The 72,089-nt window shown below is 41.6% G+C and overlaps 2 protein-coding genes and 1 pseudogene across 2 annotated transcripts; 1 reads left to right on the forward strand and 2 right to left on the reverse strand.

The window, feature by feature from the left end:
• The first annotated feature begins 617 nt into the window (after window positions 1-617).
• On the forward strand, window positions 618-1,205 carry LOC112300015 (histone H2A.Z-like). Its single transcript, XM_045191215.2, has 2 exons — window positions 618-812; window positions 1,197-1,205. Exons 1-2 carry the CDS (start codon window positions 618-620, stop codon window positions 1,203-1,205), a joined length of 204 nt encoding a protein of 67 aa, XP_045047150.2.
• LOC112300016 (elongation factor 1-alpha 1 pseudogene) lies at window positions 1,201-18,428 on the reverse strand (annotated as a pseudogene).
• Window positions 18,429-28,059: 9,631 nt separating this feature from the next.
• On the reverse strand, window positions 28,060-28,967 carry LOC112299981 (polyadenylate-binding protein 1-like 2). The gene has a single exon (XM_024555187.3). It carries the CDS (start codon window positions 28,760-28,762, stop codon window positions 28,160-28,162), a length of 603 nt encoding a protein of 200 aa, XP_024410955.1. The 5' UTR covers window positions 28,763-28,967; the 3' UTR covers window positions 28,060-28,159.
• Window positions 28,968-72,089: the final 43,122 nt, after the last annotated feature.

The following is a 72,089-nucleotide window of genomic DNA, read 5'->3' on the forward strand; positions in this document are numbered from 1 at the left end:
TTGGAATATTTGTTCTAGATTCTAGATCTGTGAAATGTGCTACTGGTATTTTAATAGGAATTGCATTGAATCTATAGATTGCTTTCGGTAGTATGGACATTTTAATGATGTTAATTCTTCCAGTCCATGAACACGGTTTATGCTTCCACTTGTGTGTGTCTTCTGCTATTTTTTTTTCTTCAATATCTTATAGCTTTTGGAGTACAGATCTTTTACCTCCATGTTTAAGTTTATTCCAAGCTACCTTATATTTTTGTTGAAATGGTAAATGGGATTGCTTTCTTAGTTTCACTTTCTGCAAGTTCATTATTGGTGTATAAATGTGATATTAAATTTGTATCTATGAGGTCAGAGAATGAAATGACCAGTAAAAACATTTGTAGAAAGATGCTGAAAATTTTGAAAACTATTCAATGAAAGTTATCAATCCTCACACACATCTAAGCTGAATAAAATTTAAGTAAAATGTGCACTACAAAATCCACCAACAGACACATTATATTAAAAATGTTGAGGTAGTTTGAATCACCTTATGATGCAGTAGGCAGTGGGATCTCTGTGGGTGTTTGACTAGTCCTTTCTCTGCCTTGCTTGTTTGAGCTTCCCCAGAATTAGAAATGGCTGGCAGTAAGGCTATGAAATACTCCGGAAAGTCCAAGACAAAGGCAATTTCCTGCTCACAGAGAGCCAGCTTGCAGTTTCTGGTGGGCTGTATTCATAGGCCCCTGAAATCTAAGAAGAGCAGTCTTGGATGTGAGGGCACATCTGCTACTGTGTACAGTGCAGCCATTCTGGAGTGCCTCACCCTAGAGGTACTTGAATTTATTTATTTTTAGAGAGAAGGGAAGAGAAGGAGAAAGAGAGGGAGAGAAACATCAATGTGTGGTTGCCTCTTGCACGCTTCCTACTGGGGAGCTGGCCCACAACCCAGGAATGTGCCCTGACTTGGAATCAAACCAGTGACCCTTTGGTTCGCAGGCCTTTGCTCAATCCACTGAGTCACACCAGCCAGGGCATTTTTTTAATGTGTATTTTTTCTCATTAAACTTTGTTTTAATGAGTCTCAAAATTCTGTGACAGATTTTGGTCAAGTTGTTTCCATTAAAAAGTACTAATTTTAAAAGCTAATAACTTAAAAACTGCCACACAAAAAAAACCCCAAATGGTCCACAAAACATTCTCCTTTCCTTCTGAAGGTTTTATGATGCACTGTAACCATTAACCAGTCCTTTATTATTAAACTTAAGTGGCCAATTGAGACAAACAGTTCTGAGACTGTTCTTCCACCACTGATTAAGACTGGGGTGGCAGGTGTTGGGGGTAATATTCATTTAGCCTTCTGAGCTTTCTGGGCAGACTTGGTGACTTTGCCAGCTCCAGCTGCCTTCTTGTCCACTGCTTTGATGACACCAACAGCAACTGTCTGTCTCATGTCACGAACAGCAAAGCAGCCCAGAGGAGGATAGTCAGAGAAGCTCCCAACACACATGGGCTTGCCAGGAACCATATCAACAATGGCAGCATCACCAGATTTCAAAAACTTTGGGTCATCTTCCAGCTTTTTTCCAGAGTGATGATAAATCTTCCCCCTCAGCTCAGCAAATTTGCAAGCAATGTGAGCTGTGTGATAATCCTGAACAGGAGCATATCTAGCACTGATGTGGCCTGCATGGTTGAGGATAGTCACCTGAGCTGTGAAGCCAGCAGCTTCCTTTGGTGGGTCATTTTTGCTGTCACCAGCCACATTGCCACGACGAACATCTTTGACAGACACGTTCTTGACATTGAAGCCCACATTGTCCCCAGGAAGAGCTTCACTCAGAGCTTCATGGTGCATTTCAACAGACTTTACTTCAGTTGTAACATTGACTGGAGCAAAGGGGACCACCATGCCAGGTTTGAGAACACCAGTCTCCACTCGGCCCACAGGGACAGTACCAATGCCACCAATTTTGTAGACATCCTGGAGAGGCAGACTCAGGGGCTTGTCAGTTGGACGAGTTGGTGACAAAATGCAATCCAGAGCTTCCAGCAGCATGGTTCCACTGGCACTGCCATCTTTACGGGTGACTTTCCATCCCTTGAACCAAGGCATGTTAGCGCTTGGCTCCAGCATGTTGTTGCCATTCCAATCAGAAATTGTCACAAATGCTACTGTGTCAGGGTTGTAGCCAATTTTCTTAACATAGGTGCTGACTTCTTTAAAAATTTCCTTGTATCTCTTCTGGCTGTAGGGCAGCTCAGTGGAATCCATTTTGTTAACACCAACAATCAGCTGTTTCACACCCAGTGTGTAAGCCAGAAGGGCATGCTCACGGGTCTGCCCATTCTTGAAGATACCTACTTCAAACTCACCAACACCAGCAGCAACCATCGGGACAGCACAGTCAGCCTGAGATGTCCCTGTAATCATGTTTTTGATAAAGTCTCTGTGTCCTGAGGCATCAATGATTGTCACATAATACTTGCTGGTTTTGAATTTCCACAGGGAGATATCAATGGTGATACCACACTTGTGTTCAGCTTTCAGTTTATCCAAGACCCAGGCATACTTGAAGGAGCCTTCCCCATCTCTGCAGCCTCCTTCTCAAATTTTTTGATGTTTCTTTGGTTGATCCCACCACATTTGTAGATCAGATGGACAGTAGTGGTAGACTTGCCTGAATCTACAAGTCCAATAACCACAATGTTGATGTCTTTTCCTTTCCATTTTGGCTTTGATTTACTGGTGGTTTTCTTGACACCAGTGTTCTGGTGGCAAACCCGTTGCAAAAAAGGATATTTTTTTATTGTTGTTCAAGTGCAGTTGTCTCCATTTTCACCCCACCACACACACCCACCCCACCCATCTCCACCTCCCACACTTGAACCTACCCCCTTTGGCTTTGTCCATCTGTCCTTTATACATGTTTTTGATGTCCCTTCCCCTATTTTCCCCCATTATCCCTTTCCCCTCTGGTTACTGTCTGTTTGTTCTTTATTTCAATGCATCGGGTCATATTTTGCTTGCTTGTTTGTTTTGTTGATTAGGTTCTAGTTATACGTGAGATCATATGGTATTTGTCCTTCACCACCTGGCTTATTTCACTTAGCATAATGCTCTCCAGTTCCATCCATGCTGTCTCAAAGGGTAGGAGCTCCTTCTTTCTTTCTGCTGCATACGATTCTATTGTGTAAATGTACCATAGTTTTCTTACCCACTCACTGATGGGCACTTAGGCTGCTTCCAGCACTTGACTATTGTAAATTCTGCTGCTATGAGCATTGGGGTGTATAGGTTCTTCTGAATTGATGTTTCAGGATTCTTAGGGTATAATCCCAGCAGTGGAATTGCTGGGTCAAAAGGCAGTTCCATTTTTAGTTTTCTGCACAAATTCCATACTGTTTTCCACAGTGGCTGCACCAGTCTGCATTCCCACCAACGGTGCACTAGGGTTCCCTTTTCTCCACAATTTCACCAGCACTTCTTGTTTGCTGATTTGTTTATGATGCCCATTCTGACCAGTGTGAAGTGGTATGCCATTGTGGTTTTAATTTGCATCTCTCTGATGGCTAGTGATGCTGAGTATCTTTTCATATGTCTCTGGGCCCTCTGTATGTCTTCCTTGGAGAAGTGTCTGTTCAAGTCCTTTGCCCATTTTTTAATTGGGTTGTTTGTCTTCCTGGAGTGGAGTTGAGTTCTTTATATATTTTGGAGATCAGGCCCTTGTCTGAGGTATCATTGGCAAATATATTTCCCCTAGGGTTGATTCCACTTTCATTTTGCTGATGTTTTCTTTAGCCATGCAGAAGATTTTTATTTTGATGTAGTCCCATTTGTTTATTCTTTCCTTTATATTCCTTGCTGTAGGGGATATATTTGGTGAAAACATTGCTGCGTGGAATATCTGAAATTTTCCTGCCCATGTTCTCCTCTACATTTAAGGTGTCATGACTTGTACTTAAGTTTTTTATCCATCATGAGTTTATTTTGGTGTATGGTGTAAGTTGGTGGTTGAGTTTCATTTTTTTGCATGTAGCTATCTAGGTCTCCAAAGACCATTTGTTGAAGAGGCTATTTTTACTCCATTTTATACTTCTGCCCCCTATGTGGAATACTAATTGATGATCGAGACATAGGTTTATCTGGGCTCTCTATTCTGTTCCATTGGTCTATGTGCCTGTTCTTATGCTAGTGCCATATTGTTTTGATTACAGTGGACTTGTAATATAGTTTGATATCAGGTATTGTGATCCTTCCTACTTTGTTTTTCTTTCTCAAAATTGCTGAGGCTATGCTGGGTCATTTACAGTTCCATATAAATTTTTGAAATGTGCATTCTAGATCTGTGAAATATGTCATTGGTATTTTAATAAGGATTGCATTGAATCTATAGATTGCTTTGGGTAGTATAGACATTTTGATGATGTTAATTCTTTCAATCCATGAACACGGTATATGCTTCCATTTACTTGTGTCTTCCTTAATTTCTTTCTTCAGAGTTGTGTAGTTTTCTGAGTACAGGTCTTTTACCTCCTTGGTTAGGTTTATTCCTAGGTACTTTACTTTTCTTGTTGCTATAACATGTGGTTCTTATTTTCCTGATTTCTGATTCTGATATTTCATTGTTGTGGTACAAAAAGGCCTTCAATTTCTGAATATTGACTTTGAATCCAGCTGTCTTCCAAACTCACTTATTAGGTCGAGTAGTTTTTAGTGGAGTCTATAGGGTTTTCTATGTACACTATCATATCATCTGCAAACAGTGAGTTTTACTTCCTCCTTTATGATTTGGATGTCATTTATTTCTTTTTCTTGTCTGATCATTATGGCTAGAATTTCCAATACTATTTTTGAATAGAAGTGGTGAAAGTGGACACCTTTGTCTTGTTCCTGATATTAGTGGGAAGCCTTTAATTTTTGCCTGTTGAGTATGATATTGGCTGTAGGATTCATGTATATGGTCTTTATTATGTTGAGGTTTGCTCCCTCTACTCACAGTTTGCTGAGTGTTTTTATGATAAATGGATGCCGCTGTACCTTCTCAAATGCTTTTTTGGTATCTGTTAATATGATCATGTAATTTTTACCTTTCCCTTTGTTTATGTGGTGTATTATGTCTATTGATTTGCGAATATTGTACCATCCTCGCATCCGTAGGATCGATCCCGCTTGGTTATGGTGTATGATCTTTTTAATGTATTGCTGGATATGATTTGCCAATATTTTGTTGAGGATGTTACCATCTACGTTCATTAGCAATATTGGTCTGTAGTTTTCTTTCTTTGTTATGTCTTTACCTGCTTTTGGGATTAGGATGATGCTGGCATCATAAAAAGAGTTTGGGAGTCTTCCCTCTTCTTGGCTTTTTAAAAATACTCTGAGAAGGATATGGGTTAGCTCTTCCTGAAATATTTTGTAAAATTCTCCAGTGAAACCATCTGGTCCAGGGCTTTTGTGTGCCAGGAGTTTTTTGATTGCTGCTTCAATTTCACTAGCTGTTATTCATCTGTCCAGGATTTCTGCTTCTTTGATTCAGTTTTAGAATATTACATGTTTCCAGGAATGTATCCATTTCGCCCAGGTTTTCAAATTTCTTGGCATATAGCAATTTCTTACAATCCTTTGTATTTCTGTGGTTTCAGTTATAATTTCTCCCCTTTCATTTCTGATTTTATTTATTTGGGTCCTCTCTCTTTTTTTCTTGATGAGTCTGCTTAAAGGCTTGTCAATTTTGTGCATGTTTTCAAAGGACCAGCTTTTGGATTTGTTGATCTTTGAATTATTCATTTAGTCTCTATACTGTTTAATTCTGCTCTGATCTTGATTATTTCCTTCCCTCTAATCACTCTGGGCTTTCTTTGTTGTTTTTCCTCCACTTCTCCTAGATGTAGTGTTAGGTTGTTTATTTTAAATGTTTCTATCTTTTTTAGGTAGGCCTTTATTGATATGAACTTCCCTCTCAGGACTGCCTTTGCTGTGTCCCATAGGTTTTGGACTATTGTGTGCTCATTTTCATTTGCTCACAGAAAGCTTTTGATTTCTTCCTTGATCTCATTATTAACTTATTCATCATTTAATAGAATGCTATTCAGTCCCCATGAATTTGAATGTATTTCAGTTTTTTCCTAGAAGTTAGTTTCTAGTTTCAAGCCCTTTTGGTCTGAGAAATTTCTTGACATGATTTCAATTTTCTTGAATTTGTTGAGGCTTGGTTTGTGTCCTATCATGTGGTCTATCTTTTAAAATGTTCCATGTGTGTTTGAAAAGAATGTATATTTTGCTTCTTTGGGATGAAAGGTTTGGTATATATCAATTAATTCCACTTGACCTAGTGCATCATTCAGTGCCACAATATCCTTGTTTATTCTTTGTTTGGAAGATCTATACATTGTTGACAGTGAGGTGTTAAAATCCCCTAGTATAAGTGTGTTGCTGTCTATATCTTTCTTGAAATCCTCCAAAATTTTTCTTATGTATTTGGGTGCCCCTATGTTTGGTGCATATATGTTTACTATGTTTATGTCTTCTTGATAGATTCTTCCCTTAATATTATGAAGTGTCCTTCTGTGTCTCCTTTGATGGCCTTTGTTTTGAAGGCCATTTTATCTGATATAAGTATTGCTACCCTGGCTTTTTCTTTTTCCTGTCTGTTTGTTTGGAATATTTTTTCCAACCCTTCACTTTCAGTCTGTGTAGATCTTTTGTTCTGATGTGAGTGTCTTGTAGACAGTACATGTACAGGTCATAGTCTCTTATCTATTCAGCTACCCTATGTCTTTTGACTGGAGTAGTTAATCCATTTACTACTGAAAGTTATTATTCCTAAAACCTCAGGTAGGTGCCTGCCCAGATTAGAGGCCCGCCTGCCTGGGCACACAGGCCCAAAGCCCCCAGGTGGGAGCGTACATTGATCAGCAGCCTGGGCACCCACAGATGAAGCCTGGGTGGTGCACACCCTGATCAGTGGCCTGGGTACCCACACCTGAAGCCTGGGTGGTATGCACTCCGATCAACGGCCTGGCTGCCCACAGGCGACCAAGCCTGAAGCACCGGGGACTGAACACCTCCCACCTAGCCCCTGTGCACAGACCCCTGCAGGGCCTACTCCCTCTCTAGGAGGAAGGCAGAATGCCAAGCAGAGGGGAGCTGCAGGGCTAGGGGACACTGTAGCCACCAGAAAGACTTGACCCACTAAGGGGCTGAACTACCCTGAAGGAGCACCGAAAGCCCCTAGCATCTAGCACAGCAAAGAGCAAGAAGGTAGGGTGTGAGTTGCCCCTAACTGGTGCACCTCAAGGACAGCACAACTGGTGAACTAAAGGCCTAGTGGGGAGCAGAAGGACCCTGAGAAACTGGACTGGAGGCTGGACAACAGTGAAGAGTGTGGCTCAGGAAGGGAAAAAAGTGAAACCAATCCTTCCACCCACCCCCTCCCTCCTGTTTCACAGACAGGAAGACCAGCAGAAGTGACCTGACTGGTTTAAAGCCAGCAGAAGACATTTTTTTTTCTATTCCCCCCTAAATTCCTTCTTCCTTTCTGTCCTTTTCTTTTTTTATTTCTTCTTCCTTCCTTCCTTTACTTTTTAATTCCTTCTTCCTGCCTTCTTTTATTTTTTTATTTTAATTTTTGTTAAAATTCCTTCTTCTTATCCTTCTTATCTTTCCTGATCTTTTTTTATTCCTTCTTCCTTCCTTCCTTTCCTTTTCTATTCCTTTGCCTTCCTTCCCTTTTACTTTTTTTTTTCATTCTCCTTCTCCCACAGGTGAGACAATAAAACGTGGAGCTCTGAAAAGACCAGAGTTAGACTCTGTTAGACTCATAAATGTCAGCCCAAGACCAGTGAGCTCAGGAGATTAAGGAGACAGCACTACTGAATCCCACTGGCATTCTACCATAGAAGTTCATACCATAAACCCAGGGAGTCAGAACAGATCAATTTAAGAAGCAGAGGCTACTAAGGACACTGAAACACCAATCCAAAAGAATCTGTGCACCCCAATGTTCACAGCAGCACAATTTACAATAGCCAAGTACTGGAAGCAACCTAAGTGCCCATCAGCAAACGAGTGGATCCAAAAAATATGGTATATTTACACAATGGAATTCTACACAGCAGAGAGAAAGAAGCAGCTTATACCCTTTGCAACAGCATGGATGGAACTGGAGAGCGTTATGTTAAGTGAAATAAGCCAGACGGTGAGGGACAAAAACCATATGATCTCGCCTTTAACTGGAACATAATAAATAGAAGAAAAAAGCAAAAAATATATAACCAGAGACATTGAAGTTAAGAACAATCTAACAATGGTCAGGGGGGAGTGGGGAGGGGACAGTGAGGAGAGGGTATTACAGGAACTACTATAAAGGACACATGGACAAAATGAAGGGGGAGGGTGGAGGTGGGGGAGGGAGGTGGGTTCGGCTGGGGTGGGGTGGACGGATGGGGAGAAAAGGCACACAACTGTAATTGAATAACAATACAAAATTAAAATTAAAAAATATATATATAACCAGAGACATTGAAGTTAAGAACAATCTAAAAATGGGCAGAGGGGAGTGGGGAGGGGACAGTGAGGAGAGGGGATTACAGGAACTACTATAAAGGGCACATGGACCAAATCAAGGGGGAGGGTGGAGGTGGGGGAGGGAGGGGGGGGTTCAGCTGGGGTGGGGTAGAGGGATGGGGAGAAAAGGCACACACTGTAATTGAATTTTTTTAAATTTTTTAAAAAAGAAGCAGAGGCTAACAAGAAGAGTCTCAGAAACAATGGGAAGACAAAGAAACAATCCCCAAAGGAAAGGAAAGGAGGAAGCCTCAGAAAGAATGCTAACTGAAAAAGAGGCAACTCAACTATCAGATACTGAGTTCAAAGCAATGGTTATCAGGAAGCTCACTGAGCTCACAGAAAATTACCAGAAAATACAGGAAAATGACAATGAACACACTGCAAACTATTTCAACATGAAAAAGGAAATAGAAACTATCAACAAGGGCCAAGAGGAAATGAAGAATACAATTTCTGAACTGAAGAACACAGTAGAAGGAATCAAAAGCAGACTTGATGAAGCAGAGGATCGGATCAGCGAACTGGAGGACAAAGTAGGAAAAAACACCCAGGAAGAGCAAGAAAAGGAAAAGAGGCTCAAAAAGAATGAAGAGGGATTAAGGGAAATGCAGGAAAACATGAAACGTAATAATATCCATATAATAGGGACACCAGAAGGAGAAGAAGAAGAGCAAGGGATAGAAAACCTGTTTGAAAAAGTAATGATGGAAAATTTCCCTAATCTGAGGAGAGAAAAAGTCACCCAAATCCAGGAAACTCAGAGAGTCCCAAGCAAGAGGAACCCAAAGAGGCCCACTGCAAGACACATAATTAAAATGGCAAAATTCCAAGGCAAAGAGAGGATCTTAAAGGTAGCAAGGGAGAAACAGGAAGTAAAATACAAGGGAGCCCCAATAAGGTTAGCAACTGACTTCTCAATGGAAACGCTCCAAGCCAGAAGAGAATGGCAAAAAATATTGCAAGTAATGAGAACCAGAGGCCTGCAACCAAGGCTACTTTACCCAGCAAGGCTCTCAATCAAGATAGGAGGCCAAATAAAGAGTTTCCCAGACAAAAGAAGTCTAAAAGAATACACTTCCACCAAACCAGCTCTGCAAGAGATGCTAAAGGGACTGCTTTAAGGAAAGGAAGGAAAAGAGAAAGAGAGAGGAACACAGGTAGGAAAAAATGGCAATGAATAACTACCTATCGATAATAACCTTAAACGTAAATGGATTAAATGCTCCAATCAAAAGACATAGAACAGCTGAATGGATAAGAAAACATGACCCACACATATGCTGCCTACAAGAGACCCATCCCAGGACAAAAGACTTACACAGACTGAAAGTGAAGGGCTAGAAACAAATTTTCCAAGCAAACGGACAGGAAAAAAAAGCAGGGGTAGCAATACTCACGTCAGACAAAATAGACTCCAAAAGAAGGGCCATAAAGAGAGACCCAGAAGGTCACTTCATAATACTCAAAGGAAGAAGCCACCAAGAAGGCATAAACATTGTAAATATATATGCACCCAACATAGGAGCAACAAAATACATAAAGAAAATCTTGGAGGACTTCAAGAAAGATATTGACAGCAACACAATTATGGTAGGGGACTTTAACACCCCACTGTCAAAAATGGACAGGTGTTCCAAACAAAATATCAACAAGGATATTGTGTCACTTAACAATACCCTAGAGGAAATGGACTTAACTGATATATATAGAGCTTTTCATCCCAAAGAAGCAAAATACCCATTCTTGTCAAGTGTACATGGAACTTTTTCAAAGATAGACCACATGATAGGACACAAAGCAAGCCTCAACAAATTCAAGAAAATTGAAATCATATCAAGCATTTTCTCTGACCACAAGGGACTGAAACTAGAAACCAACCCCAAAGGAAAAAACCCAAAACACTCAAAATCATGGAGACTGAATAGCATGCTATTAAACAATGAATGGGTCAAGAACGAGATTAGGGAAGAAATCAAAAACTTCCTGGAAACAAATGAAAACGAACTCACAACAACCCAAAACCTATGGGACACAGCAAAGGCAGTCCTGAGAGGGAAGTTCATAGCAATACAGGCCTACCTTAAGAAGTTAGAAACAGTTCAAACAAAAACCTAACCCTATGCCTACAAGAACTGGAGGAACAACAACAAAGACAGCCCAGAGCAAGCAGAAGGAAGGAAATAACCAAGATCAGAGCAGAACTAAATGACATAGAGACTAAAAGCACAATTGTAAGGATCAATGAATCCAGAAGCTGGTTCTTTGAAAAGATAAACAAAATCGACAAGCCTTTAAGTAGGCTTATCAAGAAAAAAAGAGAGAGGATCCAAATAAACACAATTAGAAATGAAAGAGGAGAGATTACAACCGATACCACAGAAATACAAAGGATTATAAGAAATTACTACTAAGAACTGTATACCAAGAAATTTGAAAACCTAGGTGAAATGGACACATTTCTAGAAAAATATAATCTTCCAAAACTAAACGAAGAAGAAGCAGAAAACCTGAACAGACCAATAACAGCAGAGGAAATTGAAGCAGCCATCAAAAAACTCCCAACACACAAAAGCCCTGGACCAGATGGTTTCACAGGAGAATTCTACAAAGCATTTAAGGAAGAGCTAACCCCTATCCTTCACAGGCTATTCGAAAAAATCCAAACTGATGGAAGACTCCCAAACTCATTTTATGAAGCCAGCATCATCCTAATTCCAAAACCAGATAAAGACACAACGAAAAAAGAAACCTTCAGGCCAATGTCGCTGATGAACATAGACGCTAAAATTCTAAACAAAATATTGGCAAACCGCACCCAGCAATACATTAAAAAGATCATACACCATGACCAAGTGGGATTCATCCCAGGGATGCAAGGATGGTACAATATTCGCAAATCAATAAACATAATACACCACATAAACAAAAGCAAAGACAAAAATCACATGATCATATCAATAGATGCGGAAAAAGCATTTGATAAGATACAGCACCCATTTCTGATAAAAACACTCAGCAAAGGGGGAATAGAGGGAACATTCCTCAACATAATAAAGGCCATATATGAGAGACCTATAGCCAACATCATACTCAATGGACAAAAACTTAGAGCTTTCCCACTAAGATCAGGAACAAGACAAGGATGCCCTCTCTCACCACTCCTATTCAACATAGTACTGGAAGTCCTAGACACAGCAATCAGACAAGAGAAAGCAATAAAAGGCATCCAAATTGGAAAGGAGGAAATGAAACTGTCACTGTTTGCAGATGACATGATAGTGTACATGGAAAATCCTATAGACTCCACCAAAAAACTACTCGACCTAATAAATGAATTTGGCAAAACAGCTGGATACAAAGTCAATACTCAGAAATCAAAGGCATTCCTGTATACCAACAACAAAACTGCAGAAACAGAAATCAGGAAAAAAATCCCATTTGATATAAAAACAAGAAAAATAAAGTACCTACGAATAAACCTAACCAAGGAGGTAAAAGACCTGTACTCAGAAAACTACACAACACTGAAGAAAGAAATTAAGGAAGACACAAACAAATGGAACCATGTACCATGCTCATGGATTGGAAGAATTACATCATCAAAATGGCCATACTACCCAAAGCGATTTATAGATTCAATGCTATCTCTATTAAAAGTACCCATGACATATTTCACAGATATATAACAAGCATTTCAGAAATTCATATGGAACCATAAGCGACCCTGAATAGCTGCAGCAATTTTGAGAAAGAAGAACAAAGCAGGAGGGATCACAATACCTGATAACAAACTGTATTACAAGGCCACTGTAATCAAAACAGCCTGGTACTGGCATAAAAACAGGCACATAGACCAATGGAACTGAACAGAGAGCCCAGAAATAAACCCAAGTCTTTACGGTCAATTAATATTTGACAAAGGAGGCAGGAGTATAAAATGGAGCAAAAATAGCCTCTTCAACAAATGGTGTTGGGAGATCTGGACAGCTACATGCAAAAAATGAAACTCTAGCACCAACTTACGCCATACACAAAAGTAAATTCAAAGTGGATAAAAGACTTAAATATAAGTCATAACACTATAAAAGTCCTAGAGGAAAACATTGGCAGGAAAATCTCAGACATTCCATGCAGGAACATCCTCACAGACCCATCCCCTAAAGCAAGGGACATAAAGGAAAAAATAAACAAATGGGACCTCATCAAAATAAAAAGCTTCTGCATGGCTAAAGAAAACAGCATTAAGAGATCCAGGATGGCGGTGTAGGTGGACACGCTGCGCCTCCTCGCACAACCAGAACTGGCAGAGAGTCGAATGGCAGGGAGGTCCGACACCAAGGAAATACAAAATGGACATTCGTCCAGACCGGTAGGAGGGGCGGAGATGGGCGCCGGGGTGGAAAGGACTGGGGTGGCTGTGGCAGGACCGAGACTGGAGGGGTGTGAGACGAACGGCGCAGGCAGTCCGGGCACTAGCAGACCCTGCGGCCCCACATTCGCACGGATAAACCAAGAGGGTCGGACTCAGAGTGGCAGAGAGCGGGGCAGGCAGAGCAGTGGGTAGCACCCCGCGGCCCCACATTCGCACACAGATAAACCGGGAGAACGGCGGGGAGCGAAGCAGACTGCGCAACCCAGGGCTCCAGCTCAGGGAAATAAAGCCTCAAACCTCTGATTGAAAATGCCTGTGGGGGTTGGGGCGGCAGCGGGAGAGACTCCCAGCCTCACGGGAGAGGTCGTTGGAGAGACCCACAGGGGCCTGGAGTGTGCACAGGCCCACCCACTTGGGAGCCAGCACCGGAGGGGTCCGGTTTGATTGTGGGTATCAGAGTGAAGGATTGGGGTCCGGAGAAGAGTGAGGCAGGCGCCATTGCTCCCTATTGGCCCCTCCTCCACATACAGCGTCACTGCGCAGCCACCAGCGTTTCCCCGCCCCGTGGAACACCTAAGGCTCCACCCCTTAAAGTAACAGATGCACCAATACAAAAAAAATGGCCCAAATGAAAGAACAGATCAAAGCTCCAGAAAAAATACAACTAAGCCAGGAAGAGATAGCCACCTATCGAATACACAGTTCAAAACACTGGTTATCAAGACGCTCACAGAATTGGTTGAATCTGTTTGAAAACCAGATGAAAAAATGAAGCCTATGCTAAGAGAAACAAAGGAAATGTACAGGGAACCAATAGTGATGCGAAGGAAACTGGGACTCAAATCAACGGTGTGGACCAGAAGGAAGAAAGAAACATCCAACCAGAAAAGAATGAAGAAACAAGAACTCGGAAAAATGAGGAGAGGCTTAGGAACCTCCAGGACATCTTGAAACGTTCCAACATCCGAATTCTAGGGGTGCCAGAAGGAGAAGAGGAAGAACAAAAACTTGAAAACTTATTTGAACAAATAATGAAGGAGAACTTCCCTAATCTGGCAAAGGAAATAGACTTCTGGGAAGTCCAAGAAGCTCAGAGAGTCCCAAAGAAGCTGGACCCAAGGAGGAACACAACAAGGCACATCATAATTACATTACCCAAGATTAAACGCAAGGACCTACATCCAAGATTACTGTATCCAGCAAAGCTATCATTTAGAATGGAAGGGAAGATAAAGTGCTTCTCAGATAAGGTCAAGTTAAAGAAGTTCATCATCCCCAAGCCCTTATTATATGAAATGTTAAAGGGACTTAACTAAGAAAAAGAAGATCAAAAATAGGAACAGTAAAAATGACAGCAAACTCACAGTTATTAACGACCACACCTAAAACAAAAACAAGAGCAAACTAGGCAAACAACTAGAACAGGAACAGAACCATAGAGATGGAGATCACATGGAGGGGTGTCAATAGGGGAGTGGAAGGGGGAGAGGGGGGGAAAGGTACAGAGAATAAGTAGCATAGATGATAGGTGGAAAATAGACAGGGGGAGGGGAAAAATAGTGTAGGAAATGTAGAAGCCAAAGAACTTATAAGTATTACCCATGGACATGAACTATAGGGGGGAATGTGGGAGGGAGGGGGTGGGCAGGATGGAGTGGAGTGGGGGGGGGAATGGGACAACTGTAATAGCATAATCAATAAATATATTTTTAAAAAGAATAAAATAAAAAAATTAAAAATTAAAAAAAAGAAAACAGCATTACAATATGAAGAGAACCAACAGTATGGGAAAACATATTTGCCAATGATACCTCAGACAAGGGCCTGATCTCCAAAATATATAAAGAACTCACATGACTCCACTCCAGGAAGACAAACAACCCAATTAAAAAATGGGCAAAGGACTTGAACAGACACTTCTCCAAGGAAGACATACAGAGGGCCCAGAGACATATGAAAAGATGCTCAGCATCACTAGCCATCAGAGAGATGCAAAGTAAAACCACAATGAGGTACTATCTCACACCAGTCAGAGTGGCCAGCATAAACAAATCAACAAACAAATGTTGGAGAGGATGTGGAGAAAAGGGAACCCTAGTGCACTGTTGGTGGGAATGCAGACTGGTGCAGCCAGTGGAAAACAGTATGGAATTTCCTCAGAAAACTAAAAATGGAACTGCCCTTTGACCCAGCAATTCCACTGCTGGGATTATACCCTAAGAACCCTGAAACCCCAGTCCAAAAGAACCTGTGCACCCCAATGTTCATAGCAGCACAATTTACAATAGCCAAGTACTGGAAGCAACCTAAGTGCCCATCAGCAAACGAGTGGATCCAAAAACTATGGTATATTTACACAATGGACTTCTACGCAGCAGAGAGAAAGAAGCAGCTTATACCCTTTGCAATAGCATGGGTGGAACTGGAGAGCATTATGTTAAGTGAAATAAGCCAGACGGTGAGGGACAAATACCATATGATCTCGCCTTTAACTGGAACATAATAAATAGAAGAAAAAAGCAAACAAAATATAACCAGAGACATTGAAGTTAAGAACAATCTAACAATGGTCAGGGGGGAGTGAGGAGGTGACAGTGAGGAGAGGGTATTACAGGAACTACTATAAAGGACACATGGACAAAATGAAGGGTGAGGGTGGAGGTAGGGGAGGGTGGTGGGTTCGGCTGGGGTGGGGTGGACGGATGGGGAGAAAAGGCACACAACTGTAATTGAATAACAATACAAAATTAAAATTTAAAAAAAATAGCTCACAAAGATTCAAGTGAGCTCTTATAAGAATAAGAAGAAATGAGCCCGAGTATGTATCCAGAATTAATCATTTTGTAGAGAATCTTAATATCATGAGGTCTGTCTCTCTATAAAAGTCATTCTCAAGATTTAATGGGCAAAGTGTTGATGTAGAGATTTGGTAAAATGTAGATTCTGATTTAAAAGTTCTGAAGTGGGTCCTATGATTCTGTACAAACTTTCAAGTAATACTAGTGCTTATCTATGGATCATATTTTGTGTAGCAACGGATTACAGGGCCTTAGCAAGACTACTTTTTAATTTTGCCATTTTCTACAATGTACTTTCTTAATTTGTGCTACCAAACCATGTTACTTATATGGTTATTTTGCATTTTACTTCTTCATTTTGCCTAGAGTAAAAGTAATTATTTGTAAATATGATACTATAGTCAGTTTGTAGTAACCTTGAGGGAATAAAGTTCCAGGGGTGTCCAACCTTTTGGCATCTCTGGGCTACACTGAAAGAAGAAGAATTGTCTTGAGCCACACATTAAATACATTGTGACACATATCATAAACAAATCTCATAATGTTTTAAGTAAATTTATGATTTTGTGTTGGGCCACATTCATAGCCATCCTGAGCTACATGCGGTCCATACGCCACAAACTGGACACCCCTGGCATAAGCCATGACTATTTGGTTTAAATCAATTGTTTATTGGGCATTCATGGTATACTGGAAATTATAATACATGTTTTTACTTAAATTCTCTCATGTAATTGCCACAACCTGTTTTAAATAGGCACTATTGTTTCCAATTTTTAGCTAAGGAAACTGATGCTCAGAGATATTAAATAATTTGTCAAAGATCACAGAGCTACTAAATGGAGGGCATAGAAGAACAATAAATCACTTGATTCCAAGTTTAGTTCACTTTCAATCATAGTGACGCTTAATTATCATTGTATAACTAGTGGATCTCATCTTCTGTAGCTTAAGGTATAAAACAAGAAAAGGTAGACATTTGATGAGTTTGTTGAATAGATGTCAAAATAAGAAAAACCCTATCATGTTGTTTGGTTGAATTCTGTTAAAGTAAATATTTGTTTGTGGTGCAGATGGTAAAATTAAAAAAAAAAACAACAACTATAGCTAAGTACTGGAAGCAACCTAAGTGCCCATCAGCAAATGAGTGGATCAAAATACTGTGGTACATTTACACAATAGAATTCTATGCAGCAGAGAGAAAGAAGGAGATCCTACCCTTCATGAAAGCATGGATGGAACTGGAGAGCATTATGCTAAGTGAAATAAGCCAGGTGGTGAGGAACAAATACCATATGATCTCACCTTTAACTGGAACATAGTCAACAAAAGAAAAAAGCAAACAAAATATAACCAGAGACATTGAAGTTAAGAACAATCTAACAATAGCCAGGGTGGGGGGGGCGGGGACAGTGGGAAGAGGGGATTACAGGAACTACTATAAAGGACACATGGACAAAACCAAGGGGGAGGGTGGAGGTGGGGGAGGGAGGTGGGTTCAGCTGGGGTGGGGTGGAGGGATGGGGAGAAAAGGCATACAACTGTAATTGAATAACAATAAAAATTAAAAAAAAATACAAAGAAAAAAAAAAAGAACAATCTAACAATAGCCAGGGGGGAGTGGGGTGGGGACAGTGAGGAGAGGGGATTACAGGAAGTACTATAAAGGACACATGGACAAAATGAAGGGGGAGAGTGGAGGTGGGGGAGGGAGGTGGGTTCGGCTGTGGTGGGGTGCAGGGATGGGGAGAAAAGGCAGACAACTGTAACTGAATAACAATAAAAACTAAAAAAAAAGAAAGTTATTATTGATAGGTACTTATTCATTGCCATTTTTCTCCTTTGTACCTGTGTTTCTCTCTCTCTCTCTCTCACTCTCTCACTCTTTTCCTTCATCTTCCTAAAGCAGTCCCTTTAGCATATCTTGCCATGCTGGTTTCGTAAGTGTGTATTCTTTTAGCTTTCTTTTGTCTGGGAAAGTCCTTTTTTGCCTTCCATTTTAAATGAGAACATTGCTGGGTTGAGTAGTCTTGGTTGCATGCCTTTGCTTTTCATTACTTGGAATATTTCTAGCCATACCCTTCTGTCTTAGTGTTTCTGTTGAGAAGTCAGTTGCTAACCTTATCAAGCTCCCTGGTATGCTACTTCCTGTTTTCCCTTGCTTTCTTTCAGATTCTCTCTTGTCTTTGAATTTTGCCATTTTAATTATGATGTGTCCTGGAGTGGGCCTCTTTGGGTTCCTCTTGATTGGGACTCTCTGTGTTTCTTGGATTTGTGTGACTTTTTTTCTCATCAAATTAGAGAAGATTTTCATCGTTACTTTTTCAAACATGTTTTCTATCCCTGCTCCTCTTCTTCTCCTTCTGGTATCCCTATTATATGGATATTATTATGTTTCATGTTGTCCTGTAGCTCCCTTAACCCCTTTTCATTCTTTTGAGCCTTTTTTCCCTTTTGCCCCTTCTGGGAATTTTTTTCCTACCTTGTACTCTAGCTCAGTCATTCGATTCTCTGCTTCATTGAGCCTTCTTTTAATTCCTTCTCCTGTGTTCTTCAATTGTGAAATGGTATTCTTCATTTCCTCGTGGCTCTTGCTGATAGTTTCCTTGTCCTTTTTCATGCTGATGTAGTTTGTAGTAAGTTCCTTGTAACTTCCTTGTAGTTCTTTGTAATTCTCACTGAGCTCATTGAACTTCCTTATAACCATTGTTTTGAGCTCAATGTCTGATAGCTTACTTGCCTCTGTTTCATTTAGCACTCTTTCTGGGGATTTCTCCTTTCCTTTTGATTGGGAGTTGTTTCTTTGTCTCCCCAATTTGGGGGAGACTTCTTGTTTGCTTCTACTTTTTAAATTGATCTGCTTTGACTCCCTATGTTTGGGGTGTGAACTTCCAAGGTATCTGACCTGTGTTATTCTGTGGTGCAGTCTCCTTGATCTTAGGGTGCCCTTTATGCCATTTATGTTGGATCTCTGGATGTAATTGGGTTTCGACTGTTGTTCTGTAGTTCTTTGGTGGATTCTTTCCTCCAGCTGGTTGACTAAGTATTGCTCTGCCCACCATGTCTTGTATGCTGTTGTGCAGCTGCTGCCAGAACAAAACCATAAAGCCCAGGAAAAAAACCCATACCTGCAGAAATAACTCCCACCTGCAAAACCACTATCAATAGCCAATGAACAAGAATTAATAAAGGTGTAAAGAGATTAAGACTGTTATGAGAAAAGAGAGTGAATATGACATGACCTACTATAAGAAAAATGATTTTGAGAGTGTAGAAGAAAACTAATAAGGGTAAGGAATCAGAGCAATGTGAAGCAAGAAAGTAAAATTTACATCATAAAAAAAAGGAATGAAGAAGGCTCAATTCAGTAAGAGAAGCAAAGTTTATTGTATTAGGTTTAAACAGAAATTAAAATAAAATGAAGTAAAATAAAGTGAGAGAAAGAAAAAGGAAACAAAAGTAAATAAGTATATAAAAAATAGGTAACAAATTGGAGAGAAGAATCCACCACAGCACTATCAACAACAAATGAGCTAAAATTAATATAGGTGGGTTGGGAATAAGAGGGAAGGAAGGAAGGAAGGAAGGAAGGGAGGAATAAAAGCTTAAGAGATGTCTAGAGGAAAGGGAAGTGATTTTGAGATGATAGAGGGAGTAGTAGGAGTGAGGAAGGAAAATCAGGCTAGGACAGAAAAAAATTAAAATTTGAGATGAAAAGAAAAGGAAAAAAGGGAACAAAAAGGCAGGATGAAAGAGAAAAAAGAAAAAACAGGGGCTTCTGGCCAAGATGGAGGCGTAGGTAGACACACTGTGCCTCCTCGCACAACCAAAAGGAGGACAACAACAATTTAAAAACAAAAAACAACCAGAATTGACAGAAAATTGAACTGTATGGAAGTCCAACAACCAAGGAGATAAAGAAGAAACATTCATCCAGACCGGTAGGAAGGGCGGAGACGGGCAGTAGGGGTGGCGAGGACTCGCGCAAGGTGGCGGATTGTGGAATGGGGCAGGCCAGGCTGCAGTTAGCAGACCCCACAAGGTGGTGGCTGGAAGACCCTGCGGCCCCACATTCGCGCATAGATAAACCAGGAGGAACGGTGTGGGGATCGAAGCAGACCATGCAACCCAGGGCTCCAGCACGGGGAAACAAAGCCTCAAACCTCTGATTGAAAATACCTGTGGGGGTTGAGACGGTAGCAGGAGAAACTCCCAGTCTCACAGGAGAATTCGTTGGAGAGACCCACAGGAGCCTAGAGCACGCACAAGCTCACCCACTCGGGAATCAGCACCAGAGGGGCCCAATTTGATTGTGGGTAGTGGAGGGAGTGACTGAAATCCGGCAGAGGGTGGAGCAAGAGCCATTGCTCCCTCTTGGTCCCTCCCCCAAGTACAGCGTCACAGCGCAGCCACTAGCATTACCCCGCCCCGGCGAACTCCTGAGGCTCCGCCCCTTTATGTAACAGGCACGCCAAGACAAAAAAAAAATGGCCCAAATGACAGAACACTTCAAAGCTCCAGAAAAAATACAACTAAGCGACGAAGAGATAGCCAACCTATTGGATGCACAGTTCAAAACACTGGTTATCAAGACGCTCACAGAATTGGTTGAATCTGTTCGAAAACCAGATGAAAAAATGAAGCCTATGCTAAGAGAAACAAAGGAAAATGTACAGGGAACCAAAAGTGATGTGAAGGAAACTGGGACTCAAATCAATGGTGTGGAGCAGAAGAAAGAAAGAAACATCCAACCAGAAAAGAATGAAGAAACAAGAATTCGGAAAAATGAGGAGAGGCTTAGGAACCTCCAGGACATCTTGAAACGTTCCAACATCCGAATTCTAGGGGTGCCAGAAGGAGAAGAGGAAGAACAAAAACTTGAAAACTTATTTGAACAAATAATGAAGGAGAACTTCCTCAGTCTGGCAAAGGAAATAGACTTCCAGGAAGTCCAGGAAGCTCAGAGAGTCCCAAAGAAGCTGGACCCAACGAGGAACACACCAAGGCACATCATAATTACATTAGCCAAGATTACACAGAAGGAGAGAATCTTAGAAGCAGCAAGAGAAAAGGAGACAGTTACCTACAAAGGACTTCCCATAAGACTGTCAGCTGATTTCTCCAAAGAGACCTTACAGGCAAGAAGGGGCTGGAAAGAAGTACTCAAAATCATGAAAGGCAAGGACCTACATGCAAGACTGCTCTATCCAGCAAAGCTTTCATTTAGAATGGAAGGGCAAATAAAGTGTTTCTCAGAGAAGGCGAAGTTAAAGGAGTTCATCATCACCAAGCCCTCATTGTATGAAATGTTAAAGGAATTTATCTAAGAAAAAGAAGATAAAAAATATGAACAGTAAAAATGACAGCAAACTCACAGTTATTAACAACCACACCTAAAACAAAAACAAAAACAAAAGCAAACTAAGCAAACAACTAGAACAGGAACAGAACCACAGCAATGGAGATCACATGGAGGGTTATCAACAGAGGAGTGGGAGGGGGAGAGAGGGGGGAAAGGTACAGAGAATAAGTAGCATAAACGGTAGGTAGAAAATAGACAGGGGGAGGGTAAAAATAGTATAGGAAATGTAGAAGCCAAAGAACTTATAAGTATGACCCATGGACATGAACTATAGGGGGGGAATGTGGGAGGGAGGGGGTGGGCAGGATGGAATGGAGTGAAGGGAGGGAAATGGGACAACTGTAGTAGCATAATCAATAAATATATTTTTAAAATTTTGATATTTGAAATACAAAAATAGTGAAGATCTAGAGATAATATTGGAAAAATGCAACAACTACCCTATCCACAAAACGAATGAGCAAAGATTGCTAAAGATGGAGAGAGAATGCTGGTATTTTAATAGTGGGAAAAAGAATGTGGATGACCATTGACATGAACATTGGTTTTGAGAGGCTGGATGGGGGAGAAACAGTAAGAGTGCAGAATCGAAAGAACTTATAGTAAGAGGTAAAACAAAATTTAAAATGAAAATAATAGGAAGAAAGGAGGTAAAATGGGGTAAGAGAAGGGAGGTGCAAAATATGTGAATTGAAATAAACTGTAGTATAAAATCCAGTGACTTAATATGCACAAACTTGAAGGACAAGAAATGAATGTTAAAAAGCTATGCGGGAAAGAAAATATCACAAATCATGGAGAAGACCATGGTGGATTTTGTCTCAGTAGCATCTAGTGTTTACCACTGGTTTTTTCTTTCTGGATCTACCTCTGGTGATGTCAGATGGTGACCCCATCTGACCTTAGGCAGCCTGTTGGAGACTACCAGAGATTTTACTGTCTGTGGCTGACTCCTTCAGTTGTTACTCTATTCACTCTGCACTCAGTAGTTAGGGTTAAGCACCACAGGGTGAGGCAGAATCTTTCCTGGGGTCAGGGCTATTGCTTCCCCTCAGGCTACTGCTACTTGGAGGTGAGGCAAGTGGTCTCCCTGTGCAAGATGGCTGCTACAGTAGGGGGATGACTCAGCACCAGGATCTGGGCAGCTAATCTCTCAGGTCTCTCCCCAAGCCTCTGTCCCCTGTCTTTCCTCAAGCGTCTCTAATCCACTCTGTCCCTCCCTTTGCAGGAGCCAACTGTAAGTGACTGCAAATGAAAATTTATGTGTTGGCCCTTTACTCGGCTCTTTGCGTCTCCAGCTGTCCATCTCTGGCAGAAAGAAACCCTGCCGCTTTTTGCAGCTGGATGGTATCAGTGTACTTTTCATGCTCTGGTTCTCTAGGCTGGGGATTCCAGCTGAGGGTTTAGACCCCACACTTCTCAGGAGGATCCAACCAGATGCTTATATATCCCTCTGGCTCTTCAGCTGCTGCCTGTGTGTGCCAAGCCAGCCCTCTTGTGTCTCCGCTGCACTCCCTACCAGTCACATTGTGCTGAAGCTGATTCTTCTGTCTGCCTGTGGTTATGTCTTCTCTCTTGCTATCGTTCAGTTGCTTGTTCCAGGTGATTTCTCTACAATTTACTTGTAATTCTAGATTGGTCATAGGAAGAGGTTAGTGTAACTTCCACTGAGTACTCCACTATTTTGGATTCCACATTTTCATTAATGTTCATACATTTAACATGTAATACAATAGCAGAAAAATGAGAAAGAGGGAATAAAATAACATAGGAATTACAAAAACTAAAAATAAATTATTAAAAAATAAACATAAAATATAACCAAGATTTATTTATTATTGAATAAAGATTTTGAAAAATGTGAAGATGTAAAATATGACATGATACTTTATATACAAGGTCTGTCCAGAAAAAGACCAGCCATTGTTAATATAATGAGAACTGTTTGTAGGAACATCTGTGTAACCAGGCAGCCAAGGACAGTGGACTGGAATGCACATGAGTGAAGAGTGACAACTTTACTACTATAGTCAGTGGGGGCGGTAGGTGCTGTTGAGTGATGATGTGTACTCTGTGGCCATAGCATTCAAAATGACTGAGTAGAACAATGAATCTGCATCAAATTTTGCATTAAGTCTGAACATTCTTGCTGAAACTATTCAGATGACTCAGAAGGCCACAGCTATGGGCAACTAGTGATTGGAAGCTTCATCACGACAATGCGTCTGCTCAGGCATCACGTCTTGTGCAGAGTTTTTTGGCAAAACATCAAATCACCCAGGCGATTCAGCCCCACTACAGCACAGATTTGGTGCCCTGCAACTTCTGGCTTTTCCCAAAACTAAATTCATTCTTTGAAAGGAAAAGGATTTCTCCCTGGCTGGTGTGGCTCAGTGGATTGAGCACTGGCCCGAGAACCAAAAGGTCACAGGTTCAATTCCCAGTCAGAGAACATCTCAGGGTTGTGTGCCAGGTCCCCAGTTGGGGGCATGTGAGAGGCAGCTGGTCAATGTATCTCTCACAGATTGATGTTTCTCTCCTTCTCTTTCTCCCACACTTCCCCTCTCTCTAATAGTAAATAAATAAAATCTTTTTTAATAAAAGGAAAGAAATTTCAGACTGTTGATGAAATTCAGGAAAACACAAAGGGGCAGCTGATGGTAATTGGGAGAACAGTGTGAGGTCCCAAGGCCTACTGTGAATGGGAATGAGGCATCACTGTCCTATGTAAAGTGTTTCTTGTATTTGTATCTTCTTCAATAAATGTCTCTATTTTTCACATTACATGACTGGATACCTTCTGGACAGACCTCATACCAAATATATATCAATCATATGTAATAATGTATGCATTATACAATGCAATTATTATATACATATATGTATACATAAACACGTAAATGTTTTTATTATCAATGTTATTATTTTCTTTATTTTGCCTATAAGCACCGTATAATTTTATTTATTTATTTATTTATTTTTTAGAGAAGAGAAGAGAGGGAGAAAGAGAGGGAGAGAAACATCAATGTGTGGTTGCCTCTTGCACACCCCCTACTGGGGACCTGGCCCACAACCCAGGCATGTGCCCTGGACTGAGAATCGAACCAGCGACCCTTTGATTTGCAGGCCGGCATTTGACCACTGAACCACACCAGGGGCTAATTTTTAAAGGTGAATTTATATTCCTTAAACAACAAACAAAATAATATATTTTATACAAATTGAAAAAGGGAAACAAAAAGTCAGGTATGTTTTTTATGTTTTTATAATAGGGAAAATAAAGTTATAATAATAGCGAGGGAAGAACACCTGCAGGAATATGGGCATTCTTCCAGAGTATCAGTGGAAGTTTAAATTTGTGTATCATGCCACTTGATGGTACTGTTAAAACTTTTTTAAATACCTCTGCTTTTCAATTATACATTTATGTATTTACCTAAGTACAATAATTCTGCAGCAAAATTATTCATCACAGATTGGGTTTAATAGAGAAAATTTATAAACTACTTTAAAGTCCAAAGTAAGGAAACACATTTAAACAAATTCTGATACACCTATGCAATGACAGTGAGTAGTGAGAAAATATTGAGTAACCAAAGATGTTTTAGATGCCTTTACAATATGTTAAAAATGAAATTTTGATAGAATACATTTGGTGTGATTGTATATTTGGTTTTTTAAAATATTTTATTGTTTATGCTGTTACAGTTGTCCCCAATGTTCCCCCTGTGCCCCTCTTCACCCAGCCCACTCCTGACTCCCATAGTCAATCCTCACACCTTTGTCCATGTCTATGGGTCCTTCATATATGTTTGCTATATTATTTGTTTTAAATATAGGCAAAGTCTGAAAGGACAAAAATAATTAACTTCAAAGTGGTTGTTGTGTATATTTAATATGTATATCCTCTTTTTCAAGTAATGCATTTGTAAAGTAAAGTAATAAAGGGAAAATCCACAAGTTTAACCAATTTCTCATAACTTGAAAATATAAAGAAAATGAGCAGGGAAATATATTCTCTTACACTGTTCATGGGCATAACCTTTGTGGAAGAAGCATTCAGCAACAAATTGGCATGATATATTTGGCAATTAAATGTTTCCACGTGTGAGCCAACATTCAGCTACAAATATTTTCCTGGAAGAGCTAATCTTACCTGGGGGGGGGGGAAACAATTTAAACACACATAAAGGAATTGAGTTTTAGAAATAATAGCTCATCTGTAACATGGAACATAAAGTAAAAACAGATTAGAGAAAATATTTAATAATTTCTAAAGATGATAACACCAATTATAGTGCAAGTATCCAACAATGAAACAATATATATTACATTTTGAAGGTATTATTTATGTAGGTACATATTTCACGTGTTTTAAATTTTTTGTCAAGTGGTAGAATTTGGAGTGATTTTGAATTTTTTCCTTATAAGTTAACAACGTTTCTATTATGATACAGCATTATTGGTATAAAAACAAATAAAAATGAATAGGTATAATTTCCCTTATAAAATCTTGCAATAATGCAAAAACAATTGCAATAGCAAGTCCAGAAAATTGTCCAGGTGTCCATTCAGGACCTTTCACAATATTTGCGACCTGATGGGGGTAAATTACTACTATCTTAGTGAATAGACATTTAATAATGAGCAAAAAAGTATTTTACTTTATTTTTTCTTATTGTTTATGCTATTATAGTTGTCCCCACTCACCCTCTGCTCACCTCCACCCAGCCCCACCGCCTGCCATCCTTCAGTCAATCTCTACATCCTTGTCCCTGTCAGTGGATCATGCATAAATGTTCTTGGTTAATCCTTCAACCATCTTTCACCCAGTCCCCTCCCATCACCTCTGGCAGCTGTCAGTCTTTTCCATGTATCTATGCTTCTGTTTCTATTTTTTCATTAGTTTATTATGTTCACTAGATTCCACATATAACTGAGATTGTGTGGTATTTGTCTTTCATTGACTGGCTTATTTCACTTAGCATAATGTTCTCCAGGTCCATTCAAGCTGCCACAAGGGTAAGAGTTGGTTCGTTATCACTGCTGTGTAGTACTCCATTCTGTAAATGTACCAGAGCTTTTTTATCACTCATTCACTGATGGGTACTTGGGCTGTTTCCAAATCTGGCCTATTGTAAATAGCACTGCTATGAACATAGGGATGCATATATTTTTAGTACTGGTGCTTCCAGATTTTTAAGATATATTCCCAGAAGTGGAATCACTGGGTAAAACAGATTTCTTTTTTTAACTTTTTAAGGATACTGTATACTGTTTCCTAAAGTGGCTGCACCAGTCTGCATTCTCATCAATAGTGCACTACTGGAGCAAAAAATGAAAAGACTTTGAACCTTCCATTTTTGAGCCTTCCACTCTTCTTTTAGCAATGTTTGTTCAGGAAATAATCTTGAATGTACACAAGGTATGTGCACTATGATATTAGCAGTTTGAGTTTAGATTAGGAAAAAAACACTAAAATGTTCAACAATAATAAAGCAGTGAAAAAACCACATATCTATATCTAAATATGGAAATAGATACATACATACATACATCTATCTATTCATCTATCTAACCCATACACTGGAATACTAAACAACCAAGGAAAGTATTTTAGAAGAATATTTAATGACGTGAAAAGAAGTTGGAGAATATCTAACTATACATCTATATATATCTACATTATATATTTATGTCTGAAAAAGCAGATATTGAAACAGTATATACATTAAAATTCACATATATATCACGTGAAAAATATTGGGCTGGTGCAGTTGAAAATGATTGAGGAAGACATGGGTGGTCATAAGGATGGATTCCTAACCAGCGACATCAATGTCCTTCTGCTAACTTGTCTGCTTTGTGATTTCTTTTTCTGCAATGAAGCTGAGTTTTTTGTTTGTTTCTTGGGGTTTTTGTTGTTGTTTGTTGTTGTTGTTGTTGTTGTTGTTTTTGACAATGGGAAAATGGCAGGAAGTAGGCACAGGGGAAGGAGGTGATACGCAGTACTTAAATCCAGGAAAACAACCAAGGACAGCAAAATGCCATTTGCAGCTCATCCAGCTGGCCAACACACACACGCTCACACACATCAATTACAGTTACCAGGAGACTATGCAGGGGAAACGGGCATACTCTTTTTTACTAGCTGTGCTGGTAGGCATGAATGCAAATCAGTACAACACTGGTGAAGGGGTCTTTTGGCGACAGACAGGGAAAGTGTTTAAACTGTCCATATGTGGATCCTACAAGTCCGCAGTTAGTATGACTGTCTGGTATGCCAGCAAAGATTTGGCTTGACAAGGAAGGAGTCACTCATCAGAGTATGTGGTGTTGGGTTTAAACATAGGGAAAGAGCTAGGCACCACCTGAATGTCCAACGATGCCGGAATGGTTCCAGAAATGTGAAGATCCATCGATACACTCTGCAGGCACTGAATATGACATTTCAAGGAGCCTGTTGAATGCCATGGAAAGAAGTTCAGGGAGTTGATTTTTGTTTGGTTTTAGTTTGTGAAAATGCATGTTCAGAAACACCACATACATGATCCGGTCTGTAACAGTGTGTTAAAAGGGAAGGAGAGGTAGGGGGTGAGAATGGGGAGGGGAGGGAGGGACAGAAGACAGCCTGGAGAAACAGCACACCAGAAAGGTACAGGTAGTTGTCTCTGGGTAGCAGGATAAGGGGTAGCAATTACTCTCTTGGCTTCCCCTCATCTGATTTCCTTCTCCCCTTCTGATGTTTCTACCATGAATGGTATCACCTGTGCAGTAAACAAAGCAAGAAGGTGCTTTCTAAAACCAAACCAGGAGGAGAGGAGGCAGCGTCTAGTTGATCAAATGGCACAGAGTAGCAAGATTATTCACAACGCCCTTGGTGAGTTTGGGGGAAAGGGAGGAAGGAAAGAGAACAGAAGATAGAGGGTGAAAGGGAGGGTGGGGGGGGGAGAGAGCGAGAGCGCTGCACTCTCAATACAACACACTGCTGGTGGGTTAGGGGGACAAAGAGCGGGTTGTAAACCGAGTCGGAGCCAAGGTTTGGCTCTGCTGGCTGGCTCGCTCCTGGGATGTCTTCATCGCAGGGTGGCCTCTTCATCGGTGTCTTCCTCGAAATCTTTGACGTCAGCACTGGTGGACTGCCTGGCCCAAGCTCCCCTTTCAGCCTCTCGTTCTTTATGGGACTTGAATCTCCCAACGAAAATTTTCCGGTAGTTCAGGAACATGCCATTCATTGCATCAATGGCCCGCTCAGCGGACTCCTGCTTCTGGAAGTGCACGAAACCATAGCCCTTGGGCCCCTTTTCGTCGCAGGCCACTTTGCAGGAGAGGATGTTGCCGAACGCCGAGAAGATGTTGTACAGAGCCTTGTTGTCGATGGTCTTGCCCAGGTTCTTGATGAAGACGTTGCCCACCCCGCTCTTGCGCAGCGAGGGGTCCCGCTGGGACCACATGATGCGCACTGGCCTGCCCTTGATGACATCAAAGTTCAGGGTCTCCAGGGCGCGCTTGGCATCCACCGGTTGCTGGTAGTTGACATATGCGTAGCCCAAGGAGCGGCGGGTGATCTTGTCTCTGCAAATGCGGATAGAAAGGATAGGCCCTGCGGGGCTGAACTTCTCGTACAGCATTGCCTCTGTCACCTCAGGGTGCAGGTCCCCCACGTACAATGAGGCCATAGGAAAGTCTGGGTTCTCTTCGGAGCCCCCGCTTGTCTCCACATCCGCGGTGGCTGCAGCCGCCGCCGCCGCCTCCACTGCTGCCACCGCCTCCGCCTCCGCCTCCGAATCCTCAGCAGCATCCTTCTCGTCCAGTGCGGGCGCCTCAGCCTCGGCTGCTGCAGAGGCTTCGTCGGCACTGGCCTCTGCCACCGCCACGGCTGCTGCCGCCAGAGCGGCCTCTGCCTCGTCCCCGGCCAGCGCTGCTGCCGCCTCCCCCAGGGTGGCCTCTGCCACTGCCTCCTCTACGGAGGCCTCTGCCTCCACCTCAGTCTCCACTTCTGCTTCCGTCTCTGCCACCGAGGCCTCCGCCACCGCCTCTGCCACGGTCGCCGCCGCAGCCTCCGCCGCCGCTGCAGCCGCCGCCGCTGCCGCCGCCGCCGCCGCCACTGTCGCAGCTGTCGCCACGGTCGCCGGTGCTGCCGGGCCGCTGCCGCGACCTCCCTTCCCTCAATCTGGTGGGGGGTGTCGAGGCAGGAGAGGGCAGGAGGGCTGGTGGGCTCCGGAGCCCGGGGCGGGGACGTGCTGGGGCAGGGGACCCTGGACCCTGGGCCAGCAGACCTGGCGAGACCAAGTCACCTGGGATGGCAGGCACTGCCAGGAGCGCGCCTTTGCAAGTCGCCGCAGCCTCCAGTTTACTGCTGCCGCTGCTCAGCCGTGGGCGGCAAGCGTGCGGGGCGCGGGAGGGCGGCGCGTGGTGGGGGGCAGGGGGTGTTGGCGTGTGCGGTCCGGGCAGCTGGGAAGGCTTCTGTCTCTTTGGTTCCCCCTGTGGCTGCTGCGGGGCTGCGGGCGGTGGGAGGGGGCAGGACCGGGAGGCTTGGGTTGAGGGTAACGTGGGTGTGAGTCCTCAGCCTCTCAGGTCGCCTAAACACTATGAAGCAGCAGCAGGGAAAGGGCTCCACGGTGCACTGAGGGAATACAGGTTCGGTTTAGGGTGTTTTGTGTTATTCCTCCTCACCCCATAGAACATTTAAGTGACTGGACCAACTGCGTCGTAAGAGGGGGTGGGTGGCATTGTGAACACACTTGCCTGGCCTGAACAAAGCCAAGCAAAACGTTTTCCTCACATTCAGGTGGGTTCTTCCCACCTCAGCGTGCACACACACTCTCCAACATCACTGCCACCAGGGAAACAACTCCTTTTTTGAGTGGGAGCTGGGGCAAGTGGGGCAAACTCTCCTGCACTCTGCTGACCCATTTTCTCAAACATCCCTCCCCCTTTCCCAGCTCTTTGCCTCCTCTGCAACACTTGCAAAAGAGGGAATAGAGAACAGAAGAACACATATTCACATATTCATAATGCCACACCACAAGTATCTATGGAGCAAGTTGCATGTCGGTCCTTGAGGATGCAGGGCCCTGGGGCGCAGAAGGACACAGTCTGGTTTTGAGCTTGTCCTTGGGAGCACACAGTCTGGGCTGGAAACCCGGCCCTTGCTCCAGACTATGGGAGACCTGGGGGCCTAGGTTTTTCAGCCCTCCAACTCCTCCCACTCCCCCCCCCCCCCCCCCCCCCCCCCCCCCCCCCGTCTCAACAAATGCAGCCCGGAAGGGGAGGAAGCAAGAGCCCCCTGTTCACACTGCTGTCTTTACTGAAGCCCTGCAGAAAGATGAACCAAGGACTGGGGACATGGCTTGGTCCAGAGCAGGTGCTTCTTTGCTCTTGGCTCTCAGCTCAAGGCGCTCAGGTACCCAACACAAACCAAGGAATGCACATCCATGTTCAAAGCAAAACTCAACCCTGAAATCGCTCTAGAATGGGGTGCCTGGTCGCAGCTCACCGGCTAGTATTAATGGAAGCCTGATCAAGTACTTGGCACTGGGGACTAAGGGACAAGCCATGCCATAAGTGAGCACTGTGTGTTGCTGTGTTGGAGCTGTGGGGTGGGGTAAGAGAAGGTGACCAGTGTGTGCTGTGGGGGCACAGACACCACACAGGGCCAAATGCTGAAGGGACAAGCAAGTGAGCAACCATTAGAGTAGCGTGTAACAGAGACGAGAGTCCCACTTCCTCTAGAAAGGAGAACCCACACACTAACTCTTCCTGGTAGGAACCAAGCGAGGATGCACAGAAGGTCAAACCCCAAAGGTGAGCTCTGAAAGATGAGCAGCAGTCTACCATGTTGAGGCAGGAGGGAAGGCATTCCAGACAGACAGCTCACTCTGTGTCCAAGACCCTGGGGCATGCTGGCGCATGCATGGTCATTTATGTTCATGCCTGAAATCTGTACTGGACAGACCTCATGGTCTCCAGGGGCCCTGTGGCCTGAGATGGAGCTGGAAGGTGTGGGGCCCTGAAAAGCAAGGGACAGTGCCTGGACTCCATACCCAAGCCAACAGGCACCACCTAGCACATTCAAGGAGGGAATCAGTATGATCACATCTTCAGAAAGGGTACAAATTGAACATCAATGCAGAAAGTAGCTAAGACAGCAGATCTTAAAAGTTCTTCTCATCCCAAGGGGGGAAAATGTGTAACTATGTGAGGTGATGGATAACTAAAGTGATTCTGGTAGTCATTTCACAATATATACATGTATCAAATCATTATGCTCTATGCCTTAAAATTAAACAATGCTATATGTCAATTGTATCTTGCTAAAATTGGGGGGGGGGCATCAATACACATAGAGACCCATGTGTGCCCCCCACACACACACACACAACTGACAGAGAGCTGATAGAACAAAAAGAAGACAGTCGGATGTGGCCAGTTCCTGTGAAGAGTCAGAACGACCCTTGCCTTTGTCCTTCCTTTCCTTCCATGAATAGGGGTTTCAGGCTTACCGTGAGCCTGGCATTGAACTGTGAACTGCAGTGGGGGTCAGCTATTAAAAAAATCATCAAACCATAGTGCCTCCCCTCAGGGCATCTCAGTCCACTAAAGCTCAGGCTGCCCATATACATAAAACAGAAATGCCAGTAGAGGGCTGTAGGTGCTATGTGATTGGAAGAGAGTGGCTAAGGAATTCCGTTGCAACAGCACATATTCTCTCTTCCTCCTCACTCCCATCCATGCACCACCTTCTTTGGATAAGTGAAGCTGTTTTCTGTGATGATAGTATTGGTGGGTCTGGGGAGTTGCACATGATAGAACCACCCTAAACCTGTGGAACTGACTGAGTCACTGTGGAGTGTGAAGCAGTAAGAACTTTCCCATAGCTGCCTGGAATGCATCCCAAGATAGCTGAGAAGCAGACACACAGACAGATACCTAGTCACTTTGCAAAGTCCAGCCCTCTGCCCCTAAACAGGGCTAGTGCCAGAAAAGGGAAAGGACAGACACTTAGGAAAAGCCTGTTATACAGCTGGTGCCCGACCAAAGTGATCACTGTGACTGCTGTCAGGAGCCATCTCTGGGTGAAGGGGGTCTAGGTAACTTGTACGCAGGAGGCAGATCAGCTGTACCTCACCATAACAGCTGGCCATCCAAGGAGGGACCAGAAAAGGCATAGGCTAAGGGGCAAGCCATGACTGCTAAGGGTTAGGGAATGTGGGGATGATGACAAGAACTTCCTAGCCCATTGTTAGGGAACAAAAATGACAACGGCAGGGGGTGGGTGCAATTCAAGGACCAGGACTCAACAAGATCTCCTTCCCTGGCTTTGACTTACAGCCCACAGAGCCAACGGAGATCAGTGGAACAGCAGGGCAGGGAGAGGTTCTGGGAAGTCATGCTGTGGCCAGCAAATCCCCAAACCTGTCAATCCTGAAGACAATCCCTAAACCCGTGAATCTCCAGCAACAGAAACAGGGCTACTGAAGTGACAAGGAGAGCAGCTAAGGCATTGCTCTCCAAGTCCTTTCTCCCAGACGACGTCACCATGGGATTCCCTCATTCCCCGCCCCCCCCCCCCGCCCCAATAATTGCTGGCCATCTGCAACCAAAAGTGGTCTGACTAGTAGGCACTGTGACAGAGGCCAAACACGAAGAGCCCTGTGGAGCTTCAGTGGAGGGAGGGACAGGTCCCTTTCTTGTGGGAGGAAGTGTTATTCATTCCACTCACTCAGTGATTCCACGAGTATTTATGGAGGGCCTTAAGTGTACCAGGCATTCTTCTACTCAGAGGGTCCCTGCACTCAGGAACTTTATCTTCTGGTGGGGAAGACAGGCAAATAAACACATGGGAAATGTAAACATACTTAAAGGTTCCTGCAGATGCCCTCAGAGAAATAAGATTACTTGGTACATGTTATCTAGTAGCCAAGAGAAGTGTCAAACTTCAGGGATGGCCTTTCTGAGGACAATGAAATGTGGCCAGTTCTGCTAGGAACCAGGTGAAAACCTGCCCAGCAAGGAGGCCTGCAATTCCCTTGGCTTTGTGGCAGAAAAGAGGGGCACCAGAGAGGCAGAAAAGATGCCAGTGTGGCCGGAGCCCAGTGAAAGAGGACATGGAGGAAACCGAGGAAGGTGCAGTGGTGGGAAAGAGCCATGACGAAGAGTTTGGTTTTTACTCAAAGTGCTCTGGGGAGCCAGAGAGAGAGGATGGAATCAAGGGAGAGCCACGATCTAATTATAGTCAATAATTTCCCCTGGCCACTCTCTGTGGATCATACTACCAGTGGGCAGGAAGCAAAGGAAAGGAGGGGGACCAATTTGGTCCCCCTCGCAGTAGTCCAGGTGAGAGATGGCAATGGCTTGGCCCAGACTGGCAGCACAAATTTGGAGAATCATGCATGGGTTCACATGTTAGTTTAGAAAGAGAAGAGACATCTCTTGCTGACGGATTGAAGGCAGTCGGTGAACAAACTTAATAAATGAATGATTACTATGAGACTATTTTCTTGCAAGCCTTGGTCGTGGAGGTGTTGTGTGCGCTCACATAACACAAAACGGGCAATGGGTGTGGCAGATGCGGAGAAGGGAGAAGCCGGGGGTGAGTGTCAAGAGCTCTTATTTGCACACATTGGGGTCTGAAGTCTATTTGTTATCAATGTAGGCTGCAGAAACAAAATTACTGAGACAACAGGAGACAGTATTTAAAGCCATGAGCCTAGGCGGGATCACCTAGAGAGAATATAGTCAGAAGAAGGTGCAGGGCTATTCCCTGGGACAGGACAACATCTAGAAGTTGGGTCGAAAATAACGAGCCATAGGAAGACATTGAGAAGGACTCGGGCAGTTGAACGGACCGACCTCAAACGTGACTTCTCTCCTAGGCTTGCGTGGTCCAGCCTCAATGTCCTCACTCAGTCCTGCTTTCGGTGCTCCTGGCTGCACATGCATGGAAGTGGTTTAACACGGGACAATAAAGACTTTGTGTGCTGGGGTTTGGACTTCGCTTTCTGTTCACTTCTCAGCAGAGCTTTAATTTAAAAAGAGATAGGTTCAGATACTGAGACGTTGAAAGAGTGTTTGGAGCCAGCACTCCTCTTCCATTTCATATGGCCTACCTCCTTCTTCCTACCAGGAGGGAGAAATAGAAAGGCATGGGGATGCCATTCAGAGAGCAGGGTGAAAAGAGTACAAAAGAATGGAAGGACGTAAGGGGTGGGGAGTACCTGTGGGCAGAGGGATAGATCGACTCTATATGCAAAAATGAATCAAAACACTGAAAAGGGGGGTCTGCACAAAGAAGACTCTTTCCATGAATTTCCCATTGACATAGTTGTAGGAAGCATGCTCAGGGGAATAGAGCATAAAAGCATAACTGTATTTTGGAGTGGGGGAATTGTCAATTCACACTGTGCCCACAAATTCTCCCGAAAGAAAATAATCACGGGATACATGCCCACAAAAAAGCAGCCTTAGGCGTTTATTTGGGAAGAATGGGAAAGTGCTTGGGTGTGCCTCTGTTATTTAACAAATAATAACAATCATTAGTAAATTGTCTTGATTAAATACAACACACCACTTGGGGGGGACTGATATGTGGGGCAGAGAAGGAATGGAAATTGGGCCTATAGACGTGAGAGCCCAGGACATCAGGACATGCACACGAGCATGTTTATCACAGGGTTCCTGTTGGGCCAAGTAGGACGCAGAACAAGCACTCATCGTTTGGGGGATGGATGAAGAAGACTGTAGGGCAGCCATTTCATGAATTACTATGCAACCATTAACAAGTACGAATTGGGTCCATATGGGTTGACTTGGGGGAACCCCCAAACACACTATTATTAAGTGAGAACATCATATGGCAGAGAAGGGAACAGTATAAGGTCCTACTTTTGGGGGGATTGAAAGAAGTTATGTGGTTGTGATCTCATACTTTTCTGTCTGCCCATTTGATATCTCCACCTGGATGTCTCAGGCATTGGTCCTTAAACGGCAAAACTGGAACTCCTGAACTTCTTTCACCTCCTGCCCTCTACACTCCCTAACTTTGTTCCTGCCACAGAAGTCTTCCCCTTCTCAATGAATAGCATCACCATCTACCCAGGTATTCAAGTGAAATAAAAATGGAGGGGCACCCTTATTTCCTTCTTCTCACAGTCCCACATCCTCCTCCAGCCACTATCTCATCTTTCAGCAACCCTTATCCCCTCCACCTACCAAACACCACTGGAATCTCTCCAACTCCACTGGAGTCATCCACCATTATGTCTCTCATGGGTTCCTGCCATAGCTTCCTAACTGGTCGCCCACTCTGACCAAGCCCCCTTCCTTCTCTAGCCAGTAGCCAGACTGCTTTTTTGAGAAATGAATGGTTCTTTTTCTCTTCCCTTACATGAAAACCCAGAACAGCTCCTCATTTCACTTCCAGGAGAGTGAAACCTCCTCAACATGGCCTAGTTATAATAAGCTGCATGACTTGGCCCTTGCCAACCTTGCCATTGTCACCCTTCTGCATCCTGGTCATTGTGAGCCTTCTCTGAATACTCTGAATACTCCAGGATCCAAGCTGAAGCCTTTCTGAGGTCTTCCTAAAAGGACGTCTTTCTCCATCCTTTCAAAATCATGAACAGACTTTAAAGCACACAGACAATTACAGTGAGTCAGAGAACATGCACCCCGGTACACATCACTCAGAATGAACAAAAAAAAAATAGCATTTATCTTACTTTTGTTTCAGATGTTTAGATATTTATGACAACAAAACAATGCAAAATACAGCTACCATCCCCGACGGAGCCCTCCACGACCACATTCCCTTCTCTCCTCGCCTCCATAGGACACACTCCTAGGCCACTTCTGGGCGTGACTGAGGGCAGGAGACAAACAACGCCTTGACTTGTCTCTCTAATTCCCTTTTCTCTCTCTGTCTCTTTCCCCTCACTCTTTCCCTGAGCTTGAGAATTTCTCTGACCTTTTGCTGTCCGTCTCTCAGAAGCAGATAGGCCCCATAAAAGAGAACATAATTGGTGATATTTGTACTTAGGATGGGCATGAGAAATGAAGTCGCTATTCTCCCAGCAGTTCTTGCATATTCCTAAGTAGCTGGGCCTAAATTCCTCAAAGAATATGGACCTTGGAGTTCAATGGATATGTAGACAGAATTCCAGAGCAGAACACTTCTCCACTCGGCCTCAGGATGTGCCTTCAGTTTGAATTTCAGAAACCCTATTAAGGTTCTTGGGAATTTTATTTTTTAATTAACCGGATTGGGGTGACATTGGTTAATGAGGTTATATAGGTTTCAAGTATACAATTCCACGAGACATCATCTGTATATTGTATTGTGTGCCCACCACCCGAAGCCAAGACTTCTTCACAAATTCCTAATAAAGGGTAAGGGGGGTCAAATAAAAGAAATTTTCTTTTTTTTAAAATATATTTATTGATTATGCTATTACAGTTGTCCCATTTCCCGCCCCCCTCACTCCACTCCATCCTGCCCACCCCCTCCCTCCCACATTCCCCGCCTATAGTTCATGTCCATGGGTCATACTTATAAGTTCTTTGGCTTCTATATTTCCTACACTATTCTTACCCTCCCCCTGTCTATTTTCCACCTATCATCTATGCTACTTCTTCTCTGTACCTTTCACCCCCTCTCCCCCACCCACTCCCCTATTGACAACCCTCCATGTGATCTCCATCTCTATGGTTCTGTTCCTGTTCTAGTTGTTTGCCTAGTTTGCTCTTGTTTTTGTTTTAGGTGTGGTTGTTAATAACTGTGAGTTTGCTGTCATTTTTACTGTTCCTATTTTTGATCTTCTTTTTCTTAGTTAAGTCCCTTTACCATTTCATAAAATAAGGGCTTGGCAATGATGAACTTCTTTAACTTGACCTTATCTGAGAAGCACTTTATCTTCCCTTCCATTCTACATGATAGCTTTGCTGGATACAGTAAGATTGGATGTAGGCCCTTGCCTTTCATGACTTGGAATACTTCTTGCCAGCCCCTTGTTGCCTGTAAGGTCTCTTTGGAGAAATCAGCTGACAGTCTTATGGGAATTCCTTTGTAGGTAACTGTCTCCTTTTCTCTTGCTGCTTCTAAGATTCTCTCCTTCTGTGTAATCTTGGCTAATGTAATTATGATGTGCCTTGGTGTGTTCCTCCTTGGGTCCAGCTTCTTTGGGACTCTCTGAGCTTCCTGGACTTCCTGGAAGTCTATTTCCTTTGCCAGACTGAGGAAGTTCTCCTTCATTATTTGTTCAAATAAGTTTTCAAGTTTTTGTTCCTCCTCTTCTCCTTCTGGCAACCCTATAATTCGGATGTTGGAACGTTTCAAGATGTCCTGGAGGTTCCTAAGCCTCTCCTCATTTTTCCAAGTTCTTGTTTCTTCATTCTTTTCTGGTTGGATGTTTCTTTCTTCCTTCTGGTCCACACCATTGATTTGAGTCCCAGTTTCCTTTGCATCACTATTGGTTCCCTGTACATTTTCCTTTGTTTCTCTTAGCATAGGCTTCATTTTTTCATCTGGTTTTCGAACAGATTCAACCAATTCTGTGAGCGTCTTGATAACCAGTGTTTTGAACTGTGCATCTGATAGGTTGGCTATCTCTTCGTCGCTTAGTTGTATTTCTTCTGGAGCTTTGAAGTGTTCTGTCATTTGGGCAATTTTTTTTTTTTTTTTTGTCTTGGCGCGGCTGTTACTTTAAGGGGCGGAGCCTTAGGTGTTCCCCAGGGCGGGGTAACGCTGGTCGCTGCACTGTGACGCTGTACATGGGGGAGGGGCCGAGAGGGAGCAATGGCGCCCGCTCCACTCTCCACCGGACCTCAATCTTTCACTCCACTACCCACAATCAAACTGGGCCCCCGCCCCCCCTGCGCTGGCTCCCGAGTAGGCGGGCCCGCGCACGCCCCAGGCCCCTGTGGGTCCCTCCAACGACCGCCCCCGCGAGGCTGGGAGTCTCCCCCGCTGCGGCCCCAACCCCCACCGGCGTTTTCAATCAGAGGTTTGAGGCTTTATTTCCCCGAGCTGGAGCCCTGGGTTGTGCGGTCTGGTTTACTCCCCGCCGTTTGTCGGGTTTATCTGTGCGCGAATGTGGGGCCGCGGGGTGCTACCCGCCACTCTGCCTGCCCTGCTCTCTGCCACTCTGAGTCCAGCCCTCTCGGTTTATCTGCATGAATGTGGGGCCGCAGGGTCTGCCAGTGGTCAGACTGCCTGCCCCGTTCATCCCACACTCCGCCAGTCTCAGTCCCGCCATAGCAACGCCAGTCCTCTCCGCCCCGGCTGCCCGTCTCCACCCCTCCTACCGGTCCGGATGAATGTTTATTTTTTATGTCCTTGCTGTCGGACTACCTTGCCGTTCGATTTTCTGTCAGTTCTGGTTGTGCGAGGAGGCGCAGTGTGTCTACCTACGCCGCCGTCTTGGTTCTCCAGAAATTTTCTTTATAACAAGTACTTTGCCCCAACACTGCTTAGGAACCAAGGACAAAGGGCTGTCTCGACTGACAGTTTTTACATGGTATTTCAGATGTTTTTCTCTCTGCGAACCAATTATCCTCCAACTTATGCTTACAATTTTAACTAGCACCCTTCTTTGTGGTAATCTGAGGCAAATTACAGACGTGAGCTAACAAAAATATGCCTATAGATATACCTCAGTCCATGACTTAGCTGTGCTTACCTTGGTTAAGTTGCTTTCCCTTTTTTGTTTGTGTCCTGACCTTTGGAGTCCTATTGTATACAAAGGGATATTGGTAAACATGAAAAGAAGTGAAAATGTATGGTAGATGTTTTTCACAGTGCCTGGCATGCATTCAGTACCCAACACAAGAGACTCCTTATTAATGTCATCTCCCTCCGTCCTGAGGATACCCTTGTATGCTGGTTTTTGAAGGCCTAGCCTCTTTCCTATCTGGTGCCCAAGGACGCCTAGCATTTTCTCCCTAACCAGGAGCAAAGTGTCACTTCACTTTGGGGAGGATCAGGGAGTCCAACCTCCTGGGTTATATCCCAGCTTGAACTCAACTTAATTTATACCCTCATTCAGCTTTTCTTTAATTCTCCTGATCTGAGAACATTTTCATGATCTATTTATGCATTTTTCCTGAGGTCCAAGTGTTACTGAACGGCAAGTGGGGTCCTGCTGCCCACCGCCACCCTCTGGGCTAAGTTTCGGAGGCAGAGGTTTGACAAAAAAGGAAGGGAGTCTTTCTTCAAAAGCTGCACAATTTTGGAATAACAGCTTTCCACATGCATTAGTCACTTAGGGCCTATCAGTTAAGGCTAAAATCTTTAACTCCTGAGTTCCCCTATCATCCCTCCTGTTAGTTTTTAACTATCTTATTTCTATAGGATTAGCTTACAAACTACAACAACATAAGATACAAAAGCTACACAATTTTGGAAGAATGGCAGGCTTCTGCCTCAGAGCCCATCTTTTCCTCCCCTCCCCTCCCCTCCCCTCCCCTCCCCTTCCCTGTCTTGTCTTATCTTGTCTTTTCTTGTCTTGTCTTGTCTTTCTTAGATCAGCACCCACATAGCAGCTTACATACAGTAATCTCATAGTCAGCCAGCCTCAGGGTTGATCCCATGCACAAATGGGAAAACAGCAATCAAGACTCAATTATAAAACAGTAGGGCCCACAAAACCCAAACAAGGGATATCCCCAGTGCACCCAGGAGATCACACCACTGGGGCCCACAAGATACCTACTGCGTTAAGCCTCGCCATGAAGACTGGGAGTCATAGAAGATCTATCTGATACATAGAAACAAACACGAAGAGACAGCCAATATGGGGAGACAAAGAAACAGGCCACAAATAAAAGCAAAGGAGAAATCTCCAGAAACAGAGCTAAATGAAATGGAGGCAAACAATTTATCAGATATAGAGTTCAAAGTAATGGTTATAAGGGTGCTCAGAGAACTTACTGAGAACTACAACCACACAAAAAGACACAGAGACCATGAAAAAAGAACAAGTCGCAAATGAAGAATAGCATATCTGACATCAAGAATACACTGGAAGAAATAAAAAAGTAGGCGAATGAAGCAGAGGATCTTATCAGAGATTTTGAAGACAAGGTAGAAAAAAACACCCAATGAAAGTAGCAACGAAAAATGAATTGAAAAAATGAAGATACTTTAAGGGAACTTTGGAACACCATGAAATGTAACAACATTTGCATCATAGGGGTACCAGAAGAAGAAGAAAGTAAGCAAGGGAGAGAGAACTTGTTTTAAGATATAATGGCAGAGGACTTCCCTAATTGGGTAAAGGAAAAAGCCACAGGTGTTCAGAAAGCACAGAGAGTCCTAATCAAGGTGAACCCAAAGAGACCCACACCAAGACACATCATAACTAAAATGTCAAAGTTTAAAGACAAAGACAGAATCTTAAAGGCTACAAGGGAGACACAGTTACTTGCCTAAAAGGGAATCCCCATAATGCTCTCAGATGATATCTAATCAGAAACACTTCAGGCCATAAGGGATTGGCATGATGTATTTAAAGTAATGAAAAGCAAAGATGTGCAACAAAGACTACTCTGTCCAGCAAGGCTATCGTTGATAATTTAAGGTGAAATGAAGGGTTTCCCAAACAAACAAACAAACAAAGGATAAAGGAGTTCATGACCACCAAGCCACTACTGCAAGAAATGTTAAAGGGTCTCCTTCAAGAAGAAGAGAGAACAGAGGGAGAGAATCATAAGCGTAAAGAAAAAATGGCAATAAGTAAGTACCTATCAATAATAACCTTAAATGTAAATAGGTTAAGTGTTTCAATCAAAAGACATAAGGTAGCTGAACGGATTTTAAAAATGACACATGTATTGTGTCTTGTCTTGTGGACTAGAGACTCACCTCAGAACAACAGATTGATACAGGCTGCAAGTGAAGGGATGAAGAGAAAACATTTTCATGTAAATGGATATAATAAAAAATCTGGGGTAGCAGTACTCAAATGTGACAAAATAGAATTCAAATCAAAGGCCGTAACAGGAGACAAAGAAGGCCACTGCATAATACTAAAGGGATCATTTCAAGAAGAAAATATAACCCTGTAAATATGTATGAACCCAACGTAGGAGCACCTGAATATATAAAGAAAATCTTGGTAGACTTTAAGGAAGACATTGACAGCGATACATCATAGTAGGGGATTTTAACACCCCACTGTCATCAATGGCATGAAACTAGAGATCAACCTCAATAAAAAGACAGAGAAGAATTCCAATGCATGGAGACTAAATAGCATGTTATTAAATGATTAATGAGTTATCATGAGATCAAGGAAAAAATCAAAATTTACCTAGCAACAAATAAAAATGAACACTCAACTACCCAAAATCTATGGGACACTGTGAAAGCAGTCCAGAGAAGGAAGTTCATAGCACTCCAAGCCTACTTCAAGAAACAAGAAAAAAACTCGAATAAGCAAGCTAACATTACACACAAAAGAACTGGAAAAGCAACAAGAAACAAAGCCCAGAGTAAGTAGATGGAAATAAATAATAAAGATTATAGCAAAAATGAATCACATTAAGACTAAAGAAGCAATACGAAAGGTCAGTAAAACCAGAGTTGGTTCTTTGAAAAAATAAACAAGATTGACAAACCTTTAGCCAGACTCATCAAGAATGAAAGAGAGAGGACCAAATAAGTAAAATGTGAAATGTAAAGGGAGAAGTAACAACTAACACCACGGAAATATGATTGTAAGTAAACACTATGAACAAACATAGACCAAAAAATTGGGCAACCTGGGTGAAAGAGATGAAATCCTAGAGACATACGATCTTATAAAAGTGGGTCAGGAAGAATCAGAAAATCTAAATAGACCCATTACGACTAATAAAATCAGAGCAGTATTTAAAAACAAAATAGCAACAAGGCGAAGTCCTGGACTGAATGACTTCACAGGGGAATTTTACCAATCATTTAAGGAACTAAAACCTATCCTTCTCAATTTTTCCAAAAAATTCAAGAGGAGGGAAGATTTCCAAGATCTTTTTACAAGGCCAGCATAATCCTAATCCAATACCAGATAAAGACACTACAAAGAAAGAAAATTGAATGCCAATATTCCTGATGAACCTAAATGCTGCAATCCTTAACAAAATATTAGCAAATCAGATCTAGCAATACAATAAAAAGACCATATAGCATGCTCAAGTGTGATTTATTCTGGGGAGGCATATTAATAGATGCAGAAAAAGCATTCAGTCAAATCCAGCTCCCGTTTATGATTTTTAAAAAAACCTCTCAGCAAAGTGGGAATAGAAGAATCATACCTCAACATAATAAAGGTCATATATGAAAAACACACAGCCAACACCATACTCAATGGAGAAAAACTTAAAGCATTTACCTTAACAACAGAAACAAGACAGGGATGTCTGCTTTCTCCACTCTTATTCAACGTAGTACTAGAAGTTTTATCCACATCAATCAGGCAAGAAGAAGAAATAAAAGGCATACAAATTGGAAAGGTGTAAGTAAAACTGTCATTATTTGCAGAGGACACCATATTCTATATAGAAAACCCTAAAAATTCCAACAAAAAACTACTAGAACTGATATAATTTCAGTCATATAGCAGGATACAAAATCAGTACTCAGAAATCAATAGCATTTTTATACACCAATAATGAATTCTCCCAAAGAGAAATTAAGACCACGATCTTATTCAGTATTGCAACAACAACAACCAAAAAATAAGATACCTTGGTACAAATTTATCCAAGTAGGTAATAAAAGTCTTTTAGGAAAATAATAAGATGCTAAACAAAGAAATTGAGGATGATGCAATTAAGTGGAAGCATATATTATGTTCATGGATAAGAAAAGTTAACATTGTTAAAATATCCATACTACTCAAAGCAATCTACAGATTCAACACAATTTTTATTTAAAAACTAATGGCAGATATCACAGATTTAGAATAAATATTTCAAAAACTTAATTGCCACCACAAAAGACCCTGAGTAGCCTCAGAAATCTTAAAAAAGAACAAAGTTGGAGGGATCATAATACCAGATATCATAGGGCCTCGGAGGACAGTTTTCTGGGGGGATTAAGATCTGGGTCCCTTTTAAGGGCATTAAATAAATGAGTTAATTGTTGGGTAGGTATTCCAAGGCTGGGTTGCACCTAGTTGATTGCTCCCAGGAGTTGTTGTGGACGATGCTAAGTGAATAAGCCAGGCGTTTAGGGACAAATACCATATGATCTCACCTTTAACTGGAACATTATCAACAGAAGAAAAAAGCAAACAAAATATAACCACATACATTGAAGTTAAGAACAATCTAACAATAGCCAGAGGGCAGGGGGGAGGGGATAGTGGGGAGAAGGGTTTTCAGGAGCTACTATAAAGGACACATGGACAAAACCAGTGGGGAGGGTGGAAGCAGGGTAGGGAGGTGGGTTTGGCTGGGGTGGAGTAGAGGGGTGGAGAGAAAATGCAGGCAACTGTAATTGAACAACAATAAAATAATTTAAAAACTGCAAAAAAAAAAAAGAGTTAAATCCTTGGGTGGATTAATTTGGAGGACTTGATGCTGAATTGTCCTATTAAAAAGAATATAGCCTAAATATTTCCAAGGTTCTGAATGCTGGATTTTTTCTGGTGCAATTATTAGTCCAGCAGAAGCTACAGAATTTTTAAGAAAGGAAGCAGTTTTTGTGAGAATACCTTATGAAGGAGCTTTGAGGGTGGCTCGTAGCGCTAGGTGACCAACCTTTATATGGTGCTTCCTGGATGAGCCAGAAGTGAAATTAAGCAGTGTGAGAGGTCCCTACAAGGCCCCTGCACGTCTCGGGAATTGATCCCATACACCCTCACAAGGTTCTGACTCACGTGGGAACACACGATTTCTCGGGCCAAGAGGAGGAAGTGCCTTTTGTCTTTGGAGCTTGTTAAATGTCAAAAGCTCTCATACAAAACCTGTGACTAACAATAAATTCTTCTGGAAAGCGATCTTCAGAGTCCGGTCGAAACGAAACACTCATTCACTATCTGCTTTTCCTTATGCAGGTGTAGGAGGGAAAAGGCAAAATCGAAAGGACTGTAAGAGGCAGCTTAAAAGAAAAACATTGCTGAGATACTTTTAAAATATCCCTGTAACTACTTGCTGTTTTTAAAACTGATTAAAGGGAAAGTCTTTGCTCTTTCTCCCAAGCCTAGACCTGGTTGGGGGTTGTGCCGCGGGGATAGACTTGTGTTTTTACAGTGTGCCTCTTGTTGCATGGACTTGTGCTTGTGAATGGTGAAAACCTAGTGTTCTGACCCGGTCCACCTCCAGCTAGTCCTGTCTTCTAGCAGCGAGCTCCCTTATGGCTCTTAACTGCTGGACCCATGCCTGCGAGATTGCAGCAAATACTTGGGAGAGAGAGCAAGGCTCCTGCTAACTAAAAAAGGTACAGTTCTCCGGGGAAGATGGCGGCGAGTTAGGTGGGAGAGGAGTCCACTTCCCCCAGCACATGGGTGAAACACCTATCCGAACTACTGAGGAACAAAGTAAACAGCCAACAGTACCCCAGCATATATGAAGATAGAAAACCAAAAAGTGTAGAGGACACTGACAAAACAGATGGTAAGGGGATTGCTTCAGGACAATAAGGTCCCTGGGACTAGCACGGGGTCCAGGACTACTGCAGCCCCCAGGCCTGGTGCCTGCCGGGCCTGCCGAAGGGCTCCTGGGAATGAGCCGGGTTAATGGCTCCCTCCCCTGCCAAACAAGGTTTGAGCAGCCACGAGAGAGAACTGGTTGCTTGAAGTTGCAGGGAGGGGAATAAGGACGAAGTGGTAAACCCACAGAGACCATGTGCCCTGGTTGGGGAGAGTTGAGAGTGGGGCCCTGTCGGGCCCTGACCTGGACAGTCCCCAGTCTAGCTGGAGAGCTCGGCTGTGTGAGAGGACAGGTCCTTCCTTGTATGGAGTGGCAGGATTGAGCAGGAGGAATTTCTCAAAAAGAAAAAGTGAAAAAAAAAAAAAAAAGAGACACTCAGCGGCAATTTGGGGAATTCTCCTGCAGCAGCAGCTCCAGTCTCCTCTCCACCCACTTGCGCGATGCTCCCGCAAGGGGGGGGGGGGCACCGAGCCCACATCCAACGCACCAGGGAGAGTGCGCACCACTGAAGGCCCTGTGCTTGCACCCATAACCCAGAGGAGGGTGTGTGCCTGAACCTGCGGCACCCAGGGCTGCTGGGGAGCTGGGCTGGAGGCTGGCCAAGTGCTGATTTGAACAGAGAAGAGCAGCTTTTTGGGGAAGATGGCAGCGAGATAGGTGGGAGCGGAGTCCACTTCCCCTCAACACCAGTGAAACACCTAGCTGATCTGAGGAGCAGAGCGAAGAGCCAACGGTATTCCAGCATATATGAAGATCGGAGACCAAAGATAGAGGACATTGAAAGATCTCAGGGTAAGAAGAGTGCTTAAGGACAATAAGGTCCCTGGGACCAGCGCAGGGACCAGGGCAGCTGAAGCCCCGGCCCAGGCACAGGGGTCTGCTGCAGGATTCTTGGGAGAGAGCCAGGCTAGGCTGTGTGAGCAGCCAGGTGCTTGTTTGGACCAGGGGGGCTTGAAAAGGAAGAATTTCTCAAAAAGAAAAAGAAAATAGGGCACTCAGCGGCTAGTTAGAGAACTCTCCGCAGCAGCCGCGGCCTCTGGCGCCCCTCCCCCCCCCCCAGCCCCTGGACTGTGAATGCGTTGCGCGCACCCAGATTAGCAGACTGGGGGCCCACAACTGAAACCCCTGCGGGGTGCCCACACCTGAAACCTCGGGTGGGTGCACACCGGGAGCAGAGGCTAACTGCCCCACGCACAGCCCAAAGCGGCGACCAGCTGGCCCTGCACGACTCAGGCCCAGAGCTGCCGAGGGGCTGGCCCTGAGTGACCCAGGCCGAAAGCGGCAGATCGGCTGATCAATGGCCTAGCTGCCTGCAAGGGACCACACCTAAAAACACCGGTTCTGAACAACTCCTACCTAGCCGCTACGCACAGAGCCCTGCAGGGCCTACTGGCTCTCTAGGACTAAGGCAGAACACCCAGCAGAGGGGAGCTGCAGGGATAGGGGAGACTGCATTCCCCGGAAAGACTCGACCCAGTAGGGGGCTGAACTGCCCCATAGCAGCACCGAGAGCCCCTAGCATCTAAGACAGCAAAGAGCAAGAAGGGGGAGCGTGAGTTGCCCCTAATTGGTGCAACTCAAGGACAGCACAACTGGTGAACTAAAGGCCTAGTGGGGAGCAGAAGGACCCTGAGGAACTGGACTGGAGGCTGAACAACAGCGAAGAAGAGTGTGGCTCAGGAAAGGAGAAAAGTGAAACCAATCCTTCCAACCACCCCCTACCATTCCACAGACAGGAAGACCAGCAGAACTAACCTGACCTGTTTAAAGCCAGCAGAACACTTTTATTTTTCTTTCTTTCCTCCTTTCCCCCTGAATTCCTTCTTCCTTTCTGTCCTTCATTCTTTTTTTATTCCTTCTCCCTTCCATCCTTTACCTTTTTTATTCCTTCTTCCTGCCTTCTTTTATTTATTCTTTTTTTTTTTGTTAAAAATTATTCCTTCTTATCTTGCCTCCGGTCTTTCTTTATTCCTTCTTCCTTTCTTCCTTTCCTTTTCTATTCCCTTTTTCCCTCCTTCCTTTCTTTTTTTTTTCTTCTCCGCCCCCCCCCCCCCCGCCTTTCTCTTTTTCCCACAGGTGAGACAATAAAACCTGGAGTGCTGAAAAGACCAGAGTTAGACCGTGTTACAACCATAAATGTCAGTTCAAGACCAGTGAGCACAGGAGATTAAGGAGACAGCACCACTGAATCCCATTGACATTTTACCATAGAAGTTCATACCATAAACTCAGGGAGTCAGAATAGGTCAATTTAAGAAGCAGAGGCTAACAAGAAGAGTCTCACAAACAATGGGAAGACAAAGAAACAATCACCAAATGAAAGGAAAGGAGGAAGCCTCAGAAAGAATGCTAACTGAAAAAGAGGCAACTCAACTATCAGATACTGAGTTCAAAGCAATGGTTATCAGGAAGTTCACTGAGCTCATTGAGCTCACTGAGAACTACCAGAAACTAAAGGGAAACTACAATGAACTCACTGCAAATTATATTAACATGAAAAAGGAAATAGAAACTATCAACAAGGGCCAAGAGGAAATGAAGAATACAATTTCTGAATTGAAGAACACAGTAGAAGGAATTAAAAGCAGACTTGATGAAGCAGAGGATCGGATCAGCGAACTGGAGGACAAAGTAGGAAAAAACACCCAGAAAGAGCAAGAAAAGGAAAAGAGGCTCAAAAAGAATGAAGAGGGATTAAGGGAAATGCAGGAAAACATGAAACGTAATAATATCCATATAATAGGGACACCAGAAGGAGAAGAAGAAGAGCAAGGGATAGAAAACCTGTTTGAAAAAGTAATGATGGAAAATTTCCCTAATCTGAAGAGAGAAAAAGTCACCCAAATCCAGGAAACTCAGAGAGTCCCAAGCAAGAGGAACCCAAAGAGGCCCACTGCAAGACACATCATAATTAAAATGGCAAAATTCCAAGGCAAAGAGAGGATCTTAAAGGTAGCAAGGGAGAAACAGGAAGTAAAATACAAGGGAGCCCCAATAAGGTTAGCAACTGACTTCTCAATGGAAACGCTCCAAGCCAGAAGAGAATGGCAAAAAATATTGCAAGTAATGAGAACCAGAGGCCTGCAACCAAGGCTACTTTACCCAGCAAGGCTCTCAATCAAGATAGGAGGCCAAATAAAGATTTTCCCAGACAAAAGAAGTCTAAAAGAATACAGCTCCACCAAACCAGCTCTGCAAGAGATCCTAAAGGGACTGCTTTAAGGAAAGGAAGGAAAAGAGAAAGAGAGAGGAACACAGGTACAAAAAACCGGCAATGAATAAGTACCTATCAATAATAACCTTAAACGTAAATGGATTAAATGCTCCAATCAAAAGACATAGAATAGCTGAATGGATAAGAAAACATGACCCACAAATATGCTGCCTACAAGAGACCCATCTCAGGACAGAAGACTTACACAGACTGAAAGTGCAGGGCTGGAAACAAATATTCCAAGCAAATGGACAGGAAAAAAAAGCCAGGGTGGCATTACTCATATTGGAAAAAGTAGACTTCAAAACAAGAGCCATAAAATGAGACCCAGAAGGTCACTTCATAATTCTCAAGGTAAGAATCCATCAAGAAGACATAAACATAGTAAATATATATGCACCCAACATAGGAGCACCCAAATACATAAAGAAAATCTTCGAGGACTTCGAGAAAGATATTGACAGCACCACAATTATAGAAGGAGATTTTAACACCTCACTGTCAACAATGGATAGATCTTCGACACAAAGAATCAACAAAGATATTGTGGCATTGAACAATGCCCTAGATGAAATGGACTTAACTGATATATAGAAAGCCTTTCATCCCAAAGAAGCAAAATACAAATTCTTTTCAAATGCACATGGAACATTTTCAAAGATAGACACATGATATCACACAAAGAAGGCCTCAATAAGTTCAAGGAAATTGAAATCATATCAAACATTTTCTCTGACCAAAAGGGACTAAAACTAGAAACCAACCTCAAGGGAAAAACCACAAAATACTCAAAATCATGGAGATTGAATAGCATACTATTAAACAATGAATGGGTGAAGAATGAGATTAAGAAAGCAATCAAAAAGTTTCTGGAAACAAACGAAAATGAACTCACAACAATCCAAAACCTATGGGACACAGTGAAGGCAGTCCTGAGATGGGAGTTCATAGCAATACAGGACTACCTAAAAAGAATAGAAACATTTCAAATAAACAACCTAACCCTACACCTACAAGAACTTGAGGAACAACAACAAAGACAACCCAAAGCAAGTAAAAAGAAGGAAATAACCAAGATCAGAGCAGTGTTAAATGACATAGAGACTAAAACCACAATTCTAAGGATCAATGAATCCAGCAGCTGGTTCTTTGAAAAGATAAACAAAATCAACAAGCCTTTAAGCAGGCTCATCAAGAAAAACAGAGAGAGGACCCAATAAACAAAATTAGAAATGAAAGAGGAGAGACTACAACTGATACCTCCGAAATACAAAGGATTATAAGAAATTACTACTAAGAACTGTATACCAAGAAATTTGAAAACCTAGGTGAAATGGACACATTTCTAGAAAAATATAACCTTCCAAAACTCAATGAAGAAGAAGCAGAAAGCCTGAACAGACCAATAACACCTGATGAAATTGAAACAGTAATCAAAAAGCTTCCAACACACAAAACCCCTGGACCAGACGGTTTCACAGGAGAATTCTACAAAGCATTTAAGGGAGAGCTAACCGCCATCCTCCACAGATTATATCAAAAAATTCAAGAAGATGGAAGACTCCCAAACTCTTTATGAAGCCAACATCATCCTAATCCCAAAACCAGCTAAAGACATAACAAAGAAAGAAAACTTCAGGCCAATATCGCTGATGAACATAGATGCTAAAATCCTCAACAAAATATTGGCAAGCCGCATCCAGCAATACATTACAAAGATCATACACCATGACCAAGTGGGATTCATCCCAGGGATGCAAGGATGGTACGATATTCGCAAATCAATAAACATAATACACCACATAAACAAAAGCAAAGACAAAAATCATGATCATATCATATCAATAGATAGGGAAAAAGCATTTGATAAGGTACAGCACCCATTTACGATAAAAACACTCAGCAAAGTGGGAATAGAGGGAGCATTCCTCAACATAATAAAAGCCATATATGAGAGACCTGCAGCCAACATCATGCTCAATGGGCACAAACTTAGACCTTTCCCACTAAGATCAGGAACAAGACACAGATGCCCTCTCTCACTACTCCTATTCAACATAGTACTGGAAGTCCTAGACACAGCAATCAGACAAGAGAAAGCAATAAAAGGCATCCAAATTGGAAAGGAGGAAATGAAACTGTCACTGTTTGCAGATGACATGATAGTGTACATGGAAAATCCTATAGACTCCACCAAAAAACTACTCGACCTAATAAATGAATTTGGCAAAACAGCTGGATACAAAGTCAATACTCAGAAATCAAAGGCATTCCTGTATACCAACAACAAAACTGCAGAAACAGAAATCAGGAAAAAAATCCCATTTGATATAAAAACAAGAAAAATAAAGTACCTACGAATAAACCTAACCAAGGAGGTAAAAGACCTGTACTCAGAAAACTACACAACACTGAAGAAAGAAATTAAGGAAGACACAAACAAATGGAACCATGTACCATGCTCATGGATTGGAAGAATTACATCATCAAAATGGCCATACTACCCAAAGCGATTTATAGATTCAATGCTATCTCTATTAAAAGTACCCATGACATATTTCACAGATATATAACAAGCATTTCAGAAATTCATATGGAACCATAAACGACCCTGAATAGCTGCAGCAATTTTGAGAAAGAAGAACAAAGCAGGAGGGATCACAATACCTGATAACAAACTGTATTACAAGACCACTGTAATCAAAACAGCCTGGTACTGGCATAAAAACAGGCACATAGACCAATGGAACTGAACAGAGAGCCCAGAAATAAACCCAAGTCTTTACGGTCAATTAATATTTGACAAAGGAGGCAGGAGTATAAAATGGAGCAAAAATAGCCTCTTCAACAAATGGTGTTGGGAGATCTGGACAGCTACATGCAAAAAATGAAACTCTAGCACCAACTTACGCCATACACAAAAATAAATTCAAAGTGGATAAAAGACTTAAATATAAGTCATAACACTATAAAAGTCCTAGAGGAAAACATTGGCAGGAAAATCTCAGACATTCCATGCAGGAACATCCTCACAGACCCATCCCCTAAAGCAAGGGACATAAAGGAAAAAATAAACAAATGGGACCTCATCAAAATAAAAAGCTTCTGCATGGCTAAAGAAAACAGCATTAAGAGATCCAGGATGGTGGTGTAGGTGGACACGCTGCGCCTCCTCGCACAACCAGAACTGGCAGAGGGTCGAATGGCAGGGAGGTCCGACACCAAGGAAATACAAAATGGACATTCGTCCAGACCGGTAGGAGGGGCGGAGATGGGCGCCGGGGTGGAAAGGACTGGGGTGGCTGTGGCAGGACCGAGACTGGCGGGGTGTGGGACGAACGGCGCAGGCAGTCCGGGCACTAGCAGACCCTGCGGCCCCACATTCGCACGGATAAACCAAGAGGGTCGGACTCAGAGTGGCAGAGAGCGGGGCAGGCAGAGCAGTGGGTAGCACCCCGCGGCCCCACATTCGCACACAGATAAACCGGGAGAACGGCACATAGACTAATGGAACAGAACAGAGAGCCCAGAAATAAACCCAAGTCTCTACAATTAATATTTGACAAAGGAGGCAAGAGCATAAAATGCAGTAAAAAATAGCCTCTTCAACAAATGGTGTTAGGAGATCTGGACAGCTACATGCAAAAAATGAAACTCTAGCACCAACTTACACCATACACAAAAATAAATTCAAGGTGGATAAAAGACTTAAATATAAGTCATAACACCATAAAAGTCCTAGAGGAAAACATTGGTAGGAAAATCTCAGACATTCCATGCAGGAACATCTTCACAGATATGTCCCCTGAAGCAAGGGACATAAAGGGAAAGAATAAACAAATGAAACATCATTAAAATAAAAAGTTTCTCAAAATATAACCAGAGACATTGAAGTTAAGAACAATCTAACAATAGCCAGGGGGGAGTGGGGTGGGGACAGTGGGAAGAGGGTATTACAGGAACTACTATAAAGGACACATGGACAAAATCAAGTGGGTGGGTGGAGGTGGGTTCAGCTGGGGTGGGGTGGAGGGATGGGGAGAAAAGGCATATAACTGTAATAGAATAACAATAAAAATTTTAAAAAATAAAATAAAATAAAAAGTTTTGCATGGCTAAAGAAAACAGCATTAAAATGAAAAGAGAACCAACAGTATGGGAAAACATATTTGCCAATGACACCTCAGAGAAGGGTCTGATCTCCAAAATATATAAAGAACTCACATGACTCCACTCCAGGAATGGAGTCCCAATTAAAAAAACAACCCAATTAAAAAATGGGCAAAGGACTTGAACAGACACTTCTCCAAGGAAGACATACAGAGGGCCCAGAGACATATGAACAGATGCTCAGCATCACTAGCCATCAGAGTGATGCAAAGTAAAACCACAATGAGGTACCATCTCACACCAGTCAGAATGGCCAACATAAACAAATCAACAAACAAATGTTGGAGAGGATGTGGAGAAAAGGGAACCCTAGTGCACTGTTGGTGGGAATGCAGACTGGTGCAGCCACTGTGGAAAACAGTATGGAATTTCTTCAGAAAACTAAAAATGGAACTGCCCTTTGACCCAGCAATTCCACTGCTGGGATTATACCCTAAGAACACTGAAACCCCAGTCCAAAAGAACCTATGCACCCCAATGTTCATAGCAGCACAATTTACAATAGCCAAGTACTGGAAGCAACCGAAGTGCCCATCAGCAAACGAGTGGATCCAAAAACTATGGTATATTTACACAGTGGAATTCTACACAGCAGAGAGAAAGAAGGAGCTTATACCCTTTGCAACAGCATGGATGAAACTGGAGAGCATTATGCTAAATGAAATAAGCCAGGAAGTGAGGGACAAATACCATATGATCTCACCTTTAACTGGAACATAATCAACAAAAGAAAAAAGCAAACAAAATATAACCAAAGACATTGAAGTTAAGAACAATCTAACAATGGTCAGGGGGGAGTGGGGAGGGGACAGTGGGAAGAGGGTATTACAGGAACTACTATAAAGGACACATGGACAAAATGAAGGGGGAGGGTGGAGATGGGGGAGGGAGGTGGGTTCAGCTGGGGTGGGGTGGAGGGATGGGGAGAAAAGGCAGACAACTGTAATTGAATAACAATAAAATAATTTTTAAAAAGATGGAATAAATATTTATGTGTAAGATGCAAAGCTAAAATTCTTAGGAGAAACATAAGGGAAAAGCTCATTTGACATTGGTCTTGGTAATGACTTTTTAGATCTGACTCCAATAGCAAAGGCAGCAACAGCAAAAATTAAAAAGTGGGACTATTGTCTATTGAATGAACCCAAAAAGTGTCTAGAGGTAATAAATTTTTATTCAAGTTTCTTACAGTTTGCAAACTGGAAACACATGTAGGCCAGAAGCCAGAAGTATTGTGAAGAAGAAAAATAAGGTAAGAGTTATAATAAAAAAATACATTGTTGAGAATTTTCAGTCCTGCATTCTTAACCTTAGGATTGGCCCATGAAAATTACCAGTCAGATGTCAGGTTGTCTAGATAATGGGTGCCAGGTGGTCTGGTCACTTCTGGTGGTCTGAAAGATGGATGTTAGGTGGATATCAGATAGTCAGGATACATGATACTTCAAAGTGGTAATCAGATGGTATTCTAGGGGCCTGTTTTATGTCCAGATGTATACCCAGGCATTGACACAGGACTGGCAGTTCAAAATATTAAAATTCTAGGGCTCGGTAGAGCAATTATAGTCTTTCCTCATTCCTAAACTTTCATAATGTTAATAATTTTAGCAGTTTGACTAAAGGGATTCTATTTTATATGTTCCTCATTTTCACTCTTTCTTCACATCAAACTAAAAGCTTCTGCACATTAAAGGAAACCATCAACAAAATAAAAAGGTAACCTACTGCATAGAAGAAAATATTTTCACATCATATATCTAATTAATGGTTAATATCCAAAATATATAAAGAACACATATAATTCAATAGCAAAGCAAGCAAACAAACAAGCAATCCAATTAAAAATGGATGTGAAAAGACATTTTTCTAAAGAATACATACAGATAGCTACCAGGTATACGAAAAGATACTCGACATCAGTAATCATTGAACAAAGGCAAATAAAAATAACAATGCAATATCACTTCACACTTGTCAGGTTTGCCACTCTAAAAAAGACAATAAATAGGAAGTGTTGATGAGGTTATGGAGAAAAAGGAAACCCTGCACATTGTTGATGGAAATGCAAGTTTCTATAGCAACCATTGAAAAAGGTATGGAGGTTCCTCAAAAAATTAAGAATAAAAGTACTATATGACCTAGCAATTCCAATTCTGGGTATTTATTTTTTAAAATGAAGACACTGACTTCTATGTTTATTGAAGCATGATTTATAATAGCCAAGATGTGGAAACAACTTAAAGGTTCATCAACAAATTAATTGATAAAGAAAATGTGGTGTATATACACACACACACACACACACACACACACACAATGGAATATAATTCAGCCATGAAAAAGAAGATATTGTTGTTTTTGACAACATGGGTGGAACTCAGTCTTCATAATGTTAATAATTTTAGCAGCTTCCTTAAAGGGACACCATTTTATATACTCCATATGTTCACTCTTTCCTTCTTTTTCCCTTTTGATGAGGATTTTTCTTTCAGAAAGCATAATAGATCAGACAGAACATCTAAAGTACCTCATTACCTTAATGGCAATGCCTTCCCTGAGTCCACCATGTGCCTTGCATGTGGATGTGGGTTAGAGAAATGCTTGTCATCTGTGGCTCTTATAACCAGTTCAATATTGGTGTCAATTTTAAGTTGAAGTAGTAAGAAACAATCAACTAAGACATTACTTTATACATCAGTTTTAGAGACCAGATTCAGTCTTGAGAAAAGGGCAGTTAGTTCATATAAACAGTTGTCTCTCACTTCAGAGGCATTAGGCAGGTGACCCCCAAAGTTAGGCCTATGGTACAAGCAATAAAGTATTTAATAAGAAGCATCTATATGGAAATTAAAAAAAAACAATGCTCAGCTATTGAAGCAGGCTATAATTTCATTTTCTGAGTTCTGAAGGTAGCCAGTAAAGATTTCTAGATGTCTATCTTAAAGCATTTTCTTGGAGGGAAGGCAGGCAATGACAATCTGATGGATTTTCTTGGTTTGCAGTTTGAATGTATCTTGTGACATTTTTCTGCAACATTCACAAAAATTGTCCATATATAAATAGTTGTGGTGATTTCCATATATAAAAAATTGTCCCAATTTAGCTTGCATGGCTTTGAGAAAAGAGAAGTTTCATTTCTCAATGATACCAAGGGAAGAGGATGGAGAAAAATTGGATTCATTCATTTGAGGAATCATACCCACATATTGGAGGAAACTGGTAGAATTCAGGGGTCAGTCTATTTTACACGCATAAAGAAAACCTCAAAAAACAATAAACAGCCCTGACTGGTGTAGCTCAGCAGATTGAGCACTGGCCTGTGAAACAAAGGGTCACTGGTTTGATTCCCAGTCAGGGCATGTGCCTGGGTGGTGGGCCAGGTCCCTGGTGTGGGGCACACAGGATGCACCACACATTGATGTTTCTCTTCTTCTCTTTCTCCCTCCCCTCCCCCTCTCTAAAATAAATAAAATCTTTTAAAAAATAAACAGCACTATAATTTTATATGCACAAAGGTATATATTAGATTCACTCACATTTTTCTGAAGATAGCCAAATTAAGATGAACTTTTTTGTAAAATGATTATAGTTTCCTAAAGTTGCCTATTCACATAAGAACACCACAAATAATAATTAATCACACAGGGTCTTTTTAATCTGTTTTGTTGGAATTTTGATAAGAAATCTTCACATTGAACTCCAAAAGGCTTCTCAGGACCAGAAAAGCCAAGGCAAGGACTTGCTATCAGACTATGCCTGCAATATCTATAGATTTGGCTGATTTCTTCTCTTCTTCAGGTTCCCCAAATATCTTGAGGTTTCATCAACTTCCAGGAAGCGAACTTTCTTACTCACTTGGTAGACTGCTGGAATTTGCTAAGGAACCCTATAAGCAAGTTACCAGGTAGATATTTCCAAGGGTTTTATTGGCTTCCATAAGTCCATCTTCATTCCTTACAACGATGTGGTCATATCTGAGTCTATGCATGTTTCTCTTAAATATGACATTCCAGTCAAAGCCTTGGTAATAAAACCAGTTTCCAATTTGTGCCCTGTTACAAAGAAAACATATTATTATTGAATTTATGCAAATGACATTATTTCCTTGAAAATAAGAATAGTCATTGAGTGTTTCCAAATTATTAAGGTATAAATTAAGGAGAAATTGATACATTTCATTTATGCACCCAAAGGTATAAATTACTAAATTGCTCTAAATCACAGGTAGCTTAGAGAAAAGGCTTCTTTAACATCTGTAAAGCAACAATGTATAAACCTGCAGTATTTCAAATAAAAACTCATAATAATTATAATCATCTGTATCTGCTCAGTCTTATGTTAATAATTCTTGTTGATTTTCATCTTTTTGTTAGCAGCTTTATGAATACAGTTTTCCTTATTTCTGAAAATTTTAAGCCAGTTTCATTGTATGATCTAAAAGTTTATTGGAAGCTTGTATTTTATTTTATTTTTTATATTGTTGTTCCAGCACAGTTGTCTCCATTTTTCACCCACCACTCCCACCCCCCACCCCAGAGTGTCAGAGTCCTCTTCATGAATCCCTGAAGATGATACATTTTCAAAAAGTATCAGAGTAAAACAATGACTCTGTATATAACAAAGACAAAAATACATGCTTAAAGATCTGATTACAATTCAATTGACAAGAAATTTGCTTTTCTCTGCAACACACAGGAGGTGGGAGGACTCCATCCCACAGAGCTCTCCCAGCTGCTGAGGATGAGAATAAGTTGTCTGGACACAATCTTGATGTTCCAGCGGGAAAGGGGGTGGTGATTCCCTCTAGTGGAGAATTCCCCAAGCCCTTCTCCCAAATGGCTTTCATTGGGAATGGTATGTGTAGGTGTATATAGCATACATGCATAGCTCGTCAATCAATGTCAAGAGGTTATAGTCATTCAAAAACAGGTATTATCTATAGATAACAATTGAAGGAACACAGAGATTTGTCATAGGTCAGGGTCTGCTAGTCATGCTGATGCTAGAGATTCTTTAAGACGTGTTTAGTGAGATAAGGAATTTACTCCTTATGCCCTGAACTTAAACATCTGGTTTATATCCGCAGGGCTGTCACTAGGCAGAGCAGGCTTCACAGGATAAAATGTACATTTCAGGCCTGATTCCCATGGGGACCCTCAGTGTTAGAGTTGGGTCATGCCTGCCACCTGCATTACCTGGTTTTCCAGAGACTTACTAGCCCCTTTCAGGGCTTGGTCTCATGGGCTACCATCTCCAAAACCACACAGAGTGGTCCCCAACATCTCTCCCTTTTTTGTTTGTTATGGTGGACATGGTGGTAAGTCCAATGAAGTCTGCTACCTGCTCTTCATGTATACAATCCCTGGAAATCAACTTGTATATACATTTCAAGGCACAAAAGACCACAGTGATTAGGAGGCATCCCATGGCTCCCCCGACCCCAACATGTCAATTTAGTCCTTCAAACCAAGTCCTTGTATTTAGCCATTTGTAAGTTGTCATGCTGGGTCTGAAAGACCTCCTGCTCAATCAGTTGCTTGGTATCCTGGAGTTGTTGACGTAGCTCGAGCTGGAGTTGATCGATTTGTCCCTTGAGATTGGAGGAATAGGCCCCTGGCAAGTGATGTTGAACCTCCTCCCATGAGTGCTGACTGGAGTTCCACTTCAGGTGGGTAACACACAGCTTAGAGAAGCTTGGATCACAAGTGAGTTGTTGGTAAGTGATAAGAGCATCTTCATCATCCCTACTATTCTTCCTGGATCGGGGGAGTCCAATGGAATGGAGGTGGGTCACAGAGCCGGGTAGCCTTTTCATGATATGGCTTCACCCTCCTTGCCAGCAGCTCCAAGGGTCCTTCTGGAGAGGAGACACAAGCATACCCTCTTCCCCAAGTTAGTAAATCAACAGTTCCTTTGTGGCTGGTGGGGGAGGAAAAGCAATTCAATGATTTCAAATTTAGGGTTAACTGTCTAGTTTGAATTGCTGATTGACAAGACTTAGCTCAGCTTTTGGGAGTGGGGAGAGATGCCTCAGTGAGGTTAATTGGGTGTCTCCTTTTAACCTTTTAAAGTGGCAAATAAATTAGTAAGCTGGTGTTACCAAGGTTTTAATTAGAACTTTCCAATCCCATGGAGTCATTCCATAGCGATTAGCTATGGCCCCTAGCAGCCCTGTCACTTTTTCCTGTGACTTTTTCCTGTTTAGTCCAGGAGGTCTGATCTCGCCCTCCTCTGAGAGCTCCTCTCCTATCGGCTTTAAGCCCTTAACCCTTGGCTGCCCAGTTTGCAACAGGCAGGGAGCAGTGGGAAAGAAGCTCCTAGCAGTGGCTGGGAAACAGCCTGAGTTTTAGAAGTGTCACTTTTTTCCCTCTGCTTGGAAAGACAGGCCAGGCCCCCTGCTGCTTCTGCAAGTTGTAATGAGTTTGAGCAGAGAGTTATAATTACCGTATTGTTCTCTGGACCTGGTAGCTCCTAGGTTCAGAATTTGCAGCGTTTCAAAGACTTAGATGCTTAATTTTCCTTTTTATTTTTTCTACTTCTACTTCCCTTCTTTAGTTATTCACTCAAATGTCCTTTCTTCTGATACTACACACAAATGTGGTATATATCTTTTCCTTTATTCCTTCTTACCCTTCTCCTTCACAATCCTTCACTTTTTTAATTCCTTCTTTTTTCTTTTTCCCTTATACAATCCTCCTTCAATTTATAGAGACCCTTTACAACATACACAGACCCCCTTCATCTTAGATAGAACCTTAGCAACATACACAATCCTCCTGCAACTCTTCTAGCCCATTTTAGTTTGCCCTTTTAACTCATCCAGATATAACCAACTTTAGAATAACCCACATTCAATTCCATTTTTTAAGATACAATGCCATAATTTATACTTTTCATTACCAAAACCATATATTTTCCCAATTTAATTAAAGTTACCAACTTTTAGTGATAACCAAAAGTAAGTAATTAGCATGCTTTAGATTGACAAATTTGTAAACACATTTCATAATGTTCAGAAATAATATTTTCCCTACTGGCAAATATATTTACATTTTTTTATTCTTGGTGATTACTGCATTCCTTGAGTGTGTCAAAAGTGAGCTGTCTCATTATCTAGTGCCCTTGAAAACATTAGGGAGGCTGGAGAAGAGGGAGAGAGGAGACACCAGGCATAGCACGGCCTGTTCCCAGGACCAAATCAGCTTCTGGGCCTCCAGAAGGAGGGTTCAGAGTGTTAAAAAGACACATTTTCTCATTGTTTTTCTTCCTGAGCGTTTTACTGTCTGAGAGGGGAGTGAGATCTTTTTCCCTCTTTAAACAATCAATTTAAATTCTTTCTGAGTAGAATCCTTATGATGTAACAACATTAGAGATCTCATTCCATTTACCAGAGGTTTAGCAAAACATTTCGAGACTGGGACTAAGCTGTTCCCTTCAAAACAGAAACAAAAATAAAACCTAAAGCAAAGACAAAATTCAAGCAAACCAGTATTTTCAAATTAAATCCTCTAAAAGGAGGGAATGAGACACTAGCCTTGACTCTTATCTCATGCCACCTCGTACTACAACTGACCCTGACAAGATCTAAATGGCATGAAGCCCAAAGAGCAGAGCCATTATCTGAAACCAACCAGTACAGTGAATAACCTTTAAAGGCCCAAATGGCAAAGCCCAAATAGCAGAAGCAGAAGATTCTAGGGTTATACAAAACAACAAAGATCAAACCAAGTTTCCCAAAAGATAAGAAACCGAGCAGCCCTGGCTCTGCCTAAGTAGTTCTGTAAGCCTCTTCTGCCTAGTATGTCTGGAAGTGGAGGGAGGAGAGAAGACGAAACTGATAGCAAAGCGGCTGACCACAAGAGAGGCGGCCCTGGAAGAAACCCCCTTTCCCTTATCTTAGACACAGTGGCATAACCAAAAAGCTCTTGGTGCCACTCTCCCTTACTTGGGATGAAAGGTGCCAAATCCCATCTGTCTGGGTGTGTCTGTCCACTGCAATGGCTCGTAGCCTGTCCCTGTTTGGGCACCAGATATTGGAGGAACTCCGTCCCGCAGAATTCCTCCTGTCTGCCTCTGATGAGAATAAATTGTCCTGGACACAATCTTGTTGTGGCCAGAAAAGGGTAGCGATTCTGCCCTGAGCCCTTCTCCCAAATGGCTTTTATTGGGAGCAGTATGTGTAGGTGTATACATCATACATGCATAGCTCATCAATCAATGTCATAAGGCTATAGTCATACAAAAACAGGTATTATTTATAGATAACAATTGAAGGAACACAGAGATTTGTCATAGGTCAGGGTCTGCTAGTCATGCTGATGCCAGAGGGTCTTTAAGACTTATTTCATGAGATAAGGAGTTTACTCCTTATGCCTTGAACTTAAACATCCAGTTTATATTAACAAGGTTTATCGCTGGGCAGAGCAGGCTTCAAAGGATAAAGTGTACATGTCAGGCCTGATTCCCATGGGAACCCTCAGTGTTAGAGTTGAGTCATGCCTGCCACCTGTGTTTTTACCTGGTTTTCCAGAGAGACCTACTAGCCCCTTTCAGGGCTTGCTCTTGCAGAGCTACAGTCTCTGAAACCATACAGAGTGGTCCCCAACATTTTGGGTTTCTTTGGATATATTTCCAGAGGTGGGATTGCTGGGTCAAAAGGCAGATCTATTTTTAATTTTTTGATTTATCTCCACACTGCTTTCCACAGTGGCTGTACCAATCTGCATTCCCACCAACAGTGCAAAAGTGTTCCCCTTATTCCACATCCTCATCACTTGTTTGTTGGTTTATTGATGATACCCATTTTGATACATTTGAGATGATATTTCATTTGAGTTTTAATTTGCATTTCTCTGATGATTAGTGACGTTGAACATCTTTTCATTTTGTCTATTGGCCATCTGTATGTCCTCTTTGGAGAAGTGTCTATTTTACTTCTTTGCCCATTTTTTAAATGGGTTGTTCTTTTTTTTGGTGTTGAGTTTTGTAAGTTCTTTATAAATTTTGGGTATTCACTCCTTATGAGATGTATCAGCGAATATGTTCTCCCATTCTGTGGGTTGTCTTTTTATTTTGTTGATGATTGCCTTTGCTGTGCAAACACTTTTTAGTTTGATGTAGTCCCATTTGTTTATTTTTTTCTTTTACTTTCCTTGCCTGGGGAGATATATCTGATAAAATATTGGTATGAGCAATGTGTGAGATTTTGCTGCCTATGTTTTCTTCTACAATTTTTATGGTTTCCAGTATAATATTTAAGTCTTTGATCCATTTTGAATTTATTCTTGTGTGTGGTGTAAGAAGATGGTCAAGTTTCATTTTTCTGCATGTATCTGTCCAATTTTCACAATACCATTTATAGAATAGACGATCTTTATTCCATTGTATGTGCTTCCTTCCTCTGTTGAATGTTAATTGACTATAATAACAGTGTGGGTTTATTTCTGGGCTCTCTACTGTGTTCCACTAATCTATGTATCTGTTTTTATGTCATTACCATGCTGTTTTGAATAGTATAGTCTTATAATATAGTTTCATATTAGGTAGCATGATTTCTTCAACTTTGTTCTTTTTTCTCAGGATCGCTGTTGCTATGCAGGGCCTTTTGTGGTTCCATATAAATTATTGAAATATTTGTTCTAGTTCTGTAAAATACATCATTGGAATTTTGATAGGAATTATTTTGAATCTATAGATTACTTTGGGTAGAATGGACATTTTAATGATGTTAATTGTTCCTATCCTTCCTATCCATCATCACGGTATGTGCTTTTACTTATATGTGTCTTCTTCAGTTTCTTTCTTCAGTGTATTATAATTTTCTGAGTACAGATTTTTACATCCTTGGGTAGGTTTATTCCTAGGTATTTTATTCTTTTTGAAGCAATTGTGAATGGGATTGTTTTCTTAATTTCTCTTTCTGTTATTCGTTATTGACATGTAAAAATGGTACTGATTTCTGGATATTAATTTTGGATCCTGCTACTTTGTTGAATTCATTTATCAGTTCTAGTAGTTTCTAAGAGGAATCTTTGGGGGTCTCTATGTACAGTATCATGCCATCTGCAAATAATGACACTTTTTCTTCTTCCTTTCCAATTTAAGTGCCTTTTGTTTCTCCTTCTTGTCTGATTGTTTGGATAGGACTTCCAGTACTATGTTGAATAAGAGTCATGAAAGTGGGCCTCCCTGTCTTGTTCCTGATCTTAAGAGGAACGCTTGTACTTTTTGCCCATTAAGTATGATGCTGGCAGTGGGTTTGTAATATATGGCCTTTATTATGTTTAGGTATGTTCCCTCTATTCCAAATTTGCTGAGAGTTTTTATCATAAATGGGTGCTGGATTTTATCAAATGTTTTTTCTGTATCTGTTGATGTGACATGTGGTTTTTATCCTTCATTTTGTTTACGTGGTGTATCACATTTGTTGATTTATGAATGTTACACCAACCTTGTATTCCTAGAATAAATCCCACGTGATCACGGTGTATGATCTGTTTGATGCATTGCTCTATTCAGTTTGCTAACATTTTGTTGAGGATTTCAGCATCTATGTTCATCAGGGATATTAACCTATAATTTTCTTTCTTTGTAGTGTCTTTATCTGGTTTTGGAATTAGAATAGTGTTGGCCTCGTAAAATGAGTTTGGGAGCCTGTCCTCCTGTTGAATTTTATGAAATACTTTGAGAAGTAGAGGTGTTAGTTCTTCTCAGAATGTTTAATAAAATTCTCCTGTGAAGCCATCTGATCCAGGGCTTTTGATTGTTGGGAATTTTTATTACTGCTTCAGTTTCACTAGGTGTCATCTGTCTATTCATATTCTCTGATTCTTCCTGATTTAGTTTTTGAAGATTGTATGTTTCTAGGAATTTATCCATTCCATCCAGGTTGTCCAGTTGCTTGGCATATAGTTGTTCATAATATTGTCTTACAATCCTTTGTATTTCTTTGATGTCACTTGTTATTTCTCCTCTTTCATTTCTGATTTTATTTATTTGGGTCCTTTCTCTCTTTTTATTTAATGGTCTGGTGAAATGTTCATCAATCTTGTTTATCTTTTCAAAGAACCAGCTCTTGGATTCATTGAAATTTTGTATCATTTTTTAGACTCTATTTCATTTATTTATTCTCTGATCTTTATTATGTCTTTTATGCTACTCACTTTGAGGTTCATTTGTTGTTTTTTTCCAAGTTACTTGAAGTGTGAAGTCAGATTGTTTATTTGAGGTTTTTCTTTTTTTTTTTTTTTTTCTTGAGTTAGGCCTGTAATACTATGAATTTCCCTGTTAGGATTTCTTTCCCAGTGTCCCCCAGATTTTGTAATGTTATATCCTCATTTTCATTTGTTTTGAGGTATCTTTTGATTTCTTCCCTCATCTTGTTATTGACCCCTCCATTGTTTAATAACATGTTATTTAACTTTTATGTCTTTGCATGTTTTACAGTGTTCTTGTGATTGATTTCTAGTTTCATAGCATTGTGATCTGAGAAGATGCTTGGTACGATTTCAATCTTCTTACATTTATTGAAAATTGTTTTGTGTCTCAACATGTGGTCTGTGTTAGAAAATGTTCCATGTGCACTTGAAAAGTATGTATATTCTACCTGCTTTGGGGTGAAATGCTCTGAAGATATCAATTAAATCCATTTGATCTGGTGTGTCATTTAAGGTCACAGCCTCCTTGTTGATTTTTTGTCTGGAAAATCTATACACTGAAGTCATTGGGGTGTTAATATCCCCAATTATGTCTGTATTTCTGTCAATCTCTCCTTTTATGTCCATCAAGATTTGCTTCACATATTTAGGTGTTCCTATGTGGATTGTGTAAATGTTTACTGGGGTTATATCCCCTTGTTGGATTGTTCCCTTTATCATTATGTAGTGACCTTCTTTGTCTCTTACTATAGTCTTGGTTTTAAAGTCTGTTTTGTAGGATAAATGTATTGCAACCCCAGTTTTATTTTCTTTCCCATTTGCATGAAATATCTTTTTTAATCCCTTTACTTTTAGTCTCTTGGAGGCAACATATATATGGGTCTTCTTTTCTTATCCATTCAGCTACCATCTGTCTTTTGGTTGGAGCATTTAAGCCATTTACATTTAAGGTGATAATAGACAGATATGTATTTAGTGCCATTTTATTGTTAGACTATTTTCCTGTGTATCTTTTTTTCTCTCCCTTCTTCTTAAAGCAAACCATTTAACATTTGTTGCAGTTTACAAATGTTAGAAACAACCCAGTTAAAAACAGCTGAGAGACTGCTTATACTACCCTCATTACTTTTTGTATTCTTTTTTCTTCCTGTTGTTCTGATTGGTTGTTTTTTTCTTCCTTATGTTCCAAGTCATTGATTTGATTCTCGTCTTCATCCATTTTCTGTTGTTTCCCTGTAAACTGTTCTTTATTTCAATTAGTGTATCCTTTGTTTCTGACTGGGTCTTTTTTGTGCTGCTGAGGTCCACTGAGGTCCTCACTAAGTTCCTTGAGCATCCTTTTTTTTTCACTTCTTCTAAATATTGTATTTATTTATTTATTCATAGATAAGGGGAAGGGAGGGAGAAAGACAGGAAGAGAAACATCAATGTATGTTTGCCTCTCCTGGCCCACAACACAGGCATTGGCCCTGACTGAGAATCAAACTAGCAACCCTTTGGTTTGCAGGCCATCACTCAATCCACTGAGCCACACCAGCCAGGTACCTTGAGCATCCGTATAACCAGTGTTCTGAACTCTGCATCTGATAGATTGCTTAGCTCCATATCATTTAGCTCTTTTTCTGGAGTTTTGATCTGTTTTTTCAGTTGGGCCATGTTTCTTTGTCTCCTCATTTTGGCAGTCTCCCTGAGTTTGTTTCTTTGTATTAGGTACAGCTTCTTTAAATCCATGTATTGTTAGTGTGGCCTAATGTAGTATGTGTCTTGTGGGGTCCAGTGGCACAACCTCCCCTATCACCCAAGCTGGGTACTTAGGGTGTGCCCTTTGTGTGGGCTGAGACACCCTTCCCTTGTAGTTGAGCCTTGGTTGCTGTTGGCAGATCAATGGGAGGGATTGATCCAGGCCAGTCAGCTGCAAGGATTGGCTGTGACCACTGACCACCAACCTTCACCCTCCATGGAGAATCAGCTGTGCAGAAGCAGGATGGTAGTGCTGTGTGCCACAGCCATCCCAATCAGGGGCTGAACCCACAACCTAGGTATGTACCCTGACTGGGAATCAAACCAGCCATCTTTTGGTCTGTAGGATTATATTCCAACCAAGGGAGCCACACCAGCTGGGCTAAGTAAAGGACTTTAAATATCAAAAGGAAGTTGATGCAAAATTAGAATTTGTTTTATTTCCTTCTTAAAAGCACAAATTTTTTCTGTACTTTTTATATGCTCTTAATGAGAGAATATAGAGAAAGAAAATATTTTGTTTTATTAAAATTATTTCCTACATTCCATATGATCAGATCTTTGATTGCATAGATAAGCTGAGTCTTCTTAATATTAAAAGAGCTGGGAGAACCAAGATGGCAGCGTAGGTGGACACACTGCGCCTCCTCCCACAACCAGAACTGACAGAAAATCGAACGGCAAGGAAGTCCGACACCAAGTAAATAAAAAAATAAACATTCATCCAGACCAGTAGGAGGGGCGGAGATGGGCAGCCGGGGTGGAGAGGACTCGAGTTGCCCTGGCGGGACTGAGACTGGCGGAGTGTGGGAGCAATGGGGCAGGCAGTCTGACCACTAGCAGACCCTGCGGCCCCACATTCGCGCAGATAGGCCAAGAGGGCCGGACTCGGAGTGGCAGAGAACGGGGCAGGCAGAGTGCGGGTAGCACCCCGCGGCCCCACACTCGCCCACAGATAAACCGGGACAAATGGAGGGGAGCGAAGCAGACCGCATAACCCAGGGCTCCAGCGCGGGGGAAATAAAGCCTCAAACCTCTGATTGAAAACGCCAGTGGGGGTTGGGGCGGCAGCAGGAGAGACTCCCTGCCTCACAGGAGAGGTCGTTGGAGAGACCCACAGGGACCTAGGGCATGCACAAGCCCACCCACTTGGGAACCAGCACCAGAGGGGCCCAATTTGATTATGGGTAGCGGAGGGAGTGACTGAAATCCGGTGGAGAGAAGAGCGGGCACCCTTGCTCCCTCTCGGCCCCTCCCCCATGTACAGCGTCACAGTGCAGCGACCAGCGTTACCCCGCCCTGGGAAACACCTAAGGCTCCGCCCCTTAAAGTAACAGACGCGCCAAGACAAAAAAAAAAAAAAAGGCCCAAATGACAGAACACTTCAAAGCTCCAGAAGAAATACAACTAAGCGACGAAGAGATAGCCAACCTATCAGATGCACAGTTCAAAACACTGGTTATCAAGACGCTCACAGAATTGGTTGAATCTGTTCGAAAAGTAGATGAAAAAATGAAGCCTATGCCAAGAGAAACAAAGGAAAATGTACAGGGAATCAATAGTGATGCGAAGGAAACTGGGACTCAAATCAGTGGTGTGGATCAGAAGGAAGAAAGAAACATCCAACCAGAAAAGAATGAAGAAACAAGAATTCGGAAAAATGAGGAGAGGCTTAGGAACCTCCAGGACATCTTGAAACATTCCAACATCCGAATTCTAGGGGTGCCAGAAGGAGAAGAGGAAGAACAAAAAATTGAAAACTTATTTGAGCAAATAATGAAGGAGAACTTCCCCAGTCTGGCAAAGGAAATAGACTTCCAGGAAGTCCAGGAAGCTCAGAGAGTCCCAAAGAAGCTGGACCCAAGGAGGAACACGCCAAGGCACCAAGGCATAATTACATTAGCCAAGATTACACAGAAGGAGAGAATCTTAGAAGCAGCAAGAGAAAAGGAGACAGTTACCTACAAAGGAATTCCCATAAGACTGTCAGCTGATTTCTCCAAAGAGACCTTACAGGCAAGAAGGGGCTGGCAAGAAGTATTCCAAGTCATGAAAGGCAAGGACCTACATCCAAGATTACTGTATCCAGCAAAGCTATCATTTAGAATGGAAGGGAAGATCAAGTGCTTCTCAGATAAGGTCAAGTTAAAGGAGTTCATCATCACCAAGCCCTTATTATATGAAATGTTAAAGGGACTTACCTAAGAAAAAGAAGATCAAAAATAGGAACAGTAAAAATGACAGCAAACTCACAGTTATAAACAACCACACCTAAAACCGAAACAAAAGCAAACTAAGCAAACAACTAGAACAGAAACAGAACCACAGAAACAGAGATCACATGGAGGGTTATCAATAGGGGATCGGGAGGGGGAGAGAGGGGGGAAAGGTACAGAGAATAAATAGCATAAATGATAGGTGGAAAATAGACAGGGGGAGGGTAAGAATAGTGTAGGAAATGTAGAAGCCAAAGAACTTATAAGTATGACCCATGGACATGAACTATAGGGGGGGAATGTGGGAGGGAGGGGGTGGGCAGGATGGAGTTGAGTGAAGGGGAGGAAAAGGGACAATTGTAATAGCATAATCAATAAGTATATAAAAAAATATTAAAAGAGCTAAACTTTGCTTACAGCAATTTAACACTTGCTTTGTGTCTGTTAAGTCTTTAATTAATGCCATGATTAAATAGACAACTAAGTATTCTTTCACAGAGTAACCTATGATTCTACTTGACCAAGAGTTTTAAAACTTTTGATATATTTGACAAACTTTCCAAAACATCAAAATTAGTCTTGATTTACCAGAAGGATTCCTGAAACATTTCAAAGTAAATTTGTCTCTTTATAATAGGGGGAAATTAAATGAATTAGTCATATTTGATATGCCAAAATTACATGGGAAGTATTATCCACTAATAAATAATAATGATTTGTGTGCATATATTATTGCAATTAAAATAAAAATTATATTAAAAATTTTCCAAAGTCTAAAATGTCCTGATATAATGTTTTAATTTGCAATTCTAATTGTATTTTAAAATGTTGTGTGTTGGGGACCATTCTGTGTGGTTTTGAGATGGTCGCCTACGAAAGCAAGCCTTGAAATGTGCTAGTAAGTCTCCCTGGAAAACCAGGTAAAAACACAGGTGGCAGGCATAACCTGATTTTAACACTGAGGGTTCCCATGGGAATCAGGCCTGACATGTACACTTTATCCTTTGAAGCCTGCTCTGCCCAGCGATAAACCTTGTTAATATAAACTGGATGTTTAAGTTCAAGGCATAAGGAGTAAACTCCTTATCTCATGAAATAAGTCTTAAAGACCCTCTGGCATCAGCATGACTAGCAGACCCTGACCTATAACAAATCTCTGTGTTCCTTCAATTGTTATCTATAGATAATACCTGTTTTTGTATAACTATAGCCTTTTGACATTGATTGATGAGCTATGCATGTATGATGTATACACCTACACATACTGCTCCCAATAAAAGCCATTTGGGAGAAGGGCTCAGGGCATTCTCCACTAGAGGGAATCGCCTCCCCCTTTCCTTCTGGAACAGCAAGATTGTGTCCAGGACAACTTATTTCTCATCTGAGGCAGACAGGAGGAATTCTGCAGGATGGAGTTCCTTCCACACCAAAACACTAATTCAAAACAACATAAGCATCCCTATGTTCATCGCAGTGTTATTTACAATTGCCAAGATATGGAAGCAGTCCAAGTGTTCATCAGTCGATAAGTGGGTAAAGAAACTATGGGACATTTACACAATGGAATTCTACTTGGCCATAAAAAGGAAGAAAGTTTTACTCTGTGTGACTATATGGATGGACCTGGAAAAAATTATGCTAAGTGAAATAAGCCAGTCAGAGAAAGGCAAATACCATAAGGTATCATATCATTCATATGTGCAATCTAATGAGCAAACATAACTAACAAGGGAAATGGTGGCAGACTCATAGATGGAGAGCAGGATGACAGATAGTCAGGGAGAGGTTAGGGGGTGGAGGTATTGAGCTAAAACAAAAAAGACTCATGGACATGGACACCTTCTGGTGATTGCTGGGGGAGTAGGGTATAAGGGGATTAAATGGTAATGGAAATAAATACAATAAAAATTAAATTTAAAAAAGTGAATCTTATAGATAAGAAAAAAGAAAAAAATAGAGTTCATCACCACCAATCAGTATGAAAAATTAAAGGGTATTCTTTAAGAAGGGTAAAAAAATGGAGATAAAAATTGAACAATAAATTGGCAATAAATAGATATTTACTAACAATTGAATCTAAAAAAGAAAATAAATGAACAAAGAAAACAGAAAGAGACTCATAGATATGGATAACATTTTGACAGTTGCCAGATGGGACAGGGGTTGGGGGCATGGGTGAAAAAGGTGGAGGGATTAAGAAGTACAAATAGGTAGTTAAATAATAGACAAGGGGATATAAAGGTACAGCATAGGAAATATAGTTAATAATAATATTCTAATAACTGTATGGTGTCAGATGGACATGGGATTTATTGGGATGATCACTTAGTAAATTACATAATGTCTAATCACTGGGGTGTACACCTGAAGCTAATATAATATGGTATGTCCACTATAATTGAAAAGTAAAAGATGATACATGAACTACTATAAAGGACACATGGACAAAATCAAGGGGGAGGGTGGAGGTGGGGGACAGAGGGGGGTTTGGCTGGGGTGGGGCGGAGGGATGGGGAGGAAAGGCACACAACTGTAATTGAATAACAATAATTAAAATTTTTTTAAAAGTTTTGTAGAAATAAAAAAATACTCAAAAATGTGTTGACCAATTTAAATGGCTAGGCAGGGATATATGCACTCTTTTATATTACAGGTTGATATAAACTTTAAAGGAGAAACATTTAGCAATAGACATAGAAAAATATTTGACACATCCATATTTCTATTATCCTGATATCACAATAGTAAAGAATAAAGAGCAGTAAAACATCCCAAGACATTCAGGTTCAAAGTTTTTCATTATATAATTTATCCTACATGCAAAAAAAATCAGAATAATTTTATCATATCCAAAGGAATCTTGGTTGTAGAAATTGTTTACCCTGTGATGAAATTTATGAAACAAGATAATGAAAAGAAGATATTTAATTATTTAGAAATAAGGTCCCAGGGTACAGTGACAGTGATAATACCCCTCAATGAAACAATGCATAGTTTATTATAAATATAAAGGTAGTAGAACTAATTGATGTGTATGAGTGTGTATGAGTGTGAATATGTGTGCATGTGCTGCCCAGCTTGATGGGCTGCAAATTGTATTTTTTCAAGTATTGTTATTAGGTTTCATACTGGATTTTGACTTTCTTTGGTTATCAAGAATTTCTTAAAATATTTTCTATTAGTCATATAAAATTTCTATAAAAGTTTTTAAATGAATAAAAACAAAAATTCTTCTTTTGCAGAAAAAGATACTGAAAAAATGCAATAGTTGCAATACGAAGTGAAGAAGGTAATACAGGTATCCAGATCTTGTTAAAACACAGGTCCACCTTACAAAAATAAAGTTATCCTTTAATTATGTAAGACCATTTAATAATGCACATCTCAGCCAAACTACCATATAATTTGACACTTAAAATTTACTTTTAGAAATGGTTGTTCAGAAAGTGATCTTGAAACTCAGCAAGATTTGTGCCCTGTGATGCACTTGTGCAGCTTTGTTTGGATAAAGAAAAATCTAACTATAACCTAGATGTAGGAAGAAATTCATAATATATACACACACATACAGACACAGATATATGGACATGGATATACATATGTACATACATTTATCCATGAACTGAGCCATCAATTCAATGGAATACTAACTGACAGAGTATTTCAAAATACTTTAATGACATAAAATGAAGTTCAAGGGCATGTATGTGTGTGTATATGTACATACACTGATTTATACATGAAGAGAAGATATAAAACATTATATACATTATTATATACATATATGATTTTGCATAAGAAAAATACTAGAGAGGTACAGCCAAAAATGTTTCAGGTAGTTCTTGGAAAATATTAGACAAGAAAAAATGAAAATGATTGAGGAAGACATGGGTGGTCATAAGGATGGATTCCTAACCAGCGACATCAATGTCCTTCTGCTAACTTGTCTGCTTTGTGATTTCTTTTTCTGCAATGAAGCTGAGTTTTTTGTTTGTTTCTTGGGGTTTTTGTTGTTGTTTGTTGTTGTTGTTGTTGTTGTTGTTTTTGACAATGGGAAAATGGCAGGAAGTAGGCACAGGGGAAGGAGGTGATACGCAGTACTTAAATCCAGGAAAACAACCAAGGACAGCAAAATGCCATTTGCAGCTCATCCAGCTGGCCAACACACACACGCTCACACACATCAATTACAGTTACCAGGAGACTATGCAGGGGAAACGGGCATACTCTTTTTTACTAGCTGTGCTGGTAGGCATGAATGCAAATCAGTACAACACTGGTGAAGGGGTCTTTTGGCGACAGACAGGGAAAGTGTTTAAACTGTCCATATGTGGATCCTACAAGTCCGCAGTTAGTATGACTGTCTGGTATGCCAGCAAAGATTTGGCTTGACAAGGAAGGAGTCACTCATCAGAGTATGTGGTGTTGGGTTTAAACATAGGGAAAGAGCTAGGCACCACCTGAATGTCCAACGATGCCGGAATGGTTCCAGAAATGTGAAGATCCATCGATACACTCTGCAGGCACTGAATATGACATTTCAAGGAGCCTGTTGAATGCCATGGAAAGAAGTTCAGGGAGTTGATTTTTGTTTGGTTTTAGTTTGTGAAAATGCATGTTCAGAAACACCACATACATGATCCGGTCTGTAACAGTGTGTTAAAAGGGAAGGAGAGGTAGGGGGTGAGAATGGGGAGGGGAGGGAGGGACAGAAGACAGCCTGGAGAAACAGCACACCAGAAAGGTACAGGTAGTTGTCTCTGGGTAGCAGGATAAGGGGTAGCAATTACTCTCTTGGCTTCCCCTCATCTGATTTCCTTCTCCCCTTCTGATGTTTCTACCATGAATGGTATCACCTGTGCAGTAAACAAAGCAAGAA

The sequence above is a fragment of the Desmodus rotundus genome, chromosome X, assembly GCF_022682495.2.
Source record: "Desmodus rotundus isolate HL8 chromosome X, HLdesRot8A.1, whole genome shotgun sequence".
Lineage (NCBI taxonomy): Eukaryota > Metazoa > Chordata > Mammalia > Chiroptera > Phyllostomidae > Desmodus > Desmodus rotundus.

Excerpts from the sequence above, each read along its gene's own strand:
- LOC112300015 (XM_045191215.2), top strand. The coding sequence starts at position 618 with ATGGCTGGCAGTAAGGCTATGAAATACTCCGGAAAGTCCAAGACAAAG.
- LOC112299981 (XM_024555187.3), bottom strand. The coding sequence starts at position 28,762 with ATGGCCTCATTGTACGTGGGGGACCTGCACCCTGAGGTGACAGAGGCA.